This window comes from Daktulosphaira vitifoliae, unplaced genomic scaffold, assembly GCF_025091365.1.
Source record: "Daktulosphaira vitifoliae isolate Bord-2020 unplaced genomic scaffold, ASM2509136v1 Scaffold_2, whole genome shotgun sequence".
NCBI lineage: Eukaryota > Metazoa > Arthropoda > Insecta > Hemiptera > Phylloxeridae > Daktulosphaira > Daktulosphaira vitifoliae.
In genome coordinates, this window is record NW_026099573.1 from 35,417,166 (window position 1) to 35,480,550 (window position 63,385).

Genomic DNA, 63,385 nt, shown 5'->3' on the forward strand with positions numbered 1-63,385 from the left:
AAGTATAAGAATTTAAATTTACCAAATTTAATTACAACTTACTTTTCTATGAAACATTTTATTATGTGACGAACAGTTGGTGAAATATTTTTAAACTTAAAAAAATAAAAAACGGTAGCACAGTGAGGTCGCGGCATAGTGAAGACATTGCATAGTAGGGTCCAGTATAGATTTAATCTGACAGTGATTAAAATCACTATCATAAGAAACGCTTCGATGCAAATCTGTAGATAGTGTTTAATTTTAAAAAATTGATGGATAATTGCAAAAGCAACATCAACTTCTATTAAAATAAAATACAAAACCCATAATTATCATACAAAAATAGTATATTTTTCAATATGGTAGCCATTTGCGTATAGAAGATAGATCGTCGGGACAAATTTTTTTTTTTCATTTTGTAGTACATAAAATAAGCTTTAATTTTATATATGTTTAAAGGACGCAGTATTTCCGGAACATTTTCAAAAATTAAGTTGAAAAAGTTATTTTTTATAAAAAAGTTACTATTTTAAATCCTCCCAGTGAGCAGGTTAAGTGATAGATTTTCAAAAAAAATTATATCAAATGAAAGGTAAATATCTAAGGTTTTAGTATAAAAAAAAATGATGTTGATTTGTTGATTTTTCAAAAAGTTATGGAAGTTTTAAGAAAAAAAAGTGAAAAAATTTCGAAAATTAGCGATTTTTAAATTTGTAATTTTTTTGCATATATCCCCCATTTGGGGGGAACGAGGAAATTTTTTAGGTGGCTAATAGAGCCACCTCATTCTTGTATCGTCAACTATGATTGGTTAGCTCCGTAATCCATAATTATGTCTGATTTTTCACTCTATTATTTTACAATATCACAATGACCAAAAATTGACCCTAGAATTTTTCTTTTAAATTTTAAATTTTAAAAGTTAATTGTGTTTTATCTAATCACCGATTAATCTGATTAAGAGATTTATATATATTATTACCTGATTGCGTCTTGCTTTTATTTCCTACCACATTTCACTATTCTAATTTAAAATTACATCTGAATTCCGTACTCGTTTAAATTTATATACCTTCGCTTCCAGCTGAGTATGTACATCCTCCGTTAAACCACTCTGATTTTGAGTTAAATTCAAAAAACAACCCCTCAGGCTCTATTTTCAACACTCTTGTGGCACGTGTTAAAATTAATTTATCATGGCCCAATTTGGTAGGTTTTATTTTTTTTACTATTCGAACAATATGTAAGGGTGTATTGATCAATTTTTACAAATTTGTTTTCTAGGACCACGCTAATACACAATTTAATGCCATATTTATGACGTTTGTTCTGAATGTATTGACGAAAAACAAGACGCCCTCTTTACAAAACCATTGATTCATCAAGTGATAGCTCTTTCTTAGGATAGTAAATAGAATTAATTTTATTATTGAAATAATCAATTAAAGGTCTAATTTTTTTTAAACGATCTAAATCTTGTTCTTGCTCGTGATTATCAATATTTGGAGTAAAATAGAAACATCGTAATAAAACTAAAAATCTGTCACGACCCATACAATTTGAAAAACATTTCAAGGTGTTGTTTTTTCCAATAATCATTTAACCGGTTTAATTTTATAGTACTGGTATGAATAATCAAAGCTAAAAAAGTTAACATTTCATCTTTATCTGTAGGTTTCCACGCCGATATGTGAGACTTTGGCGCATCACCAACACGTAAAAACTCATTTTTCAGCATAACTTTTAGTTTCGTTGACCAACAATTAGATAAAAACTTCATCAAACAACAAAAAAAAATAATCAATAGGATTTCCTTCACCTGATAATGGAACCAGTAATTAATTTTGTTTTGTAATATCAAAATTAGGCATATCAAATTCTTGATCCATTTCGCCAAGCTCATCATTATATTGTGTAGGTATAGTTTGTACATTACCTGAATCGTCTTATAAATCAACATCACTATCAGAACATTCAGAATCGTCCGCAGAATGAGAATTTTCAGACATGTACTCGCTACCAGAATCAAAAAAATCGCAATTTTCGTCATTTTCAGACTCAAAAAGAATATGTTTAATTCTACTCTCATTCACTCGGCTTGTACAAATACGTTTTGGTCGCGATGGATCCGATTCATTCGATTTATTACTCATATTAAAATTAAAAAAATACAATACTTAAAATATAACATATGCACTAAATAAAATATTTGTTATATTAGTTATAGCATAAACAATGAAAAACTGATGTATATCACAGTCGACTACACACCATAAAATGATAAAATAACGTTAGATTTCATTGAAATAACGATAATAAAGTACTTCCTATTCAAGAGTTATTGTAGGTCTAAAAATAGAAATCTTTAGATACGGTTTTCACTACTATATACAGTACTATACACTGAATAACGCTGACATAAAAAAAAGATAAGAGCCTCACGGTGCTTGAAATATAATAGATTGAAAAATAATGTAGAAATGACACCAATTGGCGTCATCCGCAGTGAACAAGTTAAGTGAGATTGATAAACCCAACCCAACCGCATTTGTATTATGTGTCAAATAATCACTAATAATACAAAAACTTTTTGTTTGTAAAGAATCAATTGAGTTAGCTTTATAATAAATTGTATAAGGATGTAAGGTCACTTGAGAATTTATCTATATAGTAGCTTTGAACTTTATCCTGGATCATAAACGTGAAATTCTAAAAAAAAGTCACCTAATAAAATATACTCTTTTACAGCAAGAAAGTTTTTCTGTTCACATAAGTACGTAGACTGAATTTTTAAAATGAAATGGTGTTTTTTAAAAATAAATAGCTGCTCAACTAATTTATACAAAAATTCTGCTCTACTTTGAGTAATTTTGACAAGTTTTGTAGGATCTGTATGCATCCACTGACTACTACTGTGGCCAAAAAATAATGAGACTTTGTTTATAATTTTAAAATTATTTATTTATTCTTTTAAATCTATTTTGTCCCCCTCAATGTAATCCCCCGGCTCTAATACACTTGTGCCAACGTTTTTTCTAATTCTCGAAACAGTTGTTAAAGTCAATTTCGGGTATAGCCTTCAATGCGCGTAGCGATTCACGTTTAATGTCTTCAATTGACTCAAAACGGTTTCCCTGGAGCGATCGTTTCAATTTGCTGAACAGTCAGAAGTCACATGGAGCTAAATCAGGTGAATATTGTGGTTGCGAAATGATATTGGTTGAATTTTTGGCGAAAAACTCACGAAGAATCAATGAAGTATGTGACGGTGTATTGTCTTGGTGCAAAAACCAAGAGTTGTCTGCCCATACTTCTGGCCTCTTTTTACGAATAGCTTCACGCAAACGACGCATAACAGTTAAATAGTATTCCTTCTTGACAGTTTGGCCGGTCGGAAGAAATTCGGAGTACACCACATCGTGATAATCAAAAAAAACTGTCAACATGACTTTGANCAAGAGTTGTCTGCCCATACTTCTGGCCTCTTTTTACGAATAGCTTCACGCAAACGACGCATAACAGTTAAATAGTATTCCTTGTTGACAGTTTGGCCGGTCGGAAGAAATTCGGAGTACACCACATCGTGATAATCAAAAAAAACTGTCAACATGACTTTGATTTTTGATCTGCTTTGACGTGGTTTCTTCAGCTTTGGCTTACCTTTGGTACGATATTCGGCCAATTGATCATCTGTTTCCGGGTTGTAAGTATAGATCCAAGACTCATCGCCAGTAATAATATGTTTGATGACATCCTGGTAGTTGGAAAGCATTGTTTCACAGACGTCAAGACGACACTGTTTTTCAAAAAAATTGGGTGATTTTGGGAACCAATCGTGTTTTTACTATTCTTAGGCCCTAATGATCTTTCATAATGGTTTTCACTGATCCTTCCAATATTCCAACGATACCAGTAAAGTCTCTGACTGTTAATCGTTCATTTTCGAGCGTCAATTCATTGATTTTATTGACTTGNACCACATCGTGATAATCAAAAAAAACTGTCAACATGACTTTGATTGATCATCAGTTGATGTTAAAGGCCGTCCTAAACGTGGTTCATCGTCAATGCGTTCTGAATCGTCTTTGCACAATTTGTAGCAATCAAAAACACTTGATCGCGACATACAATTATCACCGAAGGCCTTTTGCAATATTCTGAACGTTTCAGCCCCATAAGTTTGATTAAACAAAATATAATGGAACTTCTTTGTTGAAGAATTTCACTCATTGTAAAAATCGCCGATTGCACTTGTTGTACATCAGAAAAATAAGTGTATATTAATCACTAATGATTACTATACCAACCTAAAAAAAAATATTTCGACGGATGGATTTCCGTGTGAAATTTAAATAAAAAAGTTTTACTACTTTTTGCCCACAGTAGTATTAGTACTATTTGATCACTTTTTGTGGTAGTTTCTACATTTAACATTTGACGTTTGAGATTTTCAGTTCCAGGGTATCGATCACAATTATCGAGCATACATATTTTGTTATTAATATCACAGACAATAGTCGATTTAATAAAATGATTAAATCGACAAAGTCTAAATTTAATTTAACCCCTTCAATCATAAGTTTTATATTTTGATGGATCACGCACATACGGAATATGCACCACTTGGTCCAGCTAAAATTTAGCTAATTTAGGTCTTAATTCATCAAATTTAGAAAAACCAATTTTTTCATTTGTATTTTCCGTTTTATAATTTATATATAATTCTTTTTAGTTACACAAAATCAATATTTTCTATTTAGTATTTTTTTTACCATCAGCATTTCTTACATTAATGACGTCTTTCATACCGGGACATATTCTACTATAATCGTCATTATGATAAAAGTCATCAACATGTTTTACTATTTTCGAATCAATTACTCGACCAGGTTTTTGAACGACAATGTCAGGTAAAACACCATAAATATTGACTAATTTTTTACCTTTTTCAAAAAGTTTTTTGAAACCGATCAAGATTTAGGCAACACACTTAATGCGTTGGCTACTTTCGTTGGTTTCATTAAAGCTGTAGCTACTACCTTACCGGTTTTATTTTTGAAAGTATGCTTTCAATCATGCGTATTTTGTATACACGTCTATTACAGTGAGAATTAAAGTATAGTTTTTATTCTTATTAGAATAATTTTTCATATCGACGAGATCCGTTTGCCACGTTTTGTCTTTAGCGTAAGGCGTTACGATACGTCTCGGAAATTTCATTCTTGCTTGTGCATGTAACTCCTCCGCTATTTACTCTTTAACAGTTTTCATTTTATCACTCTGTTTTCTCTAAGTTCTTCTTTCAGGAATACGATTTTGTTAACACTCCCGTATTACCTACACGCTTAGACGGGTGTAAAATACACAGTCGCTGCACTAATTCGTTTATATCGTCCTAGTATATATATTCTTTTCGTTTATTTGTAACGGATAAAAACGGTAGTACACCACCAATCTTTTCGTTTTCGCTTGGTTGCCGCCCGTTAAATAACTGTTTTATTAAATTTTTATATTTACTTAGTATATTCTTGATTCGTTTTCAATTTTCCGTAAATTATTCTATGTAATCTAGTGTGTATAAGACAGTTTTTATACGTTAACATGTCCTCAAAAGGGATTAAATTGACGTTGGGCATCTTTTTAAATAACAATTCGAGTAATCCTTTCGTCAAAGAAATATTGATATTTAATATCAATATTACCAATGTAATGATATTTTTCAATTTATTCAAATAAATTCATTGCATCGTTGTTAGGATGCTCTTTATCATTGTTTTTATCATCTTCATACTTTGATTGATTTAAATTGATATTATTTCAAAAATTAATACATAATTTAACACATCATAGTTTTGATATAATATTAAATATTTACTCTACACTGCACAATAATTCATTGTGTTAAAAATATTTTGATTTCTTTGATTTTTAAAATCCACTAAGAACTGCTCCCATATACGCTTCACTATGCATTTGTAATCGAATGTAATTATTTCATTACACAATACCATCGACGTCTTTGGCAATAAAAATATATTAATGGTTTTTACAATTGTATAGACTAAATTTTCAGATAACAATAAAAAATTATTTATCACAATATCCTTTGATTTTTCATAGATTTCTTTAGTCTGCATTGATAACTAGTTACAAGTTTCGTATTTTTCTATTACCACATCCAGAAGACATGGTTTCATTTCTTTTATTTCCAATAGGTTTTCGTTAACGATACACGTTCAGTTTTCTGTTCTTCGACGCCTTTACCTGATATGGATAAATAGTTTTTCGAGAAACATTCTGATTTAACAATATTAAACATCTTACTCAAATATATTTTTGATTTACAAGAATAGTCCATGAACGATATTAGTTCACCAATGATGTTTAAAAAGTTTGGTAACCCAACCCAACCGTTTTCACATAGAAGATAAGTCGATGGGACAATTTTTTATTTATTTATAGTATGTAACAAGCTTTAATTTGACATATTTTTAAAGGACGCATTATTTCCGGAACGTTTTCAAAAGTTAAATTAAAAAAGTTGTTATTTTGATTTTGTAAGCAGGATAAGTGTCAGATTTTCAAAAAAGGTTACTAAATGAAATGGAAATACCTTAGTTTCAATTGGAAGAAAATATATATTCTGATTTGTTAATTTTTTTTTTTTAATTTATAGTATGTAACATAAGCTTTAATTTGAAATATGTTTAAAGGACGAAGTATTTCCGAAACATTTTCATAAGTTAAGTTATAAAAGTTGAGTTTTGAATCTCCTCTTGTGAGTTGTTAAAAGGTTAGATTTTTAAAACATTTATAAAAAATGAAAGGGAATTATCTAAGGTTACAAAATAAAAAAAAATTAATTTAATTTATTCATTTTTCAACAAGTTATGGCAATTTTTAGAAAATACAGTGAATATCGAAATTTATCGATTTTAAAAATTTTAAATTTTTGGGGGATTTCTACATTTACGGTGAACGAGAGAAAAATTTTCAATTTTTGAGGGTTATGTCTTTAACTAGATACGATTTGTGATCTGTTAACTTATCATTGAGAAAAATCAATGGAGCTGAAAAAAAGATTTGAAACTCAGATAAACAAAAAAAAAAAAAATGAACAAGGTAAAATTAATACCTTTGCATCAAAGTTGAAAAACATAAATCGACCTATAAATTCTACTGTAATCAATAGTTTTTGTAAATTACGTAATTAATATTAGTCTAAGAAATTTGAAAATTAACAGTGATAGTAATTTATGTATGAATAATATGTATATGATTTTTTTTTTTACTTTAATTGATATAACAGTTATAACTATAGTTATGTAATAGTATTTGGTTTAAACATATATTACCAAGTTGTCCGGCTGGTATGAAACACTTTATTCCTTAAGCTTTCTCCGTTTTTAATTATTTTATTTCCTCTCACCTGTTGTCCCCGTGTACATCCGAGATGGAACAATTCGCCTATGTTTTGTTCAGGACTACTCATACTTTTTTTACAAAAATTTGACGCCGGCTGTCGACCTGACGCAACCTTATTAATTGCCTCTTACGACTGAAAGAGGGAAGTATTCTTATCTCCTATCCACAGGGAAAAATTAATTTCTTTAACAAATAATTATTTTTATTTCTTCAAATTGCAATTTTTTTAAGATAAAATCATAAACCACAAGTATATTGCTATAACTACTATATTTAATATTCAGTTTTTATGAAACTGCATGTTACACTAAATATATGATGTATAAAAATACTAAATGTACAACAATCTGAAAATAATTTTGAAAGTTTTAACCTTTTGATATATATTTTTGGAATAATTTATAAGTTACACATAATTTATAAAAAAAGCAGTTAGGTAATATTGTTTGATTCCATACCAGACAACCTATCGTCTTCAGATGTTACCGTTATAGAATTTTGAGTGTAGTCTTTTTTATCCTCTGATTGCTGATTTCGCGTATTACACTGACAGCAAATACTTTGTCTGAGCTCTACTGTGTTTGGTTGATTACCATCTTCATTGTGGTTTGTTTTAATTTGATTTCCATCAGACATATCGATTTCTACAACGGAGTTATTATCTCCTTCCCCGAAACTCACTTCAATCATAGAATCATCCTGTTCTTGTCTGGCCGACGATTGTCTTTGTTGCCTTTTTATACATTTTGTTGATCGTGTGCGACTTTTTCGTCTATTATTTGTTTGATAGGACACTCTCCTATTTGAACTAGTACGACGAGTTTTACTTCTACACAGTCTGGACTTTCTTGTCTGAGGTCTACGATTTTTCGAAGTGGTCCTCCGATATCTAGCTAAGATACAATTAGACCTTGCTCTTGACCTAGATTTACGCATTTTGGTAATAGATCTATATGAACCTTTTCTACTCGCCGCTTTTCTGGTACCACTTCGACTTTTCCTCCTACGACATCTTGATCTTACACGTCTACCTTGTCTTGAACAGGATATTGTTCTACCGGATAACTCCTGAACATCATATGTACAATGAACAGGCATATCAATTGTTTTTCTATCTAAAAAACAAATAAAACAGTTAATAAAGTTATGGAAATAACAAAAAAAAACTTGTCACAGAATTTGTTTAATTAGTAAAATTATTTAACATTTTATTATAATGATAAATATTCATTGTTATTTTAAGATTAAATATATTTTAAGCCAATCATAAAATTAATGTAAAGTTGAATTTCACTCAAAGGATAAAATATAAATATTTGTTTATATTTTTTACAGTAAATTTTTTAAATTGTATTTTGGTTACATTAGTGTAATAATAATTTAATCAATAATTTTAGTTAGTGTTAAAATTGTTATTTTTATTTATTAATAGTAATATTATTATTATTTGTTATCTAGCCATCTCACAACCTCAATTAGTGTAGGAGAACCTTAGTTCGGCTATACTAATAAAGTGCTAAGATTACTTAAGTTTTAAGCAGCATTATTAATTAGAATTCGTAGTATTGAGTAGTTTCACGGTTATTTCAACACAAAGTTCATTATAAATAACAATATATATCATAATAACATGATACCAGTATTATAATAAATTTTTAAAAATAAAAATTGTGAGATATTACTTTTAAATTCATTAATCCAGGTGTGGAACTTGACATCCTTAACAGCATTGGGACTACAAGGGTGTAGTGGAAATGCCCAATAAATTCCCAAATAGTAATTTCTATACAGAATTAAGTGTCGTCCATAATACATATTTTTAATTTTATTTTTTTATTTTAAGAATTTCTTACAATAAGTTTTATGTTGCCATTTTCTACAGTTTTTTGTATTGAAAACAAATTAGTCCCTAAATTTGATAGGAATGATAGTAGGGTAAAATAGAGAGTTCTAGGCTCTCTCCGCTTCACCCACCCACCATACCACCGTGGTAATGGGAAAAGGGGTGGAGGGGGAGTAAATCCAACGTAAACTAACATAATACAATGGGAGGGGGAACGATGATGTAACCCAACGTAAATTAACATAAGAAGAACCTACTCCTCCAAGTCTTATGAGAGAGGGGTAATGAAACTTAAGGTAAACAAACCTATAGGTGGGAGGGGGGGAATGAAACACGACGTAAACTAACACAACTTGTCACGCGCCTAAATTATGCTCGCCCATATATACATAATATCGGTTTTTTGAAAAAAAAAAAAAATGCATTTTCCAGGTAAGCTATACGGTTAAGGTGAAAAGTACGAATTTTAAACGTCGAATCCGCTATTTTGATATGCCACATGCACACATTTAGATAAAGTCCATACGTAAAATGTTAATTTTACCTAATTTGTAAAAAAATAATATAGTTCGAAACATTGTGTGCCAGATGGCTGTATTGATGATTACACTATAGCACTTGAGATTAATACACCAGATGGCCCAACGCGGCGGCGACGGCGTCGGCGATGTCGCCGTCAATTAGATTAATTGTTATTATACGAGTTAATAAGCTTGACCGTTATTCGTATAGTGAATAATAAATCAATATTTTTTTTTTGTAGACAATATATACTAATGGCGACTTTTCAAGTTTTCTTATAGCAAAACACATTCTTAAATAAACACTACCGCCGCCGCCGCCGACGACGACGACGTAATCACTGGAACATATATATTATAATGTTTATAATATTATTATAATCTGTATTATACTTATCGATTAATGTCGTACATATATATTTTGTCTGAATTATTACTGGTATCCCTCCCATTGTTATAAATTATTACTGTATTTAACAACTGTAATAAATTATTTTTAATAAAATAATAGCTTCGACTGGAAGGATTGCATTCTTCATCCGTCAACGCATTAGAGACGGCAGACGGTCATAATTTTTACAAAGGCATCTGTTTTAAATCCTAATGACATATATGTGTAAACATTTCACTTTAATTTTCACCCTATTATAAATAACGATATTTAACTATATTATAATTATAATAATTAAAACGTATATATTAGTTATCTATTATATCTAGTAATATTCTAATATCTTTGTCGTACACACCTCATCCGTTATCACGAAATAATTATCTAAAAGATATTTGGAAAGGAGGAGGGAGGGTGCAGCAGCATAACATTGTATGCTGACTTCTAATAGGTTCTCAGTATTTGTTAATCTATTGTGTGCGCAAGATGGATTATTTCAATGATATATCGGATAAATTGAATTTTCTTGTTGAAAACGATCCGACGGATAGAGTTTTCAAACTAGTTAGTAAACTATTGAAAAATTATCGAGATTTACAATATTTTGCAGAACGTCTAGGCGATAAAGTCAACGGTGTAGGTGGAGACTTTTTACATTACAAAGGTTGTGAATTATCGGAAGTGGGAAAAAATTCGGACAATCATGAATGTGCATGCTCAGTTGTGAAGCGAATATATTACGAACTTTTGGATTCAATCGAAACAATTGAAAAGACGACGAATGCGAACCGCAGCGACAGTAAAGCCTATTGGACCTTGAGACTTTAATCACCAAGGTGTAAATTCAATAAAATCAACGACTTGATCGATTCATCAATGTATAGATTGTATTAAAACATTGAAAATTATCTTCAGTGATTATCCACACATGAAAGTATGTTTAAAAATATTTGATTTTTTCATTTTAAAACTTAAACTTAAAAATAAATTTCAGCGTGTTTATTACTTCTCCAATCTGGTGGAATTGGCTACAAACAGATAATTTCTAGGAATTGATACTTTACCAAAAATTGACAAGAAAGATCGTGACTTTTCCAGTCAAATTCGAAGATGATTGAAATAAAATAACAAGTTTACAAAACAACTAGTTTTTTATTAAAAAAAAAAAAATTATATATATTTATACATTATATGTATTTACATTAAAGTTTTCGTACTTCTCCCGTGAATGCGTTGTATTCCATTTGACAGTCGTGAATAATTACACAATACAATGATGTTTTATCGGGAAACTGTTTGGAGCATTCGAAATCCAAGCGTAGATCAACCGTTGAAGACTTGACGGTGTCGTTTTGTTTAGAACAATCAATCACGACTATAGGTCCACGTTTTTTGTAATTTATATAGTCCAATAAAGGATAGGGGTCTTTACGACCGTAATACATTGTCTGGAATTGTGCGTACGAGTTATAAAACGTTGTGTACTTGTTGTTGTCGAAATCGGCGTTTTGGTTTTCGTACGGGTATTCGTCAGCGTTGAAATACGCTTTGATGTTTCTCAATGAACAGTGATTGAAATCTCCGAGAACGTGTTCGTCCTCATTACCCATGGCAATAAGTAAATATCTAGGTTTTTCCACATTCGAATAGGTGCGCACCGACCACGTGTGATGAGTTGTCTGCGGTACCAACNCGACCACGTGTGATGAGTTGTCTGTGGTACCAATGGGTAAACGGCAACGTCCCAGTGTTGAAATTCTAACGGGAGCCATTTCTTGCTGTCCAGAATACGCATCAGACCCAGTTCAGTTTTCACGCTGGGTTCAAAGTACTTTACTACCCATTTTATTTTCGATATTTTCACGTTGATTTGTTTTATCAATATTGCAACTTGCGCTTTATCGTCTATTGTTGTTGTTGTTGTTGTCTGTGGAACAATTGATACGACAGTGCTGTTAGTACTCGATCTATTCAACACGAGTGTCTGAGTACAGTTTATCAGTGTGCGCCTATACCGTTCGAAAAATCCCATGCACATAGATAATGGACATTGCGCCACAAATTCAGTCCCATCGACGAAATCGTTGTTGTTGTGCAAGATTTGCGCGTATTTCCATCCAGCAGGTTGTAATCGTCGAATGTCGTTGGGTGTGAATGAACAATATCCCTTGATGGTTGTAGCCATCCCAACGTATTTTATCTTGTCTACTTCTTTACCATTTACCTCAAATCTGATTTCATCAAATAGGTGCATGAGAAAATTTTGCCCCATAACCATTTCACCGGCTGTTCCAGCTGGTGGTTTTTCCAGTTTTCCTTCGATTTGCAAATAACTTTCGCACGGCACGGTGAATTTCTCCTTGTTGCGCACCTCGATACGGATTTCATCGTTGTGTTCGTACGAGTTGTTGTAACTCTGATGTTCCAGATAGTACTCGCGTTTTACACTGTCGTCTTGTTGACATTTTTCCAACACGTGTAAGTACTCGGCCATGATTGACTCGACAACCCAACGATTTTAAAAATTCAATATTTTTCTTTGTTAGTTGCTGCTGCGATAGCGTCGCACGATTATCCGGTTGCTCCGTCGTAGAGTATATGCCATCACTCAAATGATGGTGCACTACACTCCTGTTGAAACTCAGAGGCATTTAAAGAGTGTCAACACGTTTTTCCAGTATAAAGACACGGTCGTCGACTGAATAAAGTTCTCGAGCCAGTGCTTCCAAACGATAAATTGTGGCTGAACTGTTGTTGTTGTTGTTGCTGTTGTTGTCACTGTTTATCAGCTGACAGCTGTTGACGGATGTTTGAAGGAGTAGTAATAGTTGCACGACTGTGACTAGTATGCACAAAAATAATCCAATTTGTGAGGAATCAAACTGTTTTATACGGTCCCATAACGTCATCGTACTTTCATCCATCCTGTTTGATGTGTAGACGCACTGTTAATTTTTCACCTCTTAGGTTGACACGTTGACCGTCCTGATCGAGCAATGCGATTCGAATCGTGTTCAATACGTTTGTGTTTAACGGATAGTAAACTACTTGTCTGGGACACTCGATAATCCGGTAGCCCGGTGGTACGTTTGGAAAGAATTCGTGCAATGTATGCGATTGATGACCTCCGTCGTACGAACCAACAATTATATTGCAGTCAACTCGTATGCATGTAACCTTTGTTATAGATAACGGGAAATCGGACGTGTGTTCCATTTTCGGTGCCAATACACGAGGTCGGAACCCTAGTATACGACCGATTGATTGCGGGTGTGTAAAATCTATGGGGTGATCGCATTTGATTATGCTTCGCATAGTGTTGCGGTCGGCTGTAAAAGAGATAACGTTTCGATCACCCAACCTTTTGTCACCGATTTCTCTGCTGTTTTCCTTGAGTAAACCAACCGTTGGCAACAATGGATCATCAAAATCTATTTGTTGTTGTTGCACACTGTACTTATACTCTTCTCCGTTGTACTTGTCCGTGATTCGTTTCTGTAAATCTTCAAATTCGTACGATCCCGTCGGTAGTGTTATCACCATAATTGGTTTGTCAACAGTGCCGAAAATGAATTTGTTACAATCCTCGTCAATATTAGGTATAGTGTTCCACGTATGCAAGCTCAATAGCCCAATTTTACATTTGTCACCGACATCGATGGGTGGATTGAATGTACATTGCAATTCAGATCCCACACCGGTTAACGTTACCGTTGTTGTCATGTTGTTGTTGTTGTTCGATTAAAAATTCCAAACACAAGTGACCACAATTTACCTCGTCGAAGTTTTGACATCTACTATAGTTGTGCACGATTGTACATCCTTTAAAGTATCGTTGCAGTTCCAACGGTGGTGGTAAATTACCAAAACTGTCAAAATACGTAACACGTTTACCGCGTTTACTATAAGCTACCCAATGCGTGCCAGGGTTAGTGGAAAGATCCAAGTTCACTACAGCCATTTCGGTCATTTTCGGTCCCGACTTAGGTAATGTGTCACGACAAAACACGCCACGAAACACTTTATGGTCGAACGCTCGACTACCGAAATTTGCAATTTCAACATCGTACAAGGCACGATCGGGTAGCTGCGAAATTAGTTTTTTGTTTTTTTCGTCTGATTTTTTCGAATCATCTTTTTCGTACTCGTCGTCAATTTGAAACCAGACCCCGATTTGTATGGTTGCAAGTAAAATCCTTTACCCATGCTTATCGCTGTATTGCCTTTACGGCTAAGTTCGGTAGCCATCTTGACCACATTTGCAGCACCGCCGGCTAAAGCTCCCAACGCCGACAGTCCGGCAAATATAGGTATAAGCGGTAGTACACCGCCTTTAGTTTTCGGAACGTTTATGGTACGGGGCAGTGGAATTTTTTTCTTTCTCACCACACGTCGTGCCGCCTTCAACGATTTTTTTGCCACACTCAGTAAATCCATTTGTTGGGCATTTTTATTGAGTTTGGCCGCATGCACAACTCGTTTGAAACCCATACCGAGTTTACGTTTCAATTTCATCGCGTTGGTTACACTCCAAGCTGCGACTCGTTCAGGCAATTTAGCGTCTTTGGCCAACACTCGTTCCAAAGCCTGATGTTCCAACACCTTGTCCGCTTTATGATGGTCTTCNACTCGTTCCCAAGCCTGATGTTCCAACACTTTGTCTGCTTTATGACGGTCTTCGAGATTCTTGTATTTACTATAAATTATATCGTGATTGCGGCAAGCAGCATCAAGCGGGTTCACCCCAATATCACCTCGTTTTAATCTCTTTTCTAACCGTGTTCCAGGACCCGCAAATTGATAACCTAAATGATAAACATTTAAAATAATGATAAAACTATTTGCGAGGAATTATTTTGAATAATTACACACACCTGGAATGTGGGCTTCGAATGGTAATTTGTTGATTACAGTATTCAATATCCCTGCACCTCGTTTTCCACGTTGTCTCTGTTTAACCATTATTTTCATATTGACAGTTATTGTTCGATGACGTGCGATGCGTTTCAAAAAACAGACTCTCACGCTACCTATCGTGAATTTTGAAAAAAGTAGTGAGATTGCACCTAGTAAACACGGTAAACTATTGCCAAATACAATACGTGCATTGATTTGCGGACCGTCAAATTGTGGAAAAACAAACTTGATGTTTACTCTATTGACCGATATCAACGGACTTCGATTTGAAAATGTTTACGTTTACTCGAAATCGTTGCATCAGTGCAAGTATCAACTACTCGTGGATGTTTTACGCGGCGTCCAAGGAGTGCAGTTGTTTACCTATGAAAACGGCGACGATGTACCGTCGGTGGACAACATCCTGCTCAATTCGGTTTTTATATTCGACGATGTTGTCATGGAAAAACAAAATGTAATGTGTGATTATTTCGCGCGAGGACGACACAGGCAAGTTGATGTTTTTTTTCTCTCCCAAACACTGTCGCGCATACAAAAACAAATGTTACGTGACAACACAAATGTGGTGGTGTTGTTCCGGCAGGATGAAGTTAATCTACGACACGCGTACGATGAATACGTGTGTTGCGATATGAAATTTGGAGAATTCAAAGAGTTTTGCAAAGAGTGTTGGAACAAGGATCGGTACGGATTCGCAGTGATTTGTTTGGACTTTGCGCGAGACGACGGCCGATACAGATACAAGTTTGACACATTTGTTACAATATGAGTGCCGATAAGGAAACATTGCTGAAACTGTTGACTGAAGCCCGGGAAAATGTTCGAAAAAAGTACACAGAATTGCGTCGTGGAGAAGCGGATTCGTTGACTCGCGTAAAACGTCAGTTGGCGCCAATCATTGAACCATTAGATAAAATTGCGTCACAGCAACAGCAACAACAGCAAAAACAACAACAACAACAAGAACAATTACAGCAAACTATCAAGAGTTTAAACGATGATATATACACTGTGGAACACGATGACGGGTTTTTCCATCAGTACATGTATCAATGGTCAATGAACCCCAACAGAGATAAAATGTATGGACCAAAGGTATCACCAGATGGAACAATGACGTTAGGTGAAGCCGACAATATCTTTCTCGACAGAGGAACAATTAATATTTTAGATGAAAAATTCCCTCTGACTATGGGTCTTGTGGATTTACTGTTTTCGAAAAACCCTGGAGTTTACTCCGAATCGGATTTGCATGCGTACAAAACGATTCTCGGCAAAACCGGTGTGCATTTAAATAAAGACGGAACATTGAAAAAAGGAGGTCAAAAGTATGTAAACACCATTAAACCATTGTTTGATAACGGTTATGGTGGTAACCCAAACAATTCCTTACCGTTGTTTGAAAGCAGCAGCAGCAACATCAGTGACACATCCATTATCGGTGCGGGTCTACAATTGAGATTGAACAACAAGAAAAAAGATTACGTTTACTGGGACGACCCCAACGAGCTCGTGGAACGTTTACGTTTATTGATATCAGCCCGGTCGACTGGCAACACTGGAGTTTCACCAAAGAAATCGTTTCTATATTGGAAGAGCTGCAGGAAGCCGGTTACATTGAACAGATACCAGCGGCGTTATGAATAAGAACATTGCTAACGAACTACACCGGCAGGCTCGCAGGACGTATACCCGTGCCCGGATAAATATCAAGGGTCTCGATGATATATGGCACGCTGACCTCGTGGAAATGCGCGCATACCCTGATCGACGACATCGGTATATTTTAACGTGCGTCGATGGATTTTCAAAATACGCGTGGGCCATCCCGTTGAAAAATAAAACGGCCAACGAAGTTACCGCAGCCATGAACGGAATACTGAAACATGGTCGTCATCCTAAGCTTTTGCAAACGGACAATGGTAAAGAATTTTACAATAGACAATTTCAAAAACTGATGTCACAATACGCAATCAATCATTACTCTACTTATTCCATGATGAAAGTGTGTCTAGTGGAACGTTTTAACCGCACGCTGAAAAACGCAATGTGGCGTGACTTTAGTGCACGTGGTTCGTACAAATGGGTGAATCGGTTGTCTGCGCTGTTGCACGACTACAATAACGTGCGTAAACATAGAACAATCGGTATGACACCGGTGCAAGCGGTGAAAAACCCAGACCTGGTTCGGTTCAAGTTGCGTCAAATACCGGATAATTTACCGGTAAAATTCCGTGTGGGAGACAAGGTGCGGATAAGTGTACATAAATCAGTGTTTGATAAGGGTTACTTACCAAACTGGAGCACCGAACTGTTTACCGTAGTTAAGGTTAGGCAAACAGTACCGCCAACATACTATCTAGAAGACTATCAGGGAAATCCAATACGTGGTTTGTTTTACACCGAAGAGCTGAACAAGACCAGTTATCCGGACATGTATTTAGTCGAACGAGTGTTGCGAACACGAGGGGACCAGTGCTTCGTTAAATGGTTAGGATTTGGTCCAGAGCACAATTCATGGATACCCAAAACCAATATCTCACCTCAATGATTGTCGATATACAAGGTATTGTGGCAGCCGACCGATCGTTTTTGGTCAAGGAACTGACTGTCATTGCTATAGACTGTACTTCATTCGCTCATTGGATGTTTAAACATCCAAAAAGTATCGAGGGTGATGCTAAAACAAACTTTTGGTTGAAAAAATACCTACATGGAATGGATACTCGTTGCGGTGACGTTGAATACAATGAGTTGCCGAGAATCATGAAACTGTTGCGGTGCGAGACCATCTACGTGAAAGGAGCTGTGAAAAAGCGAGTAGTGGAAAAGTACATACCGGGACAACGTATAGTCAACGTCGAGGATTTGGACTGCCCACCGCTGTACAATTTAAGTTGTGTTACAAAAATGTGTTGTATCCGACACATGAACAACCCGACAGTGTGTAGTTTATACAAGGCAATCTGCTTAAAACAATGGATGAATTATAATATGTAACATTATTGTCAAAAAATGATTTTGCAATATTCTCATTTGTATTCGTACAATAAATATATTTTCCATAAATAAAATGTATATTAATGATTATAGTAAAATAAATAAATATTTCTAAATTACGTGTAGTATTTACTATAGGTTATTAATACCTATTGTAAAATAATCTATCTGGTATTATCGAAATAAATAGAGGGTAATTACTTTAATTAATTAAGCATAAGTAATTGAGTTGGTTATGATAAAAAAATCATTCTGTATATTGTCTACAAAAAAAAAATTTTGATTTATTATTCACTATACGAATAACGGTCAAGCTTATTAACTCGTATAATAACAATTAATCTAATTGACGGCGACATCGCCGACGCCGTCGCCGCCGCGTTGGGCCATCTGGTGTATTAATCTCAAGTGCTATAGTGTAATCATCAATACAGCCATCTGGCACACAATGTTTCGAACTAATTTATTTTTTCACAAATTAGGTAAAATTAACATTTAACGTATGGACTTTATCTAAATGTATGCATGTGGCATATCAAAATAGCGGATTCGACGTTTAAAATTCGTACTTTTCACCGTAACCGTATAGCTTACCTGGAAAATGCATTTTTTTTTTTTCGTCAAAAAACCGATATTATGTATTTATGACCGAGCATAATTTAGACGCGTGACAAGTTGTGTTAGTTTACGTTGTGTTTCATTCCCCCTCTCCCACCTAAAGGTTTATTTACCTTAAGTTTCATTACCCCTCTCTCATAAGACTTGGTTGTGGAAGAGAGGTTCCTCACCTGATTTAGGTTAGTTTACGTTGGATTTACTTCCCCCACCCTAAGACTTGTCAGAGGTGGAGAGGTTCTTCTTAGGTTAGTTTACGTTGGGTTACATCATCGTTCCCCCTCCGATGTATTATGTTAGTTTACGTTGGATTTACTCCCCCCCTCGCCCAAATCACAACATGGAATGGTGGGTGGGTGAAGCGGGGGGGACCAGAACTCTCTATTTTACCCTACTAATGATGTAGCCAACTGTGGCAGATGAAGCCACTCGGTTTGCACGTAAGCATATAACAAGGTTGTAACAAAAATATTATTATTATTTTAAAATAAAATGATTCTAGTAAAAGTTTTTTTATATAAGATTATTATTTATTATAGCTTTTTATACAGTTTGTAGACAAATCATTTTTTCTGAAATCAATTTTAATTCAGAGTTATATCTTAATTTTTCTTACCGCAGTAAGACAGTATAATCTAAACAGCATAAAATTAAAATTTATTCTTTTGTATGTTTATCAATAACATATGGATAATATAAAATTATGAGTGCTTTTTGTATCTTTTAACATTTCTATACATTATAGAATTCTATATAAATTCTTTTTTAAGAATTCAAGTCAATAATTACATTATAACATTATAATGAGTCAAAATTTACTAAAGAAATTTGACCTAAATATATAAAACAAGTTAGATTAATACTTAGATCATAATTATCAATGATAACCTGTTATATCTGGCTTATTTTTTTTGTTTTGATAAACAAATATTTTATCCATTTCCGTTTTAAAATGATAATATTTATTTCTGAAAAAAATTAGGCCTTTCATTCATAATACCTCATGTTAATATTTTGAAACTATATATTTAGACACATGTCAAAGATTATTGCGATCACATCAAATCCTCTACAGATGGACAAATCTTCTAGTGTTGATATAACATCAATTAATCAGAAAGTATCAACTGTTTTTTGTAAAATTTGTCATTCTGGAGGAAGTTATGAACAACTCATGCAACCATGTTTTTGTAAAGGTAACCTCAATCAAAATATATGATTTTTTATGTATTCATTTTTTTATCTTGCTGAGATGTATTTTTGTTAATTTAAAATGTTTAAAATTCTAATCACATTAAAAAAAAGTCAATAATCGAGTGAAAGATATAATTGTTTATATTATTAAATAACATAAATAATATATAATTATTTATATTTTATATCAAAAATGGACAAACTAATATTCTTTGTTATAATTTCATGTGTGTAATATTAACACAAAATAGATAAAATTGGAATGGACACTCAGAAATCGGCGATTTTTCAAAAAAGAACGAATTAAAATAATTTTTTTTATATAAAAACCTTAAGTATTTCCCTTTGATTTAATATATATTTTTTGAAAATCTAATCCTTTACTTTCTCACGGGGGCGCATTCAAAATAGCAACTTCTCCACAAAAATTTATTTTTTCCAACTTAAGTTTTGTGTATGTTTTGAATTTTACTGACACTTATATATATTTAAAATTAAAACTCATGTAATATATTTCACTATGGAAAAAAAAATTTCAAAATATACATTGTCTTCATGTAAAAAATAGCTACCACATTCAACAGTATGCTCATTTTGTGTTAAAATTCTTTAGTTTTAATTTATTTTAAACTTACTAACAAGGGAAGACACCGTTTTCATGAATATTATATAAATCTAATTTATATATTTATAGGACTTTTAAGTCGAGAAAAATAACTTTGAAATTTGAATTGGCTTATATTGCCATTTTTATCTTCAGACAAGGCGATATACGGTTCCTGTGTCGATAACACTTAAGTCTTTAAGGGGTAATATCCACCAAAAGCTCAAAAAAACAAGGCTTTTTTCGTGATTTTTTTTAAAGGACATTTGAGATCTAAGGTATATAAATAATATGTCATTGGATTAAGCAACTCTTGGAGAATAGAAAAATATTTTTTTATTATTATTTTTTTTACAAAATTGTGGATGTGCAGCGATTGCCGTGAACCGCTTTTTTAAAACGTTCTTCCGCAGCGAGCAGTAGAAGTCGTGCCCAACTCCACCTATATAAAAAAAAAATGTTTTCATTATCTACACGAGTGTCGCTAGTGAAGTACACATGATTATATTTTTAGAATTTTTTTTCTTCGGCAAAAAATAATCGACTTTAATTGTTTATAACTTTTTGTTGTTGTTAATCAATCGCTAAAATCGTGTGTACTTCACTAGATAATCTAATAAAGAAGCTACAGTTAAAATTTCAAGTCAATCGGATGTAAACTTTTTCAGTTCTACTGCTCGCCGATTTTGAAAACATAGTTTTGAGTAAAATGCGTTTAAAGTTTCAAAATGCTATAAATGTTAAGAATCGCAATAATATAGTCCTTAATAAGTTTTTTACCTTCAGTCAGCTATCCCTGCGCCGTAAAGTTGTCCTTCCTGGTCCTTATTTTCCTCTTCTTCCTTTATTTTGTCTGATGTAAGACTTTGACGCGATTGGCGTCCGATCCCATGCAAAACTCGTACATGTTCGGTCCAACGGTTAACCCAAGAGCATCGTAAACGACAAACAGACCCGACAAGCCTTCGTTGAAAGTAATAACGGCTACACGGTCGCAATATCAACTATAGTCTTACCGCTAGACATCGTTTTTGGAGCAATTGACCACACTACAGCATTGAAGGACTCGTTACTATTTTGAGAATACGCCCCCAAGCAGAGTGACAGAAGGTTGTCGAAGCTGAGTTCTTTATAAATGGGTTGTATCGCTTTGAAAACATCTTCATGCATTGGAATCTTGTGCTCGTATGTTGCAAGAGTACCAAGCGCTTTACTGCGCTGCCAAGAACACCAAGAGTCTACTCCGATGGAACACTTCTCGTGCTATGGATTCTCGTCCGTCAACATTTTATGATATAACGTTGACCAAATTTCATTCCGTATTTTTTCGACTGAATCGGAGTTTCTCCTAATTAAAAGTCCGTATTAAATTGTAAGTTCATCTATTAATTTTCCGGTCAATTTTCCTCGTCCGCCAAGACTTATTTTTTTTTCAAATCGCGCAGCCGCGTTCCCATGCGCTTTTGCACGTGGCCGACGCATTTTTTTTTCTCAACGATGACATCTTCATACGGTTTTGAATTGACTATAGCTTTGTACGTTTTTGAATCTTCATCGCCGATGTATTTCAAGTATTTGATATTATGGAGTTCTTCGCATCGTTTGAACATTTCTGTGACGGCGTCGACTTCCATTTTCCAGGCACTATCTTCATGATTGGCATCACAACTCTCTTTGTGCAAAGGGTACACCTCCTCGTATTCAGCAGTACCTTCTTTTTTTTGCCAATATTCACACACTTTACAGTAATTTGATTTTACATACACATCTAATACCTTGCCAGTGTGCCAACCAATCAAAGTAACTAATCCAAACAAAGATGAAAACCCCCTCTTACGCCAAGATACATCGCCTGACTCCGTAAGACTGCCCCTTCTTCACCTTGTTCAATAGAACGGTTTTTCTTTTCAATAGCTGTTTTTTTCATAGAAATAATTTTAACAGATGAAGTAGCAGGGCCGATATTGGAAGTGATCATACTGTAAGTTGTTTGAAAAACAGGCTTTGCGGATCCATCATCGCACAGAACTTTTTTATGCCGTTGATGCCTATGCCAATGACGCGCATAGCAAAAATAATACGGCAATTGATCTCTTAAGCACGATCATGTATTAGAGGGACAGTTAAAAATATCAACATCACCGCAGTTCGAACAACACACAACAATCTTGAAGCCTAGTTCACGCTTGCTCGACTGTGAAAACCGCAAATCACTATTACATTTTTTACACATTAATAATTCAGAAAGAGCAATATATACAGCGAAAAAATGTATGAAACAGTAGCCGAAATTCCTATCAACATTGCAATCACGGTTTAAATCAGAAGTTTTTAATTTTTACGTCAAGATACTAACGTACTCCGAATCGCCTTCGAACGCATGGCGGTTAGGCGGGTGTCGGTTAGGCGGGTGTCGGTTACTAATTTTACTCCGGGTTGTTCTGATACTTCTTGTTTTATTGCCTTTGTAGCCACCGTACACCTTGTCACTCATAATTTTGTAATATAATTCACTGTTAAAAAGTATAGCAAAACTCAAACTAAGAACGTACACAACGAGAACGGCTGATCGACTAAACAAAGGGAAATTGTGAGTAAACACGTGCTGTACAGACGCTGTAACGGTCGAAATTTGATGCAGCGACCTCTATACTTCAAATTCAAAACACGATATCGATCATAGGTAACTTATACTAATTTACAAAGCCGCGAAATTCAAAAAAACAAGCATCGCTAAAATAAGCCAAAAATGTTATTTTGGAGCATAAAAGTTGTTCTGTAAAAATTGATTTAAACGAATTTTGAGTTTAGATCAGTTCTTGGGCGTTGAAGATTTTGATTCTAGGATAGTTTTAGCATGATTTAAGCCAATAAAAAAAAAATTTGGTGGATATTACGCTTGTGGTACCATATACGAACTCGTCTGTGAGTTAATTGCATTTTTTTCTTAATTATTTTGAGTTAGAAAAAAATTATTCAACTCATTTGATTTTAATTCATTTAAGATTTATTAACTTCAATGATAATTAAGGACCCCATCATTATAATTTCGCCTTGTGAAGGAATATATTAATCATATTAAAATTATTTAACTATGTGGTTTTTTCTTTGGCTGTCATTTATTTTCTCAGCTCTCACTTGACTTACTTTTTTAAACGATATGTCAAATTATTACAATTCATTTATAATTGAAGATATTGCCCTCAAAAATTGAAAAAAAAAATTCTACTTTATCAGTTTAACAGTTACGTAGTTCACATTCTCCATATAGATAATTAAAAATCATTAATTTCTAATGTTTTTAAAGTATTTATTGTCGAATTAGGTTTGTTATAGTAATAAATTTCAACTATAAATTTAAATAATTTTACTTTGTATCTTACTAGTGGTGTAAAATTTCTTTACAAAAGGTCCGAAAAAAAGATTATCGAGTTCACAGTCGGCCACGTCGGCTGTAAAGTATATTTTATATTATAATTTAGCAAGTTTAATTTTCGAAAATATAAAAATTAAAGTTTATATAAATGATTTTTATTTTGACCTGAATTTAACATTGAATTTTTACAATATTGAATCAATTTTTATAAAACGCTAAATTGAAATGATATTTTGATTTGTTTTTTTTAGCTTAAATAAATCATTAAAAATAAATAAGTTATGAATATTTCACTTGTAGAATCTTTTTTAAAAAAAATAAATGTTTCTTAGGAATGATTTACGTAGTCTATTACGATAAAAATGCAAAAAAAAAAATTGACCTTTTCTCATGAATTTACTGTAAATAATAATTATAAAATTTCCTAATTGCATATTAATCTTAATAATACATTTTTTTTATTTCTCATAAAATTGTGTATTTAATGATGTCAACTTCAAACCTGCAAGTTAAGATAAATGTCATGGAAAAAAATTCAATTTTATTTTAAACTTCCAAAAAACCAACTTTATAAGACCAAAAAATTGGTTAAAAATTATATTTTGCTCTGATTATTTTTAACATAATTAAAATCAGAATCAGTAATAATTTAAAAACAAAATTTTTTTTTGTTTTTAATAATTTTTGATATATAAATACTCATTTTTTAATAATTAGTATTAATATTAAAACTTTGATGTAATAGATAAAGTCTATAGTAGATTTGAAAACTGTGCAAAAAGTTGATTTAGATAAGTATATTTTTCTGATGAAAGTACCTTGTAGACCAGTGTATTTATTCATAAGTACCAAAATTGTTTTTTTATAAAGTATAACATCCAGCAATTAATTTTGCTTTTGTAATAATTCATCAATTTCTTAAAAATAAACACTATCATAGATTCGCATAGAAGTGTTTCTTATGGTAGTAATTTTAATCACTGTTAGGTATGATCTATACTTGTCCCAACTATGCTATGTCTACACTGTGCTGTGACCCCTTTGTACCACCGTTTATTTTATATCTGTGACACTTTATCAGATTCATGAGATATCCATTATCTGAACATATTACAGTAAATTAGAAACTAATAAAAACGATTATTATAATTAAAGAATAGCCCCTTTTTTATCATTCTGTTCAGTTTCAATATTTAAAAAAAATATTGTTAATTAACATAAATACATGTACTATTCTTAACAATAAAATTGGGTGCTAAAAAATAGTATTAATTATTGTTGTTTTGTTATATTTTCATTTAAAGGCAGTTACATTATTTCACTTTACATTATAATTTTATGTCCCCATAAAAAATAATGTATTTTTTTTAAGTGTCCTTTTTCATTTTATCTGTTTTGTAATATTGATATTACCAGTGGACCGAAAAGACATGAGCGCCAAATAAATTAATTTTGTAAATTTTTTTATTTATGTAAAAATCACAAGATAGGAATTAGTAGTAAAATGTTCTTGCTATTGTATGATATTCTTTTTACAATTAATTTCTTGAAAAATATACAAAACGATACTTTTGACGCTAGTCACATATCCTTTAAAATAATAAGTTTTTTGAAACATAATTTTTTGATTTTATTAGTTATATATATATTATATATACATTCATTTATCTGTTATAAAATATTTTTTAGATTCATTTCTTATATCTTATGAGGGTGTTAAGTTAATTTGTTTAAATCGTAATATACGTATTTAAATAGCGTATAAAATAGTAAATGATCAAATTAAGAAAATGACTGGTCGATATCAACTTTTGAACTCACTACTTCAAAAGTTATATACATATTTATATCTAGACGGGAAGAAGTATAAATACCTAATTTATTTATATAATTATTATTTTAATTTGTTTATTATAGCGTTAAAAGAATCATCCAGTATACGTCTTTTTTAAAAAGATGTTAAAAATAATTATTAAATTAAAATGATTAAATTCTATATTTATAAATATAATTATTCTATATATTATAGAATTATATCGTTGTTACACAAGCACTGTGCAGACATATTCGTGAAATTAAAGGTCTAAGAAATACTTCAGAATAAATATAATAAATGAAAGAACAAAAACTGTAATTTTATAATTTTGGCGCTCACGTACCCAAGGTAGTTGATTTGTAAAATAAATTGTATCCTATAGCTTTAACAGTGATTTGCAATAATAACTCAACATTTTTTAGTATAAAACAAGTGTAATATTACCTTTTTTAAAGGATCTGTTGGACACGTTCACTTAACGTGTCTAGAAAAATGGTTAAATGAATGTGGGGATGACAAATGTGAGTTGTGCCTCTTTCGATTTCAGGCTGAGAGACAACGACGATATTCTGCTTTAAGATCATTAGTAATTTGGGTTCGACACCCTCCTCATCGACATATACTGTACTCGGATCTTTCAGTTATGATTATACTGACAACTGTGGTCATTTTTTTGATAACGTGTTTAACGATAGCAATGCGCCAATTCAAAACTTTAGATCCCAGGTGATAATTATTACAACATATATTCATGTAATACAAATCTCGGGTCATATTTTATAAATCATCATTTAAAATAGATTTGTCCAACAAAAAGTATTATGCTTGAATTTTTTTAAGAAAAGCGAGTTAAACAAAACTAATAATAATAATCAATTGTTTATTATAAAAAAAGAATTGGCATTTCGAGATAGGTCCTAATCTTTCACTCTGATTTTACCATTCACGATAATGTGTACTCAACATAGTAGCAATATACAACATACTTCTTCTTCTTCCTCGCCTTAATCCCCACTAATTGGGGTCGGCCACCCTTATTCTAAACTTCCACTTGACACAATCTCCCACATCATCTACGTTTACATCAGATGTCCTCATATCGTGTAGTAATATACAACATACACTATTCAAAAAATAAATATTTAATATAAGTACAATTTGTGGGATTAAATATATTTTTTTCTATAATTAGTGTGAAGGAGTTGAAATCACCCGAAAGGCCAACTTTACTTATTAATTCTCTAATGATTTCTTATTATTAAAATATAATTAGCACTTCTAAATAGATTGTAATATAAACGATATATTTCGGAGAAAACAGCTTTATTTTGTTAATCTGTTTCATTAATTTAGCCAGCTTAAAATCAATATTCAAAATATCTCCGAGAACAGTCCTATAAAGTATGCAAATTTTATCTAGTTTTAAAATAATAATTTGATTGTTATAATTATTTCAAAGGTACCCAGAAATTTGGGGTCGTGCAGTAGTGGCGTTATTCATAATTATTACACTATTAGGTTATGGAATGTCAATGTATATGATAATTCGTGATAATTTAAGACCATGGTACAGATGGTGGAGAAGTTGCAATGTAATTAGACTGAATCGTAACCAACTGATTCAACAAAATAATAGTGACAATAAACGAAATGATGAAATAGAAGCGCTTTCATTGCACAATGTAATAATAAATATAAATAGTGTACGGGATACCACAATACAATTATAAATACCAATTAAAAGTTTCACTTTGGTTTGAGAGCTACCTATCTATATGATACTAATTAATTCAATTGGGCGATATGTTTCAAAATATTGTATTATATATTTGTTGAAGCCAGTAAAAAATTTACTGATAAAGACTAAGTAAAATTAGATTATTTGGTTATTCGACACGTTTAATACGTTAAATTTGATTTCAAAGCCTAAAATTGATTTAGTGATCAATTAATAAAAATATTATTTCAAACATTCAATGAAAACTAATAGTTTACGAACATAATGAAAAAAAATTAAATATTAATTTATAATATTATTATAAATAATGTTATAAAATAATATTATTAAATATTATTTTATAACTTTTCTTACAGCTTTCGTTTCTTCTATCCTCATAACATGATCATACCATCTAAGTCTATTTTCTCTCATCTTATCTACGATTGACGCTATACCTATATTCCCTCTTATATGTTTTTTCCTTAACCTATCTTTTCTGGTCACTCCGCTCATCCATCTAAACATTCTCATCTCTGCTACACTCATTCTCTTCTCACTACTTTCTTATCAACTGCCTAACACTCTGAACCATACATCATAGCTGGTTTCACCACAGTCTTTCCTCCACTTCAACCACCCGCACGTAGAATTTACTTTTCAACTTAATTTAAATTCTTTTATCGTATAAGATACCAGACGCTTCTCTCCACTTTAACCACCCGCACTTGATCCTGTGTCCCACATCTTCGTCAATACCCTCGCTCTTTTTTTTTGTTTTCAACCGTCAGGTTGGTTAATACGAACTGGATTTGTATATCCTTTTATATAATTTATTATATATTATTTATAATAATTTTAAATTCAAGTATAAGTAAACCGTAGAAATAGATTTCACAAAAAGAAAGAAATACATAAAATGTATAATAAGGTAAAATGTAGCATACATAACATAAATAGTAATTGTCTACGTACTATATGCAGTAAATTTTTTTACTTTGATCTAGTTCTCCGTATACTATTTTAAAAACTTGTTATTTTATATAATTTGTTTTTCGTATTATGTTTTTAATTATATCTCTAAATATTAAAGGCTATTGATCAACTACGCCATTTGAAAAAAGCTACATCCACACTGAAAAAAATTAGTACGTAATATTAAAAAAAAAATTCATAAATAAAATAATTTTGGTTAATGATTTGAACCCGATGACGCGATTATTGATATAAAGAAATATTGATTATTAAGATTACGTACGAACCTACCGTAATATTGATAAACAACAATTGTAATAACAACAATTAATCTTTTTTTTCATGATTACTATAATTTGGAGGTGTGTAACTTTTTCCATGAAAATGACTTATACTTTTGAATGAGAGTGATAAGTATTAACTGCCTAATCTAATTTCTTATCATGGTATTTTTGGAGGTTAAGTCCTCCAGAGTGATCGTTATAACTATTAAAAGCTATTAAATAAAATAATAACACAAGAAATATTTGAACTAACGCCAAAGGCGTAATAGGCGCTTTATTCGTATAAAATAATTATTAACAAATTGAAATAAACGAATTCGTCGGCAAAACAAAAGGACGTACAAAAATATAAAAGGTAACGCGACAAATTAATTTCTCTCAGAGATCGAACGGTGACTAACTAGAAGGGAGGACGGTTAATTTTAAAAATCACATTTAATAAGGTACACAGGTAGGGACGATTACATAATCAAAACTCACGACGAATACCAACAATGTTTAACAAAATACAAAATACAATAAAATAATCACGCGACATAAAAACGGTAACACTGAAGATGACTAGCTGCTGATAGTGGCAGGGGTCGCCACATTACTCCCCTTTGGAAAAAAAAAACTGACCTGTTTTTTCCGCTGATGTTGAACTTCACAAGACTGGACGGCGTAGCTATGGTCCAAAAGTGGATCGTCACGAAGTACAAAAGCGGGTTTTAGACGATCGATCGATACCCAGACTGCCCTGCGATCACACTGAATTTTGTACGTTTTCTCGCGACGCTCGAGTACGGCGTAGGGGCCTTCGTATTTGGCACTAAGCGGTGGTCGTACGGCGTCAATACGCAGAAATACGTGGCTAACTTTGTCTAACGATTGTGGCACAAATATCGAACGTCGCGGCGCGTGATTTGACCCAAGCTTCGGTTATAATTCAGCTATAAACTGTTTCAAATCTCGGACTAGTTCCGGCGTACGAGCATTTAGCGGGACTGAGTGAAACAGTTCTCCGGGCAGACGAAGTGACGTTCCGTAGACCAACTCGGCGGGAGCCGAACCAATATCCTCCTTTACCGTGTTCCTTAACGCCAACAACACAATGGGTATCGTTGTGTTGTTGGCGTTAAGGAACTAAATCGTTTCGTGGACGCGAGCGTGAATGAGAGCGAGAGAACGACGAACGACGGTAATTAAAATTGCCGGACGGCGTGGACCGTGAAGGGCGGCTGTCAGCATGCACGGTGGCTAAAGAAGAGATCTGCGCTGTTAAAGCCAAAATTGAATTTTCGATGGCACGTAGGCGTTCAGAATCGCTCGAAGTAGCAACGTTTGCGGAAACAGAAGCGATGTTATGAGCCGCACTTGCGTCCATCACCCGATCGGCCTTCACGGCGAGAGTGTCTAAACTTCCGTCCTGGCCCGCGATGACAGTGACTATGGAATGTAGTAACTTCTGCAACCAAAACTCCTTCAAAGCCGCATCACCTATTCCCTCCGGTAGAACGCTACGCATGTCGCGTAACAACTGCGATGAGCGTCGGTCGCCTAACCCGCCGGGTTGAACGATGGAGCGGAAACATGTTGCTTACGGAACAGCGTACGTTGCAATAAGTCTGTCCTTGATCTGACTATACTGTATTTCTGCATCGAGTAAGTCCGAAACCATGCGGATACCGTCCTTGTCTAATGACGCGAAAACGTAATTAACTCGAGTTAGATCGGACCGTATACGCTGGTTTGAAAAAATTGCCTCCGCGTGCGTAAACCATTGCTTCGGTGAGTGACGCCAAAAACATGGTAAGCGAACGGCAGCAATCACGGCCACTGCGACATCGGTACTCGGAGATGCCTTCGGCGGAATGGCCACTGGCGGCGGAAGTAACGGCGGTCCCGCACTCGATGTGCCGTTTTCGTTGTCAATTGACAAAGTATCCCACATCGTAAACTTAGGAAAAATTAATCTTCACAACGAAAAAGAGAAAAACAAAAAATTAACAGGAACGCACAAAAATCCAGAAGATGAAAAATAAGTTCGCACACGAGGTTACCAATTTGGAGGTTAAGTCCTCCAGAGTGATCGTTTTAACTATTAAATTATTTAAAAAAAAATCAGCTAAAAATATTAACTGGATCAAAAGTTATTTAAGTTGTCAGTGAGTGGTGGACCACCCTGTATAAAAATGAATTGATTTTAATCCAAAAAAATTAATACAGAAAAGGGCTTAAAGTACAAAATTGCAAGTTTTCAGGATAACAAAAAAAATATTTTTTATTGATACAAAATTAAAAGCTTTAAACAAGCAATAAAGTATTAAACCAATACCATGAAAATATACAGTAAACTTTATATAATAAAAATTGATCACTTGTGGCTAGTTAATTAAGTAAAATTAAAACTATATTAAAAATATTATTAATTTAAAAAAACTAAAAAATATTAAAAATATTAAACTCATTGAAACAAATTTAAAATACACTTATGGTGATTTTCCAAAAATTTGGGTTAGGTATGTCGATGATATTTTTGCAGTTATAAATAAAGATTTTAATATGGGGGTTTTCATACAACATTTAAATTCTTTTTACCCATCGATTAAATTTACATATGAACAAGAAATAGAGGGAAAATTGCCTTTTTTGGATTTATTAGTTAAAAGAACAGAGGGGGAACTAAATTTTGAAATTTATCGGAAAAACACACACACGTTCAGATACATTCCGAACACATCGAACCACACCTGGCAACACAAATTGTCAGCTTTTAATAGTATGGTTTACAGATTAATTAATATTCCGATGAATAAAATAGATTATGATAAAGAATTGGTGGTTATAAAAGAAATAGCTAAATTTAATGGGTATAACGAAAACATAATTTTGAAATTAGTCCGAAAACAAAAGTGGAAAAAAGAAAGGAGGGCAGCTAGTACACTCTCCAGCGAGGGGGAACAAAAAGTAATTAGATCACCAATTTTATTTTATCCGGGCATCTCAAATGGATTAACTAAAATATTTAAGAATTTTGGTATTACTTTGGTAACATCTAAGAGTAATAATTTAAGAGATTTATTAGGTAACCCTAAAGATAAGGTAGATGAAGGGGGGAAATCAGGCATTTATAAAATACAATGTGAAAGTTGTAATAAATGTTACGTAGGACAAACAAAAAGAAATATAGGGGTCAGGTTTAAAGAGCACTTAAGAAATATTAAAAATCAAGAAATTGAGAAATCTCCAGTGGCTGAACATTTATTGACACATAATCACTCTATTAAAACCATAAAACTAATTAAAAACGTAAATAATTACAAAGAACTTAATATCAGAGAAGCAATAGAAATGTTTAAAAATAAAAACAATTTAATTAATTGGGATCTTGGCCCACTGAAAAATTCATTATTAAACTTGTGTAAACTGGCAAAATGTGATAATATTACTTAGTGATAACGTCACTAGGTGATAAGGTCACTAGGGGTATATAAGGGAGTTTTTTCTAGTCGGGGTGTCAGTATGTGTTTAGCGTTGATAATGGTAACATTGTTTCCGAAATACGTATCCGCGACTTTTCATTAATTTTTTTGTGGCTTTTGAGTTTAATATTTTTAATATTTTTTAGTTTTTTTAAATTAATAATATTTTTAATATAGTTTTAATTTTACAGTAAACTTTATTTAACAATTTATTGTATTAATCAACGCATTTATTTTTTTTAATTATAAGTAAAAATTTAGTTCAAATTAATATAAAGAATTGAAACAATAAAATTATTAATATCAAAAGAATTTATATAGATATTAATTTAACAACTAATTAATGTATAAATTTAAGTTGTTAAATTACATGTATTGGAACAATACTTTAATTATTTAAGTATTGTTTTAATACATGTACTTTAGGAAAACTTAACTTAACTTTGAAATGAGTTTTTTGATTTTTTCAAGTTTTCAATATGGTCTTCGACCATTTGAATTGTAGATCCAACAAAAATAACGAATTCTTGTGAATCCCGAATAGTGAATTTTATAGTTGTCTGCTTTGTTTTTGACTCTATCTTAACGAGTTTATTAGTTGGTACAGAATACCCATGCAGTACCCAAATAATAGCAGCATCTCTTCCGTCTAAAAAATAAATACTATGTAACGTAAATATTGATAAAATTACACATAAAATTTTTTTTTTTACTCTTTCATATATTTGATTGTTCATTTTGATAGTTTCAATATGTTTTCTTATATTTTTGTCTTTAACGTTAGAATTAATATTAAAAATATTATTATATTAGTAAATATTAGTAAAACATTATTATTATCTTAAAGAAAAAAAAAATTACGATAATAGATTTTTTGGAAAAATTTTGATTTGCTTTTTCTTAAAACAATGTTTAAACATGATTATTTTTATTTTATTTTTTGTCATTAAGTGATTATTATTTGAATAAAAATTGTATATTACCAGTTTCTCAGATGGTAATCTTTCCAAAATTTGTTGTTCTAACTGATAGCTAATAGCTAGTCATTTTTACACATTTTTCTTCGAAGTATTATGCTATCAAATTAATTAGAAGAGTTCTTTGTTCATCTTGGAAATTTAAAAACTATTATTCAACTACTATCTTCCCTCTAGATGTTTCATTCATAACATTGCTTAGCATGATTGTATTTGAATTATCTGGACTGAGAGAAGATCTTTCATATGGAGTGAATCTTGATGGTGTTTTTGAAGTTGAGGCTTGTGTTGATGTGAATGAGCATGGCGATGAGCAACTACTTGGAACTGCATCTAATGACATTCCAATCGATTCACGCCATTCTTCTAGCTTGTGCTCAAATAATATTTGTATACCCAAATCAAAACCTTCTAATAAGCGTTCTATATGGTGTTCGGTTAAAATGATGCTAAAATATGATCAAAAAAATTCTCATACCAATGCAAACATCAACCAATATGTCAAGTTTCCATTCTGACAATAAGAGCCTTAGTACTCTTTCATCTAGATTTTTTTGAAAATTATTTGATGAAATGTCCATCATGACAAAATTTTCACCAGTATTATCCACAGTTAAGTTATCATTACAAATTCTAACTTGAGATGGGTGAATGAGCAATGATGATTCATCATAAAAAAAATCAGCAAGATCCATGATGATTTACTTTTTTTTTAATTTGATTAAAAATAAATGTATAAAGTATAATTACATTTATACTGCATAAAAAATGTAGGGTTTACCATTAAAAAAATCTTAGTATAGAAATCATATAAATAATTCACTAATAAAAACACAAAATAAAATTAAAAATTAATAATGTTAAATTCATTTTTTTTCTAATAATAATAGTATGTTACCGAAGGTAATTAAATAATTATTCATTAGTTTTAATAGATAAAAAGAAATGAAAAAAATTAATTTGATTAAAATATCTCGTGATAGAAAAAATATAAACGATAAAATATTAAATAATAAAAATTAATTTAGCAGTTTATATAACTTATTAGAAAGTTATCCGTTACTTTATTAAAAGTTGAGAATGATACATTAAATATTGAATTGAATTTCTGATTGTTATTTGCTCTTTTTATATACAGCATCTCTACTATTTTAATACATTCCCAACTATTAATATTTGTCAATGACATGAAATTGTTTAAAAAGATCATAAACACAATGACTGTGTACTCCTTCAAAAAATCTTTTTTGTTTGTCTGATCTAGACCTGTTTTGATTACATTATTTTTAAAAATGCCCAATAGCGTTACTAACTAGAAAAATTTTGGTCCAATCCTACTATGAGTTAATCGGATTAAAATGATTAGACATTGAATGTCGAAGATTTAATTGTCTGTATTTAAGGTTACATTATTAAAAATTATTGGCTAGTAAATTTATATTCACATATTATATTTAATTATAATTAAACAACTAATTTTTAAGATAAATTTCTTCTGTTATAATCTTGGATATCATGTATTCAATAATAGAATTATTAGTTATACATAACTATTAAATTAATTTTAAAGTATATTCATTACTTCATTATACATGTAATATTATAATAATAACTTAAAATGTGCAATATTTGTTTTCAGGAGAAATTCATACCTTGCATATTAGGTAATACAAAAGTTAAAAATGGTGTTGATGATTAAATAAATTAAACAATTATTTTATCATTCAATATTTTAATTATCATTTAATTCTTTTTTTGTTTAAATATTGTATAGTTTCTACTTGCTCCTTCACTGTTGGTCTTTGTTTTGGTTGGAATGCGTTTATACCACCTAATCCTAGAAGTGATGTTTTGGAAAAAGCAGAAATACTAAAAAATATAATATACTTTGGTGTTGTAACTGTTAGTGGACCGGCTGTTGCTTATGCTAACCAAATAGGTTTACGAGGAATTCTTTTAATAGGCGCATTAATAAATATTGTCGGTTGTTTCATGATTCAATTTTCATCCGATATGTTTAATGCTATACTCTTTGGACGAATATTTCAAGGTTTTAATGCAGGAATTGTGTCTATAATGGTACCTAATTATTTAGCTGAAGTTTCTCAAACCAATTTACGTGGTAAAGTTATAATTAACCATATAAGTGAACAATTATCTAAATAAAACTAAAAATAACAATCTATCAAGTAAACTAGGGTGATCGTTTTTAGAAAAAGAAAGAGTACATTTTTTACTTTCTCCGCTACCAAAAATAAAATATAATAATCATCATAAATATAATACATTTGTTTTTAAAAATTAGTATATTACTTTTTACTAACAATAACTTAATTAACTATTTATTAGTAAAGTATTTAATAATAGGTAAATAGTTACACATCAAATTTAGCTTTTATGCGACACTGAGAAGGCATTATTTCTACTCTGATGTGTTTTTTTTAAGTCTGATACCATTTTTCTCAGCTCTCGCCGGACCGATTACTTTAACGGTACATCAAAACATCGCAAATTATATTTAATTTGTTTTACTATAAATTCAAAAAAAACTCAGCTATCTTCATTGATAATAACCAATTAATAGCTATTATTACCGATAAACGTCCGAGACGGAAAGACCTAGACAATATAAAACTTTGTCATTCGTATTTTTAACACGCTTATATTAATTTAACCTGTATGTGTATGTATGTATGTTTGTAACTCTCCAAGCGCCACGCGTTATCACATATTCCGTCGTCTATGGCCTTGAGACTAGACTGTCATAACGCATTCACCTCACCCTATGCCACGCTCCCCACTCGACGTCAACACTATTCCTGTATAAATTTATTTTTGGTTATCGTACCCGTACACGCGTGATTTTCATCAATATTATATATATATATATAAACAAATTTTTATTTTGACTGATCAATACCATCCGCGTGTCATACGGCTTACGTATATATTCCTACCGCCGTTTATACCTCAGGTTTAATGTTAGTCCGACTCGCCCGCCCACTAAACACGGCTATACCTAGTGCATGATACGTTTACGTACGTAAGTCGCTTTACTTATTATATATATATATATTCTAATTACTATTAAAATTTATATATTAACACGCTTTATTCTAATTAAGAGAATAAAGTATTCATTCCGATTACGAGGGATGATTTCCGTATCGTCATTTTTCGTCACTACCTCCACGTTGCGCGCTTGCTGCTTTCCTTGGATGTGGTAGCCGTTTCTCTGATTCCCTATCTGGAATCGAACTCTGATTTCCCGTTATCCGTAACAATCAAGATATTGATAGTAACTACTATCATAACATGAAACTAAAAAGTGAAAAATAAATATAGTTTAAAAAAACTAAAAAAAAAAGCTTTTAAAGCACATCGAACTAAAAAGTTAAAAATAATTTTTAAAATAAACTTAAAATAATTATGAACAAAAAATACTAGTATTATTGTGATAAAAGCGTGGGTGCTTTGTGCTATATTTTTCGTATATTGAGCGCCCGACGCTTTTATCACAATTGTATTTTTTGTTCATAATTATTTTAAGCTTTATTTTAAAAATTATTTTTAACTTTTTAGTTTGATGTGCTTTAAAAAAGTGTTTTTTTAAACTATATTTTTTTTGGTTATCGTTTCCGTACACACGTGCGTGTCATCAATATTATATATGAAGAGTGAATGTGTCAAACGTTCTATGTGCCAATAAAGTGAAAAATTGTTTTATTTCTGATTTATGTTCTATGTGCCACAATCTTGTATGTGTTTCAAATGTCAATTAAATTTTTTACTTTGTTATGAATACTTAACTTAGTTTTATTATTGTCCCACAATTGTAATAACAGATAATCATAAATTGAATTGTAATTGAGGTCGGCCTAAAAGAATGTGTTTATAAAGTATTTTTCGGTGTTGCAAAACCGGAAAGTGGGCCAACTGCGACTGTTGTAATTCAGAGCATCGTCAGTCATTTANTGTTGGAATTCAGAGCATCGTTAGTCATTTGACAACTATTGTGCGATTACTATTACTTTTATTTTAATAAACTAATTAATTATTCGGCAATACTATTTTATTTTATTCTATTTGTTACTCTCGTAACAACTTGTACAAAATTGCATTCATAGATGGTGTTCGTTATGTGAGACATGCCCATGTTACCATCGTTTTTTGTGTTTTCTGAACAAATATGTTTTTGGCACATAAAACGTTTGACACATTCACTCTTCATATATATAAACAAATTTTTATTTTGACTGACCAATACCATCAGTTTATACTTTAGGTATAACGTTAGTCCCACCCTTTTTTTTTTTTTTTTGACGACCGGCATTATTGTAGGCCGCCCTGGAACTGCCGTGAGGCATTACTTCAGGCCGGTCCACGCTGTCTTAATAATTCACACCACCACGTTGTGAATCAGCCCGAAATTAATCAAGAGCTGATTCGCAACGTGGTGTGGCCCCCTCCCGTTAACCGGATCCCAGAGTGGGANCAAATAAATACAATATCCAATAGCTATGGTTCAATGCTTGATATTATATTATCCAATTCAAATTCCCCGCCCGCCCACAAAACACGGCTATACCTAGTGCATGATACTTACCTAGTTATAATTTGTATATAAATTATCACTTTTATCAGATAATCTGTTACAATTTAGTTATTATTCTTTAAAATATTTTTTATGTATTATAAGTGTCATATATAAAATTATTGAAAACAAGGAAAGAGAAAAGATATTTTATTATCTTAATCCTAGTAGCATCATCAATCTAGCGAGATTGCAGCGTGGGTATTTTTTCGAAAAATAATTAGTCATCAAGATTCTTAAAATGTTCTGGCAGAAAATCTTTTTGAAACAAAGAATTTTGTACAAAGCAGTTGTAACTATAATTGTAGTAATGGTGGTCTTAATTTAGTATGTACACTAGGGTGGATAAAATAAATTCGATCTTCGAAATATTAATGAGGACCATTTTAACTTTATTTTATACATTAAAATAGGCATTTTGTGAAAATTTGAGATTTAAAAAAAAAATTTTACTAGTGACTCAATGTGTTTTTAGTATTTTGACCAAAAATACTAAAAAAAAACGACCTCTGTTATTCAATTTTTGGTCAAATATTATGATTAAAATATCAAAATATTTTAATTTTTATTGTAGAATACAAATTTTTTAGTTTCAAAATTTGATAGCGTGGATATCATAATTAACATCACTATATGGTATGTTTCTAGTAGGTCTCAAGTAAGCTTCATTTTTTAGCTTCGATGCGAAGCTGAGAAGGTATTGGTTTTACTAGGATGTGTTTTTTTTTTTTTGTGTCTGTTACCACTTTTTCTCAGCTCACACCGAACGGATTTCCTTCAACGATACGTCAAAAGATTACAAATCGTATCTAGTCGAAGACATTACCCTTCAAAATTGAAAAAATTTCCCTCGTTCCCCGTAAATGGGGGAAACCTCCAAAAAAATTACAAATTTAAAAATTGCTAATTTTCGAAATTTTTTTAATATTTTTTACTAAAAACTGCCTTAACTTTTTCAAAAATGAACATATGAATATAATTTTTTTTTATATAGATGCTTAATGTTTTTACTTATCATTTGGTATATTTTTTTTGTAAATCTGACACTTAACCTGCCCACAGGGGGGGGATTTAAAATGACAACTTTTTTACAAAAATTTAATTTTTTCAACATAACTTTTGAAAATGTTCCGGAAGGTCTGACACTTTTATATATATCTTAAATTAAAGCTAATGTAATATACTTTATTATGAAAAAAAAAATTTGACCTCTGGACTTGTCTTCACGGCGAAAATGGCTACCGAATGCTATTTTCGTGTGAAAATTCTCGATTTTATTATTTATATTATATTTAACTTTATAATGCTATAACTTATTGAAAAGTTTATGGATCCACACAATTTTTTTATGAGAAATAATATTTTTTAATAAACCCTTTTTCATTCGACATACTTTATCTTAATCGAGATATTAATAAGGAACCAGCAGATCAAGTAGCTTTTGGAATAAAACACCAATTTTTTTAAAATTAAACACTATCTAAAGATTTGCATCGAAGCGTTTATTTTTGATAGTGATTTTAATCACTGTCAGATATCATTATACTTGATCCAACTATGCCACGTCACCACTGTGCCGCGACCCCCCTGTGCTGGGTTTTTTTTTATGCAGTTTGGCTGATATATATGTATAATATAAGTCGAAAAAAATTCCTCAATAATCTTAAAAACTTATACCTTTTTTTTAAATTAATGCATATGCTAAAACTTACGATATTCTTGAAAATATGAATAAATGACAATTGTCTTTAAAATTAATGAACTTACCACAAGATTCAACGCTCTATCATCTCAACATAATTTTCTAAGGACTAAAGTAGATAAAATTGAAACTAAATTTGAATCATGAAAAACAAATTCATCAATTTTAATTAATGATGAGTTAATATCAGAGATAATCGATAGACAATCACGGTTGAAAAATGTATTGCTTTTAATTTACCTGAAATTCTCAATGACTCAACTAATACAAAATCCGATTCTAATTCAGTTCAAAATATACTTAATTTTCTTAAATTAAAGACTAAACCGAACTCCATAACTGGTCTGGGCAAACCTTCCTCCAATACTACTAAGACACGACCACTTAAATTATGTTTTTTCTCTTGAATTACGAAATTTATAGATATGATAGAACTTAACTAACTAGTTCATTATCCAGAGGAGAACGTGTCCTAATGGCAGTTAATAAAAGATATGTTTCCTCACAAATTAACACTGAAATAAATTCATCACAGTCGTGCTTTGTTTGTGTTAAGATAAATTGTAAAAAAAAATTAATTGTGAGTTGCAGCTACTTCCCACCAAACTCTTCATGTTTATTTTACAGTTATTATTTTTCTATTTTAGATAATCTAATTTCTTCACAATTCTTCACAAATGATTATTTCCTATTTTTCGGTGATTTTAATTTACCTATCTTAAGGGGTAATATCCACCAAATGCTCAAAAAATCAAGGCTTTTTTCATGATTTTTTTTAAAGGACATTTGAGATGTAAGGTATATAAATAATATATCATTGGATTAAGCAACTCTTGGAGAATAGAAAAATATTTTTTATTGTTATTTTTTTTACAAAATGGCGGCTGTGCAGCGATTGCCGTGAACTGCTTTTTTAAAAAGTTCTTCCGCGGCGAGCAGTAGAAGTCGTGCCCAACTCCAACTATAACAAAAGAAAAATTTTTTTCATTATCTACACGAGTGTCGCTAGTGAAGTACACATGATTATATTTTTAGAATTTTTTTTCGCAAAATGGCGACGGTTTGAAAAATTTTTTTTTTTTCGACAATAAAAATTGACTATAATTGTTTATAACTTTTTTTGTTGTTAACCAATCGCTAAAATTGTGTGTACTTCACTAGATAATCTAATGAAGAAGCTACAGTTAAAATTTCAAGTCAATTGGATGTAAACTTTTTCAGTTCTACTGCTCGCCGATTTTGATAACATGGTTTTGAAAAAAACGCGTTTAAAGTTTCAAAATTCTATAAATCTTAAGAATCGCAATAATATAGTCCTTAATAATTTTTTTACCTTCAGTCAGCTATCCCTGCGCCGTAAAGTTGTCCTTCCTGGTCCTTATTTTCCTCTTCTTCCTTTTTTTTGTCTGATGTAAGGCTGCTCCTAGCCTCTTTCGCGATATCGGACATACGATGATCAGAGACTTTGACGCGATTGGCGTCCGATCCTACGCAAAACTCGTACATGTTCGGTCCAACGGTTAACCCAAGAGCATCATAAACGGCAAACATACCCGATAAACCTTCGTTGAAGGTAATAACGGCTACATCAGTCGCAATATCAACTATAATCTTATCGCTAGATATCGTTTTTGGAGCAATTAACCACACTACAGCATTGAAATACTCGTTACTATTTTGAGAATACGCACCCAAGTAGCGTAACTGAAGGTTGTCGGAACTGAGTTCTTTATACATGGGTTGTATCGCCTTGAAAACATCCTCATGCATTGGACTCTTGTGCTCGTATGTTGCAAGAGTACCAAGCGCTTTACTGCGCTGTCAAGAACAACAAGAACACTCTCTTTGTGCGAAGGGTACACCTCCTCGTACTCAGCAGTACCTTCTTTTTTTTGCCAATATTCACACACTTTACAGTACTTTGATTTTACACACACATCTAATACCTTGCCAGTGTGCCAACCAATTAAAGTAACTAATCCAAACAAAGATGAAAACCCCCTCTTACGCCAAGATCCATTGCCTGACACCGTAAGACCGCCTTCTTCACCTCGTTCAATAGAACGTTCTTTCTCTTCAATAGCTGATTTTTTCATAGAAATAATTTTAACAGATGAAGTAGCAGTGCCAATATTGGAAATGATCATACTGTAAGTTGTTTGAAAAACAGGCTTTGCGAAATCCATCATCGCACAGAACTTTTTTATACCGTTGATGCCTATGCCAATGACGCGCATAGCAAAAATAATACGGCAATTGATCTCATAAGCACGATCATGTATTAGAGGACAGTTAATAATATCGGCATCACCGCAGTTCGAACAAGACACAACAATCTTGAAGCCTAGTCCACGCTTGCTCGACTGTGAAAACTGCACATCACTATTACATTTTTTACATACTAATAATTCAGAAAGAGCAGTAAATACAGCGAAAAAAAATGTATGAAACAGTAGCCGAAATCCCTATCAACATCGCAATCACGATTTAAATCAGAATTTTTTAATTTTTTCGCCTTATTTTGAATAGCCTTCGAACGCATAGTGGTTAGGCGGGTGTCGGTTACTAATTTTACTCCGGGTTGTTCTGGTACTTCTTGTTTTACTGCCTTTGTGGTCACTGTACAACTTGTTACTCATAATTAAGTACTTTTGAATATAATTCACAGTTAAAAAGTACAGCAAAACTCAAACTAAGAACGTACACAACTAGAACGGCTGATCGACTAAACAAAGGGAAATTGTGAGTAAACACGTGCTGTACAGACGCTGTAACGATCGAAATTCTATACTTCATATTCAAAAAAAGATATCGATCATAGGTAACTTCTACTAATTTACAAAGCCGCGAATTAAAAAAAAAAACGAGCATCGCTAAAATAAGCGAAAAATGTGATTTTGGAGCATAAAAGTTGTTCGGAAAAAATTGATTTAAACGAATTTTGAGTTTAGATCAGTACTTGGGCGTTGAAGATTTTGATTCTAGGATAGTTTTAGCATGATATAAGCCAATACAAAAAAAATGAAAAAAAAAAAAAATTTGGTGGATATTACCCCTTAAATGAAGCATCTTTAAATGCCAATTTAAATCTATTACCTCCTGAAGCTATTTTTCTGGAAAACCTAGAATTTCTTAACCTATTTCAAATAAATACAATATCCAATAGCTATGGTTCAATGCTTGATATTATATTATCCAATTCAAATTCTCATTTTATTTTCATATATAAAAATCTCATGTCACGGTGTTTGTACGCGATGGACACCGAAACTACTGAACCGATTTTGATGAAATTTGACATACATGTGTAATTGGGTCCAACTTAGGCAAAATGATAGTTTTTATATTGATTAATAGCCTCATTTATTTTTTATTAACACGGTTATATTAGTTTTACGTGTATGTTTGTTGTGAGTGTTTGTAAATCTCCACGCGCCACGTGTTATTATTTTCGCGTATCCCGTCGTTTATGACCTTAAGACTAGACGACTGTCGTAACGCATCACCCCACCCTGCTCACTATACGCCAACAAAACACTATTCCTGTATAATTTTTTTATGACGATATTCGCAGGTACATAGCATTTGTTATCAATAGTAGTTTGGAGGTTATGAGTATATATGAGCTCCAATAAATAAGTATAACAGCATGAGTGATTGTTATCAAGTATAAAAATATTTATTGTTACTAAACAAATATTAAACAAAAGTATATCAGGTTTAAACCAATTAATAAAACAACAAATTACAAAAAAAAAAAAGTAATATAAAAGGTATAAGAGCGTGAGCAGTAACTAACGTGTGTTGTATATAATCGAGAAGACTGACTCTACCAAAACTAAACAAAATAACAGTTACATTTTTTTATCACATACAAACAGAAACGACACAACACGAATACCAACACATAAATTCACAAATATAATTCACGCGACATAAATGCGGTAACACTGGTGACTGATAGTGGCTGCACGGCCACAGTAGTAAGACACAATTGTGAACTTATAAATACACTAACTGCCAATATAGAAATTATATCTATTGATAGTCATAATTGATAATAAACACTCCATGACTGTGATAGCGATGCCATAAAAAACTAAAAAGTAAAAAATAAATAAAGTTTAAAAACTAAAAAAACAAGCTTTTAAAGTAATTGAACTAAAATGTTAAAAATAATTTTTAAAATAAGCTTAAAACAATAATACTAGTATTTTTCGTTCATTATTGTATTAAGCTTATTTGAAAAATTATTTTTAACTTTTTAGTTCGATGTGCTTTAAAAGCGTGTTTTTTTAATTTTTTTTTACTATATTTATTGAAAATTATATTCGTAAAAGTCGATTGCTATTATTTTCTCATAGATGGCGTTATGAAACTTTTGTATTTTATCAATTTTCATCATTAAAGTAATGTAAGCGTTCAACAGATGGCGTCTGTCTATGTGTTTTCTTTCGATAATTGTAAACACTTCTCAAAATGATTGATAATAATTGGTAATTTCTGCTTAGACACGTTATTCTTTCCATATATTAATCCACGATACATTGTATAGGTTATTGGGTAAGTATTACTTGATTTATTAATGTTTTTTTTTAATTATGTCGTTTTATTTGATTTAATATATTTAATTAAAAGTATTTTAATAAAGTCCATTAAATTTTATGCAATTTATTTATGCTATCTTTTTTTTATCTTGTTTATATTCATATTCATAGGTCAAATTTATTCATATTAGCAAGATAGGTTAGCTAAAAATATTGTCACCAAATAGAGCTTAATTAAATTTTAATATTAACATAATATAATAGTAACATAAATGTTTAGAGTAAAAATCAATCTTTGATATCTCATTGATTCATTTTAATTTACATTTAATGTAAGAAATTCAGTTATCAGTTATCATTCTTATGTGTTCGCCTATCGATATTTCTAAGTTAAAAATAAATATGTCGGTGTGTAGCGTATGTACTAACGAAATTTACGATAATGATAACATCCATTAACTGCTTCAGATTATTTAAATATATTCTTCTCAACTATTGGACATCTTATAAAAAAAAAACAATAGCACAGTGGGGTCGAGGCTCAGTGTGGACGAGGCATAGATAGGACAAGTATAGATGATATCTGACAGTGATTAAAATCACTATCATAAGAAACGCTTCGATGCAAATTTGTAGATAGTGTTTCATTTAGAGAAATTGGTGGATTATTCCAAAAGAAACATCAACTCTTATTTCTTTAATTATATCCTGATTAGTAGTTCTTTGATTTTAAAATATAATATATGAATAAATACTAATTATAGTTTTTAAATTTAGTATGAAATTGTGATGACAGCTATGATGTATGGTTCATTGCAATATGGTTCCAATGCAGCCATATTTTCAGCTATCTCTTTGGTGCGTTGACTATCCAACTGAGACGCGATATCCAGCTACTTTCCAGTTAATATATTGAGAAATGTAGTGGCTTGCATAACACATTTTTTGTGATATTCTTTTTCCATATGTTTTTGAAAAAATTCTCTAGCTTTTTCCAGTCTCGAAAACCGACAGACACAAGTTTTCCTGGTTTTTGATGACCCCTTTTTCAAACGCCTTCATGGAAAAATAACCAGCAAGATTTGCAATATACACTGTCTTCTCTCAGAATNAACCAGCAAGATTTGCAATATACGCTGTCTTCACTCGCTGAGTAAGCCAGCCAAGCAAAATCATTAGTAATCCACTTAGGTTGAAAACTTCTATTATGCGATGTTTCTGTAGGGAATTTGTATGTTTGTTTTGGTAACAATACCNCTGTAGGGAATTTGTATGTTTCTTTTGGTAACAATACCGATGAAAGTACATTTTTTTTCGTGGTGTCATCTAGCAAATTTCGGTTTGTGATCCCAATATCAAATCGATTGGCTTGCCACACAGGGTGAACGATTTCATGTAAACCAGTTGAAGTGACTGGGTCAGATATGTTGTCTTTGGAGTCCAAATGGGATATATTATCCTCTTCTGTATAATAAAATTTGTATTCTATATAAACGTTTAAAATAATATAAGATATTCGTTAATGATGGTTCGAAATATGCTGCTCACTTTCTTTGTCTATGCCGACGTGAAAATTCGTTTTCGGCCCCGAGTTAACTTTGAAACTATGGTTGCTTTGTTCACTACACTCACTATTGTTTAAAAAGTTCTCTGTAAAACATAAGAAACGAACATTTTAAGAAATTTACCAGAAGAATTCAAATTCGGATTATTTTTTGGAAATTTGATAGATGATAAAAATAAATACAACAAAACATTTTTATAAAGTACCTGTTAAACCACCATCATTTGGTTTATTTGGATTTTGTTCTAGGTCTAGATCTGTAAAAATAATAGAAAGTAAAATTAAAATGATTAATTATAATTATTAGTCAATTTAACTAAAGTAAATAATAAACCATTGAAATGTTTTTGAAGTCTACAAAAATTAAAAATAACACATAATTATTCAATAATGGTTAAACTTCAGTTGATAATAATTAATTAATGTTCAAAAATATAAACTTAATAAAACAATTTTAAAAGTTTATCATTAATATCTGGCATACCACAACTTTTAAAATTTAACATTCATCTTATCTATTTCATTGTCATCAGATCTTATTTTTCTGAATATAAAAAGGTTTTAATGCAACAAAAAAATGTGACCAAAAATTTTTTTAATCAATAGAAATAAGAAATGTGTGAATTAACCAATAAAGATAAAAAAAATTTACATAGTTTAAAATAATTCATTCTATTGTTATTACTATACTATTTTATTCGTTAGTTAAATATCAGTCAGTTAAATATTATACATTACCCAGATTTGTTGTGGAGAATGAATTCGTCGATGAAAAGAACTTTTTTATGTTGCTGGTTGTTGTACTGGTAGATTTTCTTTTTCTGCTACATGAATTTAGGTGTCTTAGCCATTTGCTTTGGTTTAAATCTCCCTTACTTTTACCACGAATACATAATTTATCTTTATTCATGACGAATAAAAGTATTATGATTTATAAATAATATTACTGTTTATTGATAATAATTTTTTATTGATAAATTACATATTAAAATAACTACACAATCACAAATTTTAATTTCGAACAAACGAACGCGTCAAAATTTTTGATGGATATAATAAAAATAGCACATTGCTATCATCCACAGTTATGTTATCATAAACATCAAACATCAACACATTTGGTAATTCCATTAGGTTTGGTTTTTTTTTTTATCTAAAGTTATCGTAAAGGGGTATTCCGCCTTGGCCATGGTGTAGTTTGTAATGGACATGTATTATAAACAAACAAAATAACATTAAATAACTGCTTTAGTAATTAGTGTCATTATTCACAACTTAAAATAAAAGTACATAATCATATATGTACAAATATAATATATTTATATTCCGTATGTAATTTGAAACGCTGGATGTCCTTACTGACGACCGAAAACTTAAATTTCGAAGAATAGAAAATGCTATACTGAAAAAATTCTACATTGAAGACTTTTCTATGGAAAACCTCACATGGAAAAATTTTTTGAATTTCAAATTTTCGAGGCCTCCCCATGGATACGTGCCTGCTCAAACGTTAATCTACATGGTTGAATTTAGAAAACAGTACTGATTAATTTGTAATTTTAAAATTCTACATATTTTTAATATTTCTATTATTTCTCATTAGCAAATTTCGAGTCATGTATAATTGTACTGGTAATCGGTTTATCATATACAACTTAATTATTCGCAAAATAAATATATTATAATAAAAACAGCACAATGGGGTCGTGGCACAGTGAGGACGTGGCATAGTTGGGCCCAGTATAGATATCTGACAGTGATTAAAATCACTATCACAAAATACGCTTCGATGCAAATCTATAGATAATATTTAATTTTAAGAATTTGGTTGATTATTCTTAAAGCAAAATTAACTCCTATTTCTATCATTATTATTAATTAGTAGTTGTTTTATAAGTATAATCTATGAATAAATATCTATTAAAGCAATTTAACGTAGTATGAAATTCATATTTAATAATTTAAAATTGTAATTTTTTCGGAGATATATAAAAAATTATAAAGTAGTTATTACTTTTATGGCAAACGTTTATAAAAATTGAAGGGTTTGACACAGAACTTTTTAGATAATAATTTGTTGTTTATTATGAATAAATGGCTTCAAAAAATTTCCTTATAAGTCAAAAATATACTTTCATTATTCAATTTTTCGTTCTAATTTCAAATTAGCAATTATATTTTTTCTATCACCAATAATTATTGATATAGGATATTATAGGATATAGTTATATAGAACTATAAGGAAAATAATTCTGATTAATATTATTATTATTATTTCTTTTGCAATAATTTACGATAAAAAAATAATTAAAATCACAAAAAATTGTTTTTAAATTATTACAGGTTTTGATTTTTAATAAGTAAAAAATAATCAGTTGAATTTGTTACCATAACTTCAAGTTTGAAATTTAGAATCTTAAATAGAAAATTTTATGAGAATAAAAAAATAGTATTCATAAGATAAATATGCAGCCAGGAAGTGGTAGAATAACTATTAACTGTAAATTTATCAGAAAAGCTCAATATTTTTTTTGCATTTACGTTATAATAGATCACTTAAATAGAAATCAAAATATTCATTTCAAAGTAATTTTTGGTGTTTAAAAATATTCTACAATTGAAAAATTCAGAACAATTAATTTTAATGATTTACTTTAACTAAAAAAAGTAATGAAAATTTTGTTAAAAAAATTATTCAATTGAGTGTACTATAAAATTTGATTATAACTGTTAAATTCAGGTGAAACTAAAAATCATTTTATTTTAGATTTATGATTTATATAGAAATATGTTACCAAAAAATTTGGTATATTATAAACTGTTAGTAACACACAAATAAAATTAAAAAATTAATATTTTACAAAGTACAATTATTTAATTTTGTAGTTGAAACCTATTATTATATCAAACGCAATTCGACAATAAATACTTTAAAAACATTAAAAATGAATGATTTTAATTGTCTATATAGAAAATGTGGGCTAAGTCTTCTTCTTCTTTTTCCTCGCTTTAATCCCAACTACTTGGGGTCGGTCATCCTTATCCTAAACTTCCACTAGATATGATCTCCCACGTCATTTACGCTCACATCAGCCGTTCTCACACAGCATTCAGTAACATGCCACCATCTCTTATTTGGTCTTCCTCTGCCTCTTCTTCTTTCAACATTCATTTCTATAACTGTTCTTACAGCTTTTGATTCTTCTATCCTTATAACATGACTATACCATCTAAGTCTATTTTCTCTCATTTATCTACGATTGACGTTACACCTATACTCCCTCTTATATGTTCTTTCCTTAACCTATTTTTTTTGGTCACTCCACTCATCCATCCAAACATTCTCATCTCTGCTACACTCATTCTCTTCTCACTACTTTCTTATCAACCGCCCAACACTCTGAACCATACATCATAGCTGATTTCACCACAGTCTTTCCTCCACTTTAACCACCCGCACTTAATCCTGTGTCTTACATCCTCGTTCCTTTGCACAACTGATCCTAAATACTTAATACTTTTCACCTCTCTTATCACGTCCTCGTCTAATGTCACTGATCTCCTCATTTCACCCACCTCGTGTTCTCTTTTGTCAAACTCGTACTCTATATACTCTGTCTTACTTCTACTTTTTCTTAAACCGTTTTCTTCAAGAGTAGTATTCCACACATCTAGCCTTTGATTAATTTCCTCCCTATTTTCTCCTATTAACACTAAATCGTCAGCAAACAACATGCACCACGTAACCTCTTCTTGTTTTTCTCTAGTAATTTCATCTATCACTATAGAGAATAAGTAAGGGATTAATGCAGAACCTTGATGCACTACCCGAAAGCCTTCTGATACTCCTCCTACGCTTAACCTTGGTACAAGTGCCATCATACATATCTTCTATTATATTAATGTACCTTTTCTCTCACGATACTCTATCATAAGGTTTCTCCAAATCTATAAATACCATTTCTACATTTCCCTAAAATTTTCTATGAGTTGCCTCACAAAATATTGGCTCCATTGTTGATTTACCAGGCATTAATCCAAACTGATTTTTAGATACCGATGTCTCATTTCCTATTCTCTTATCTGTTACCTTTTTCCAAATTTTCATACTATGACTCATAAACTTTATGCCTTTATAATTTCCACATTCCTATATGTCACCTTTACCTTTAAATATCGGCACCACAATATTATTCCTCCATTCATGTGGAATTTTTTCTTCTAATAATATTTTATTTAAAAGTTCCTTCAACCACCTTATGTCAACACCGCCTAATATTTTCCATACTTTTATTGGCACTTCATCTGGTCCTACGGCTTTATTCTTTTTCATTGATGCCACAGCCTCCCATACCTCTTTCTCACTAATTAAATCTACTAGTCCCTCATTACATGAGATATCCTCTAATGTCTTTTGGGTACTCCTCATTCAGTAATCTTTTTAAATACTTTTTCCACCTTTTTTTCACATCATCATCACTCGAGAGTACCTTATTTTCAATACTTTTTATACACCTTATATAATTATAATCTTTAGAACTTTTCTCTCTTACCTTTGCAAGTCTATATATATCTTTCTCGTCTTTCTTTGTTCCTAACCTGTCATACAACTCATCATACCTCTTAAACTTCACCATAGTTACTGCACACTTGGCTTCTTAGCACAAGCGTTGCCATCCAATTTTCTCTTCTTTTGCTCTTCTTCCATACTTTGAATTGCTTTTTCTTACTTTCTATGATTTTTTGAACTTCCTCATTCCACCACCAGGTTTTCTTTTTTCCTGACATTCTACTCCTACTCTCATCAACAATCGCTTTGTAGTATTCATTACACAATTAGAAAATCTATTCCACACATTATTTATGCCTCCCTTGACATTCCACATTCCTGTCTTTTACCGTTTTTACAAACATTTTAATTTTCTCCTTTAAATTTCCATCACCGGATCTTCGATTTTTCACCGGTGTTTCTTCTATTTTTGTTTATTCTCTTCCCGGTACAACACATTACCATCAGTCTATGTTGTGTAGTTACACTCTCGCCTGGTATAACTTTACAATCTTTTACTCGCTTTACGCTCTCTCTCTTCCAATAAAATAATCTATCTATTCCTCCCACTTTTATAAGTTATTAAATGTTCTTCCCTCTTTCTATAATAAGTATTAACCATAGCAAGATCATACGATATAGCGAAATCCAGAATTCTTTTTCCAGTCTCATTCTTCCTACTAAAACCATACTCTCCATGTACTCTTTCATATCCTCTCCTCTCATTAGCTACATTCCATTCATATCTCCATCTATTACCACATCCTCATTGCCAGGTACCCGTTGCATCACATCATCCATCTCTCTCCAAAACACTTCTTTGTCTATTTCGCCACATACTACTTGTGGTGCATAGACACTTATTACATTCAGCACTTTTTCTTCGAATATCAATTTTGCGACTATAATTCTGTAACTTTTCCTAGCTACCTCTACTATTTTTTTTTTCATCTCCTAATCCATTATTATGCTACACCATTATTTGTACTAGACTTACCTGAGTATATTATTTTATAACCCTTGCCTGTTTCCCTCGATTTCTCTCCTTTCCACTTAGTTTCCTGCACACAACAAATGTTAACTTTTCTCCTCTTCAATACTTCTGCTAATTCTCCACTTTTACCAGTTAATGTTCCTACATTCCAAGTACCTATTCTTTCTTTGTATCTATTTTTCTCCCTTATACACGAGTCCAGCCTAGAGTTTAGTGGTGATTTCCCTACACCGTTGACACTACAAGTTGGTTAAACAGCTACCGCACAAGTTGTCCAATTGGTATCAAAGACTATTCCTTAGGCCTTCTCCGTTTTTAATTACTTTATTCCTGTTGTCCCTGCGTACATCCGAGATGAGACAATTCGCCTAAGTCAAGACACCTCATACTATTTGACAAAAATTTTACGCCGGCTGTCGACCTGACACAACCCCATTAGTCGCTTCTTACGACTGGCAGAGAGGCCGTGGAAGTATTCTTATCTCCTATCAACAGGAATCAAATAAAAAACAAATAAGAAAAACAAAATGTTATATTAATAAAAAAAAAATTTGTTAGCTTTTCATCTAAAAATATATCAATAATTAATGTAATTTTTAATTGTTTAAAATTTAAATTTAAAATTGCTCTTAAAATGTATGTTTTAACTAAAAATTTTTATTTTAAAAATAATATTTAAGACATTAAATTTATCTCAAAAATTATTTTTTGTATTGAAAAAATTAAATTTTTTTAATTGATTAACTTAAATTTATATAATACTGTTAATAACATTACTAATGTAAAACATAAATAAATGTTCAATCCTAATAATAATTGTAAATTTAACTTATTAAGATAAAATTAGTACTACTAAATATTAGCTATAAATTAAAATAATAATAATGTGGGCTAAGTAACTTTTTAATTGATAAAGTGGAAATTTTTTCAATTTTTGAGGGTAATATTTTTAACTAGATAATAGTTGTGATCATTTGATATGTTGTTAAAAAAAATTGAACAAGAGAGATCTGAGAAAATAAATGAGAGCCATAAAAAACAACAATCACATAGTAAAAAAACTTCAATATGAATGAGAAATTTCTTCAAATGAGGTGGGACTACATTGATGGCGTCCTCGATATTTATTCAAGTTATTAAATCTAAATGACATAAAAATCAGATTTTTTTTTTTTCAAAATACATTACATTAGCTTTAAAGTAAGATATATATATAAAAGTGTCTCGCCTTCCGAAACATTTTCAAAAGTTAAGTTGAACAAGTTATTTTTTTGTGAAAAAGTAGTCATTTTAAATCCCCCCCTGTGGGCAGGTTAAGTGTCAGATTTACAAAAAAAATATACCAAATGATAGGTAAAGACATCAAGCAACTATAAAAAATAAAGATTATACTGATATGTTCATTTTTGAAAATGTTACGCCAGTTTTTAGTAAAATAAATTGAAAAATTTGCGAATTTTAAATTTGTAGTTTTTTTTTTATTTTTCCCCCATTTACGGGGAACGAGGGAAATTTTTTCAATTTTTGAGGGTAATGTCTTCGACTAGATACGATTTGTGATCTTTTGACGTATCATTGAAAGAAATCGGTTCGGTGAGAGCTGAGAAAAAGTGGTAACAGACACACAAAAAAAAACACATCATAGTAAAATTAATACCTTCTCAGCTTCGCATCGAAGCTAAAATCAAATTTTTGTGGTTTGTAATTTTGTATTCTTTAAATTTAAAATTTTAAAAGAATTAATTTTAAATTAATAATAAAAAATACTATAATATAATATAATATAATGATAATTTATTTATCAGTAGAATATTTTAAATAAGAACTGGTTTAAGACCGTTTTTGACAAAGAAAAAAAGAAACCAAAACCTAATCGGAACCTCAAAATATTTGTTTTAAAGAACTAAACCAGGGCTTCCCTAACTGTGCGTCGCGACGCCCTGGGGCGTCGCGGCACTAACCCAAGGGCGTCGCGAGGCGAACCGCATTTGGTAGTTTGTATCGACGCGACCATCTCCAGTGAGCGCCGCGCGCAGTCTGTCGGTGTCGACGTTCGGCGCGCGAGGCTGGCCGTTGACATCCCCCGCCCGTTCCCCATTCCCCGTGCGTTCATGTCGTTCGTTCAGTCGAGGTTTTGTTTTGTTTAATTACGCACGCGGACGTTTGATATTGAGTACCTATCATTATGGATAATTATATTCAGAGAGATAGAAAACGAAATGAAAGCTCAGGAGAAAGCAGTAAAGAAACAACAGATAAACGAAAGAAATATAGAAAATATGACGACCAATATTTAGATTTTGGGTTTACATACATTACTAAAGGAAATGAAGAACTTCCTCAATGTGTTGTTTGTCATAAAGTGTTGGCAGCTGAAAGTATGCTTCCTAATAAACTAAAACGTCATTTGGAAACAACTCACAGTCATTTGCAAGGTAAGCCGAAAGACTTTTTTGTTAGAAAATTGCGAGACCTGAAACATCAGTCCACGGCTTTGCTTTCAAGAGCGTCAGTTCCTTCCAAAGCATTGCTCGCCTCCTACAAGGTAGCTCACCGTGTCGCCAAGTGTAAGAAACCTCACACGATTGCTGAGGAACTGATTTTACCTGCTGCGGTTGATATGGTGTCAGTGATGATTGGAGAATCGGCGGCTAAAGAAATAAAAAATATACCGCTTTCAAACAATACTATTAGCCGCCGTATTCATGACATGGCAGAAGATATTAATGAGCAAATTGTGGAAAAACTTTCATGTTCATTTGCCATTCAACTGGATGAGGCGACCGATAGTAATGACGATGCTCAATTGATATGTTACGTGCGGTACATACAAGAAATAAATGTATGTGAGGATTTGTTATTTTGCAGAAAAATATATGATAGTGGTAAGGCTATTGATCTATTTAAGATTTTGGATTCTTACATGGCCGAAAATAATATTAAATGGGAGAACTGTGTGGGTGTGTGTACGGATGGTGCTCGAGCGATGTCTGGACAGTATGGAGGACTACAAGCTCTCATCAAAACCAAGGCTCCAAATGTAAAATGGACACATTGCGTCATACACAGAGAGGCCTTGGCTGCAAAGAACATTTCACCTGAATTAAGTGCTGTGATGGACATAGTTATCAAAGTGGTGAACTACATTAAAACACGACCTGTGAAAGCAAGGTTTTTTCATAAGCTTTGTGAAGAATTGGGTGCCCAGCACACCTCTTTAATTTATTATTGCAACTCTCGCTGGTTGTCCAAAGGCAATGTACTCGCACGTGTGCACGAACTACGAAATGAGTTTTACACTTATCTACAGACCGAATCACACAATGATGCACAAAGTTTTATTAATACTGATTTTCTAATAAAATTGGCATATCTCTGCGACATTTTTCAAAAATTAAATGAGCTTAATAAGTCCTTGCAGGGAAACAATACTCACATACTGCAACTGGCAGATAAAATTACTGGATTTCGAAAGAAGTTGCTGTTATGGAAGAGAAAATTAGAAGAAGGTCAAGTAAATACTGACTGTTTCCCTGCTTTACAAGGCATTCTACATGAAAAATCGATAGAGACCCTCGATCCCTCCATAAAAATAATATTTACACAGCACTTGTCATCATTAAATGAACATTTTGCCAAATATTTTCCTGAAAATCTGGAGCAATATGACTGGGTTAGGAACCCTTTTCAGTCGACACCACCATCAACACTTTCCACAGCGGAGGAAGAACAACTGATTGAACTGTCCTGTGACTCCAGTCTTAAGCTCCAATACGACAAAGACAAACTGCTCGAATTCTGGAGCTCAGTTTCTCATGAATATCGTGCCATCAGCACTGCGGCATTGAAGGTTCTGCTACCCTTTGCGACATCGTACTTGTGCGAAACAGGCTTTTCTGCAGTTGCAGTAATTAAAAATAAGTACAGATCGAAAATTAATGTCGAGAAAGAAATGCGAGTAGCTATTTCCAATCTTGAGCCCCGTTTTGAAAAGCTATGCTCAGAAAAGCAAGCACATCCGTCCCATTAGTTTCGGCTATGTTTTTATTTTGTTATTAATAAAAAAATATAAAATGTATTCGGAGTTTTTTCTGATAACTTGTTACTTGTCTAGAACTACAACTAGGCATGGTAGGCAGTTTTCATCACTGGGGGCGTCGCAAAAAAATGGCCCATCCCCAAGGGCGGCACAGCAAAAAAAAGTTTGGGAAGCCCTGAACTAAACCATACAAAAATACGTTTCTTTGAATGGTTTTTAAATTTTGTTATAAATTGTCACCATATGACTTAATGCGTAATCCAAAAAGAAGTTGGCCGCACGGTTTGTTGTCGCGTCGTTTAGCTAAGCTGACGAACACCACACAAAACGGAAGAGTTTATTTCCACTTTCCAATTAAAGTAATTCTTATATATGCCTATATATGTATATGTATATATATCTATATTCTCACGTTTATGGGAACTGTCCCGCACACAGAAACCGTAAGGAATCGTTTCACAATCAGCGTAAGAAAAAACAAAAACGAATAGAATCAGTCTCGTGGGTAGCGAAAACCGATTGGCACGTACGTTGAAAAAAAAAAACCACACCAGTTGAGGTGTACGTCGAAAACGGAACAGACCGCAATATCGGTAATCCATATTCGGCGGCGGCCTTATCTCAGTGTCAAGGGCGGGGTGACGACCGATGACAACCGATTGTCATATTAATAGCTGGACGGCTGATATCGAGAGAGACACGGGTGAGCGCCGCCAGCTTAGAGCAAAAAGCGGTGCCGTGTCAGACTCATGCGTTATCGTGCTAAAATATTAATTATGTACCCTGAATAGTTATAGTAATCTTAATGTTATACATTTAATTAACTATTTAATTTCATTTTTTAGGTGCTTTCATTAGTTTCCACTATATAGCTCAAATAATGGGCTTAGGTGTAACTAGTGTAATGAATTACTATAGTTATTGCTCATGTCTGACTGTTATAATAATTATCATTGGTTTTTTTAATATGATTGCGTTACTGGATATTGAAGATCCTTTATATTATAGAATTAGCTTTCAAAAATCACAAAATAGAACAAATTTGCCATCAAATGTGCAAGCGCTAGAATGTTCTGAAGCCAGTTACTGTTTAATACATGTACGTTCCATAAAAATTAAAAAAAGTTAATTACTTTAAATTAAAAATGTTTATTGTATTATAGAACATAGGAATAGAGTCTTTTTCAGATTTATTTAGATGTAAAAAATATTATAAGCCTATTATCATTATTATGTTCATAATTCTTGTTCAAGCATTTTGTGGTATAAATAACCAAAAATTCAAACTTCAAATAATTTGTATAGATATTTTGTTTAAAAAACAACTTCCTGCAATTATTTTCACATTTGTTTTAGAGGTACGTTTTTATGTTTTTTAGAATAATTGTATTCTATAAATAAATATTCATTTGAAAAAGTAAATTTATTTAACAAAAACGGTAGCATAGTAGGGTAACAGCACCGTGTGTAGACGTTGCATAATTGAGACAAATATAGATGTCTGATTGTGATTAAAATTACTATCATAAGAGAAATACTTCGACACAATGCAATATATAATATTTAATTTTAAGAAATTAGTGGATTATACCAAAAGCAAAATGAACTTCTATTTATTTATATCCTGATTATAATTTTTATGATATATAAGTGTAATAATAAGTGAATAATTTTTCATTATAGCAATTAAATATAGTATGAAATTGATATTTAATAATTTAATATTGTAATTTTTTACGAAAATGGTTTTTTTTAATTAACTTTGATGTCCGCTTTCACCATGAAAATAAAATAAAGTCCGAATTTTTTTTTTTTCATATTAAAGTATATAACACAAGCTTTATTTATGATATATATATAAGAGTGTCAATATTTCCGGAACACTTTCAATAGTTTAGTTGAAAAAGTTTTGAATCCCTCCTTTTGGACAGGTAAAGGGTCAGATTTCTAAAACAAATATACAAAATAATAGGTAAATACCTCACAAAAAAGTCATGGGTTTTTTAAGAAAAAAAAATTGAAATGTCAAAAATTAGTCATTTTTAAATTTGTAACAGACACAAAAAAAAAAAACACATCATAGTAACATTAATACCTACTCAGCTTCGCATCAAAGCTAAAATTAGTAATAATTTTAAAACAATTTTTTTTGTCCTATTTGTTATTTGTAATTAGTAATAACATTAAAAATTTAGATGTGATGATAGAAAAAGTCTAATTTCATATTTGAAATCGGTGCGAAAAGTTGATTTAAAAAAGTATATTTTTGATTTTGATGAAAGTTCCTTGTAGTCCAGTGTATTATGCTTAAGTAACAAAAAAATTTTTTTTGAAAAGTATTGAATAAATTCCGTTAAATATTTATACACATTAATAATAAAGAAATATACAACTACTTTATAATTTTTATAATTTCTCTGGATAAATAACAATATTAAATTATTGAATACAATTTCATACTAAATTAAATCACTAATTTTTTTTTTTGTGTCTGTCATTCATTTTTCTCAGCTGTCACTTGACCAATTTTTTTACGTCAAATGATTACAATACGTATCTAGTTGAAGATATTACCCTTAAAAATTGAAAAAAATCCACCTTTTCAATTAAATACTTACTTAGCTCACATTTTCCATATAGACAATTAAAATTATTAAAGTTTTTAAAGTGTATATTGTCGAATTTGGTATGATATGATAATAGGTGCCAACTATAAAAATAAATAATTTCACTTTGTTTTTTTATTAAATTATTGACTCTGGTATCTTATCAATCTATAATATTCAAAATTATTTAGTAAAATGTTACAATTAAATGATATTTGGTTATCTTATTTTATGATGGATTTTTACAATTATAATCAATTTTTATAATACGAGGGTCTAGAGGAAAGTAATGCCTCCCCTACGCTAATTCGGGAAGTAGTGGGGATAAAAACACGTTCGCGGTCTCGTTTGATAGCCTGCAGTGTCTGGAATTAGTATGCGAAGTTTCGTCGCCCTAGATTGTATGGTTTGTATGTAGTACGATGTCTACGGAAACGAGTTTGTCGACCAGGTGCAAGCAACGTGCTGTTAGCGAATTTTTAACCGCGGAGAACTGTGCGCCTAAAGAGATTCACGGCCGTTTGAAAGAGGTTTATGGGGATGAAACCATCGACATAAGCAATGTAAGACGTTAGCTAAGAAGTGCTAAAGTGGCCGAAAGGGGGAAGTTATTTGTGGTTGATCAAAAACGGTCAGGACACCTCAAAACTGCCATCATAGATGCGAACGTTGAAAAAGTCGAGACCCTTATTCGCGAAAATCGTCGGATTAAGCAAAGTGAAATCGCGGAATTATTGGACATCTCTTAAAATCGAGTCAGTGTTATCGTTAGAAACCTCGATTTCAAAAAAGTTTGTGCAAGATGGGTTCCAAGAATACTCACCGATGTTTTGAAGAAGCGAAGAGTTGAGGCAGCGCAGAAACTTATTGAGCTCCATAGTTTGAAAGGTCACGACAAATTACTCACTATAGTGACTGGTGATGAAGCATGGGTTCATCATTATGACCCCGAGACTAAAAAACAGTCTATGGAGTACAGACATCCAAATTCTCCGCGTGTGAGGAAGTTCAAAACTCAAAAATCAGCAGGAAAAATCATGACCGTTTTTTGGGATTCTCGTGGTATAATCCACCGAGAATTCATGGCCAAAGGCACCACAATTAATTCGAACCCGTATTGTGAAACCTTAAAGCGCCTTAAAAGACGAATTAGACGAGTTAGACCCGAGTACGCAGAGTTTTTGCTTCATCACGATAATGCGAGACCTCACTGCAGCCGGCAGACTAGCGCCAAAATTGACGACCTGAATTTTGACACCATACCACACCCTGCGTACAGCCCGGGTCTCGCTCCTTCCGACTTCTATTTATTCCCCAAGTTAAAGGAAGACTTCAGGGGACACCACTTCGAGTCAGACGATGAAGTTCAGGATTTTATTGAAGACTGGATACGACAACAAGAGCCTGACTTCTTCATGCACGCCTATAACAAATGGATTTCGCGTTTAACCAAATGTATCGAGATAGGAGGAGACTATGTTGAAAAATAAATAGTGTATCTTGTTCAATATACTTTACTATTTCTTTTGAGACCTGTTTCATTTCGATTCGACCATTAGAAAGGGATCGAGAGGAGTGGAGGCATTACTTTCCGCTAGACCTTCGTACGCTCAACTGATTAGATTATTATAAAAACTTTTTAATTAGTTTATTTTAGTTAAAGCTTCTCATTAAAATTAATTAAGTTTTGAATATTTCAATTTTAGATTAACCAAGAGTTATATAGAAATGATTACTATTGAAATTAATTATTATGATAAAAATACATATAAAAGTACTAGAGATTTTATCGTGAATTTACTGTAAATAATAATTATAAAATTTCTTGATGGCATATTAATTTTAACAATACAATTTTTGTCTATTTAATGATTGTCAATTTACACACTTCAAGTTGAGCTAAAAGTTATGGCAATAAAATTCATTTTTTTTTCTTTCTCGCTCTCTAATTAGTAATAATCTCAAAAAATGATGTTATAAGAAAAATCTAATTTCAGACTTGAAATCAAATTGAAAAATTTAGTTATGTAAAGTGAATTAGTTATTAGTAATATTTTATTTTAGTGGTATGATTTTACTGCGCAATTCTGTTTAAAAACAAATTTTATATTCCTATTATTTGGAGATAATTAAATAAAATAATTTTATTTAAAGTAGCAATTTTTTACAGTAGCATAATTTTGAGAAATTTTTTCTTACAAGGGGAGATTACAGTGAGGGGTTTTTGAAATTCATTGATTTCAATTTTTTGATTGAATATAATTTATTATTATTATAAATTTTTTTCATCTCAAAAAAAAAAAAAAAAAAAAAAGTTGTGTTGTTATGAATACTTAACTTAGTTTTAATATTGTCCCACAATTGTAATAACAGATAATCATAAATTGAATTGTAATTGAGGTCGGCCTAAAAGAATGTGTCTATAAAGTATTTTTCGGTGTTGCAAAACCGGGAAGTGGGCCGACTGCGACGATTGTAATGCAGAGCATCGTCAGTCATTTGAAAATTATTGTATAAATACTATCACTTTTATTTTTAATAAACTAATTAATTATTCGGCAATACTATTTTATTTTATTCTATTTGTTACTCTCGTAACATTAATTTTGGTGGCAGCGGTGCGATCCGAAGAGACTAGTGCCGAAAAAGAATAATTAAAATTTTTATCATAAAAGTTACTAAGTACGCAAACAATAGTCAAATAACTCATCAGAACCTCCAGAAAATCAAGAAAAGCATTGAACTCAACATACAGAAAATCTTCAAAAATCAAACAACTTCAAGAAAATCAATCAAAAATAAGATAATAATAAACAACAAATAAAACTTGTTTGTTGTATTTAATACAATAAACGGTTAGTAATTTCTACTGTTATTTCGTTCACTATCAACGTATATACTTTCGCCGCCGCCCGAACTCATATATATATATATATATATTTTACAAAAATATTAAAAAAAAAATTCACTAAAAACCCACAAGTCAAGTTTCTCCGCGTGACCAGTTTCAGAGTGTAGAACATCAATAAAGAAACATCAATCCAACCCAACCAAACTATCAATACATCATGTTTATGGTGGTGAATGTCTTATTACTGTAAGTTTTATTTTGTAGTTTAATTTATTTTTTTTAAAAAAAAAAAGAAAAGAAAAAGAAAAAAAAATAATAATAATACATTTATGTATATAGATAATATTTTTCGTTTTTAAGTGTATTCATTTATACGTACATACATATATATATATTTTTTTTTTTAATAAATAAGTATCAGAAAATCTTGGGGGTAAATTAGTTAGTTATTTATATATTTATATAATTTACATTTATCTATTTTTTATTCATGTTTATTATTTAATTATTTTTTGTTGAATCAGATCAGCTTTGGAATTTAAGATAGTATTATAAATATTGTTTATGAGTAATTCTAGTAGTAGAAGTAGTAGTCCTATCGACGACAAATCAGTTGATCCTGATTTCAAACCAACCTGTAGTACTAAAGTATCTGTTTCAAAACATCCTTCTCGTAATTTACGTTCAACTTCGTCGTCTAATCCTCCTATAGAAAATTTATTAACTAAAGGTGATGCTCTTCTTGAATCTTCTTCTGAACTTTTAAATACAACTTTTGGTAAACTAGGTGACACCGACAGTTTTTTAGGTCAGTGTAGTCAAACCTTGTTAAAATTAGAGCAAGTCCAAAATCCAATTTCTGATTTTAATCCAATTATTCCTATCAAACAGAAATCTATCGTACAGTCTCCAGAATTTCAGTCTTTATTTATCGAACCGAACCTCAATCAACCTCTTCCCCTACCTCGTGAAATGGCCAACAATCAGATAAGTCTAGAGGCTGCCCTACGTCTATTACCACAGTCGTTTGATGGTACCAGTTCAGAGGATCTTGAAATATTTTTAGAAAAATGTGAGTTTGCCATAGAGTGCGCAGACTCAACAGCACAGGAAAAGCTTCTTAAAGGTATTCAAGTACGTCTATCCGGCAAAGCTAGACAAGCAATCAAATTCAAAGAAATCCAATCGTGGACTGACTTAAAAAATACTCTAAAATCCACTTTAGAACCACAGAGGACAACTACTCATCTCTATCTAGAGCTATATTGTACCAAACAGGCTCCTAATGAAGATGTTATTTCTTATGCCAATCGTGTAGAATGTCTACAATCACAAATTTTAGAACAAGAAACAAATGGAAAAAGCACTGAAGCAGCTACCGCCCTTGAGCAAAGCCTTAAAGCTCAAACAGTCCAAGTGTTCACCGAAGGTTTAAATAATCTTAAAGACTTTATAAAAGCTCGTAATCCACCAACATTAGAGAAGGCTATTCAAGCCGCCCGTGAAGAAGAGCGTGTCCGAAAATCATGGCACGAATCTAGGAAGTTGACCCCTACAACAGGAGGAAAGTCAAAAGTTATGTGTTTTAATTGTACAAAAATTGGTCATTTAGCAAAAGACTGCAGGTCTACTTCAAATCACACGCATAAATCATCAAATTTTATTAAGCCTAAATCTAATTTGCAAAGCTATCGTCCTAACTTGGCTCACGTTCAAATGGTTGTGTGTCGTTATTGTAAAAAATCAGGACACACTTTAGAAGTATGCAGAAAACGCCAATGGGTTAACAACAAGAAACAATCACAATCAACACCAGAACCACAGACATCTAATGCGGGAAACGAGACACGACAGGCAACTTTCGGCGGAAAACCTGTCAGCAGCATCAAATTAGCCGATCTCTCCATTTTACCGCAAAATTAGATAACCACCATGTTGTCTACCCAATTCATCAGACAAACTCGGGCACTGCCAGACTTCTACTTGATTCCGGTAGTGACCTAAACCTTATTAAAGTATCATCTCTTAAAAGTAATGTGATTTTTTATGATCACATAATATATCATTTGAAGGGCATAACTGACCAACTAGTTATGACATTAGGAATGACTACCTTAACTATACAACTAAATAACCAATTCCTTCAAGCAGAGTTCCATTTAATTCATCCTGACTTTCCCATACCTCATGACGGAATCCTAGGAAAACCTTTCATAGTAGGACATCAGACTCTCATAAATTATGGAACCAATGAATTAATCATTCCGAATTCAGCCGGTATTGTTATCTCTCCTCGATCAGAAACTCTTATTACCATACCAGCTTCGACTATTAAAGAAGGCACCATGCTCTTAATTCCTTCTCAGTCAATTAACGAAAACCTCGTAAGTGGAAATGTCGTAACTCAGGTCCAAGGCAATCGCGTATTACTTTCTATTTTAAATCCGTCAGAACAACCCGAACATCTTCAGATACCAAATCTCGAAAGTCTTAATTACGAAGAATATCTAGAAGTATCTATAAATATTACGCAGTCACAATCCCAAAGTAACTTCGATGGAAGCAGAATTAGTCGACTTAAGCAAGCTCTTCGTACTGATCATCTGAACAATGAAGAACGAAATTCATTGGAAAGCATTTGCAGTCAGTTCTCCGACGTATTCCATTTAGAAGGGGATCCAATTACGCATACTACAGCGGTATATCACGAAATTAAAACACCTGATAATGTCCAGCTGATAATGGACAAGCCCTATAGACTCCCTTACAAACACAAGAATGAGATTAATGAACAAATAGCACAACTCGAGAAAGAGGGAGTTATAGCTGCTAGTGAAT

The 63,385-nt window shown here is 31.7% G+C and overlaps 3 protein-coding genes and 1 long non-coding RNA gene across 6 annotated transcripts; 2 read left to right on the top strand and 2 right to left on the bottom strand.

The window, feature by feature from the left end:
- Positions 1–7,818: 7,818 nt before the first annotated feature.
- On the bottom strand, positions 7,819–40,793 carry LOC126899829 (uncharacterized protein DDB_G0287625-like). 3 transcript variants are annotated; one of them, XM_050675057.1, is made up of 2 exons: positions 40,731–40,793; positions 7,819–8,522 (listed from the first exon to the last, which is right to left on the bottom strand). In XM_050675057.1, the coding sequence occupies exon 2, from the start codon at positions 8,503–8,505 to the stop codon at positions 7,840–7,842; it is 666 nt and encodes a 221-aa protein (XP_050531014.1). In that variant the 5' UTR covers positions 8,506–8,522; positions 40,731–40,793; the 3' UTR covers positions 7,819–7,839. The 3 variants fall into 3 exon arrangements, with proteins under 3 accessions (XP_050531014.1, XP_050531016.1, XP_050531015.1); XM_050675059.1 differs by lacking the exon at positions 40,731–40,793 and adding an exon at positions 26,129–26,231; XM_050675058.1 differs by lacking the exon at positions 40,731–40,793 and adding an exon at positions 21,273–21,909.
- On the top strand, positions 17,627–27,495 carry LOC126898196 (E3 ubiquitin-protein ligase MARCHF2-like). The gene is made up of 4 exons (XM_050672138.1): positions 17,627–17,910; positions 19,727–19,890; positions 26,140–26,410; positions 27,144–27,495. Exons 1-4 carry the CDS (start codon positions 17,627–17,629, stop codon positions 27,412–27,414), a joined length of 990 nt encoding a protein of 329 aa, XP_050528095.1. The 3' UTR covers positions 27,415–27,495.
- A 4,456-nt stretch (positions 40,794–45,249) lies between the features above and the next one.
- On the bottom strand, positions 45,250–46,372 carry LOC126899849 (uncharacterized). The gene is made up of 4 exons (XR_007702720.1): positions 46,247–46,372; positions 45,715–45,765; positions 45,493–45,594; positions 45,250–45,408 (listed from the first exon to the last, which is right to left on the bottom strand). It is a non-coding gene; the product is annotated as an uncharacterized LOC126899849 (long non-coding RNA).
- Positions 46,373–53,236: 6,864 nt separating this feature from the next.
- Positions 53,237–55,081, top strand: LOC126898197 (zinc finger BED domain-containing protein 5-like). The gene has a single exon (XM_050672139.1). It carries the CDS (start codon positions 53,237–53,239, stop codon positions 55,079–55,081), a length of 1,845 nt encoding a protein of 614 aa, XP_050528096.1.
- Positions 55,082–63,385: the final 8,304 nt, after the last annotated feature.

Excerpts from the sequence above, each read along its gene's own strand:
- LOC126899829 (XM_050675057.1), bottom strand. The coding sequence starts at position 8,505 with ATGCCTGTTCATTGTACATATGATGTTCAGGAGTTATCCGGTAGAACA.
- LOC126898196 (XM_050672138.1), top strand. The coding sequence starts at position 17,627 with ATGATTGTCGATATACAAGGTATTGTGGCAGCCGACCGATCGTTTTTG. Across the intron at positions 17,911-19,726 it reads AAAAAGCGAGTAGTGGAAAA|ACACATGTCAAAGATTATTG; the intron begins GTACATACCGGG and ends CTATATATTTAG. Across the intron at positions 26,411-27,143 it reads TTCAAAACTTTAGATCCCAG|GTACCCAGAAATTTGGGGTC; the intron begins GTGATAATTATT and ends ATTATTTCAAAG.
- LOC126898197 (XM_050672139.1), top strand. The coding sequence starts at position 53,237 with ATGGATAATTATATTCAGAGAGATAGAAAACGAAATGAAAGCTCAGGA.